At 42.7% G+C, this 72089-nt stretch overlaps 1 protein-coding gene across 2 annotated transcripts; it reads left to right on the top strand.

Moving 5' to 3' along the window:
- The first annotated feature begins 26339 nt into the window (after positions 1 to 26339).
- On the top strand, positions 26340 to 55612 carry PCSK1 (proprotein convertase subtilisin/kexin type 1). Of its 2 annotated transcripts, XM_087761370.1 has the most exons (14): positions 26340 to 26519; positions 28084 to 28188; positions 31634 to 31744; positions 33223 to 33369; positions 33823 to 33899; positions 35978 to 36066; positions 40083 to 40255; positions 42408 to 42620; positions 43807 to 43907; positions 44893 to 45126; positions 46632 to 46789; positions 48762 to 48895; positions 50715 to 50876; positions 52409 to 55612. In XM_087761370.1, the coding sequence occupies exons 1-14, from the start codon at positions 26340 to 26342 to the stop codon at positions 52769 to 52771; spliced, it is 2247 nt and encodes a 748-aa protein (XP_087617496.1). In that variant the 3' UTR covers positions 52772 to 55612. The 2 variants fall into 2 exon arrangements, with proteins under 2 accessions (XP_087617496.1, XP_087617497.1); XM_087761371.1 differs by lacking the exons at positions 26340 to 26519; positions 28084 to 28188 and adding an exon at positions 30100 to 30286.
- Positions 55613 to 72089: the final 16477 nt, after the last annotated feature.

Raw genomic sequence — 72089 nt, 5'->3', positions numbered from 1 at the left:
CAGGTTTCCAAAGCTCTGCAAGATCTGAAGCAAGAAAGTAAGATATAAAGTCAAGATACTGCTGTTTTATTCCCCAATTCATGCCAAAGGGGGAAAAAAAGGCGTTATAAATAGCTGCAGGCAGAGCAGAAGGCTGTTGTGCTCAACGCCAGTTTTATGATGCTGAGGTGAGGCTGGTATGAGTCACTCCTATAACTTACATGGGCATGACACAGACTTTTGACATTCAATATTTTCTTTTTCACTTACTAAAAGTTATAATTACCCCTTGAAAGCTTGGATCTGCTTTCTTTTCCTACCGTTTAGTCCCTTTATGTTTGGCACTTCACCATTTTTCCAACGCACGTACTCCATCTGGGCACTTTTCTGGCTCTTATTGCTCTGATAGCTGAGTGCTTGCAGGATTTATAGATTTTGTTCAGTCCATATCTTGTATTGTCCTTGGCAATTAGAGACCCAGGGAGTCAATGCACCAGGTCACAGTCACACAGACACTGTTCAAGCACAACCAGCAGCAGGATCAGAGGAGGTGTATATTGTATTTTGGCTGCAGGATCAAGTACCTGCTTAAGCTCAACTTCCTTTTTTAACCCAGACTGCTTGGAAAGAACCGTGATATTTAAGAGATCTCAGAAACAGGGTGGAGGAGAAAAGCTGGGCTTACTTTACCCATAAAGCGGACCCCATCCTGTCCCAATGGCTTGCTAACTTTTCTAAGCAGAGTGTTGTGTCTTAAAAATAGCACTGCCTAATTTTATTATAATGGCCAGTTCAAACAAACCGAAGCACAAGCAAGGAAAATATTTTTTGTTCTTCCTTTTTTTTTTTTAATACCTCATCCTTCTTTTTATGCAAACCCTTACAAAAAAGATACCTCCTAGGGTATTTTTGCTTTCTTTCTATGGATGTACATGTATACCTGTGCATGTATGCACACACACACACAAGCATATATATTTTTACAGTGGTACATAGCATCATCCCTTTCAGATATATAGTGGATAACATTTGGCAGACAAGTCTTGACAGTGTACAAAGACTGGTAGGATGTGTAGGGAGCCAAAACTTGGGCTCCTCTTCCAGCAAAGCCGTTGTGCCGCACAGAGGCAGAGGTGTCCTGGGGAGGAGGACAGGAGCAGGTGGGATGCAGAACCACAGCTGAATGCCCACTGGGGCTTTATCATCTCCCACCCAACGCAGGCACAGCCCAGGTCTTCCGACCTGCTGTGGACACCTGCACCAACGCACTCCCGGTGCTGTGAAGCGATGTCCTCCCCATGGGAAGCCCACGGCACCGCCTGCTCCCAGCTCCGCTGTGTCTGTAGGGCCCCGAGTGTCCTTGGGCTGCTACCACCAGCTGCACAGAAACAAGAGACAGTAAAATTGGGGTGACAAGTAACACAAAGGCACTGGGATCAAAAACCTCTGGACATGTAACCCGCTGGTTTCAGCAGAGCACTGTGCCACTGTATGAATTGGCCTGGGGAGGGTTTTACAGGCTTGAGACTGTGAGCTGGGTTCTCATGTCCTTTGAGGACCTTTACATCCCTATAAAAGATGCATTTCCCCCATTTTTAAGTGTATTTACTTTACCAGAGAGGTGTTTGTTTACTTAGTGTCAAAGAGATGTGGATTTGAGCTTTCTGAGCTCAGAATTACCTTCCTTTTTACCTGCTTTGGGGCAGAAGAGGGTCCTGGCCCAGGCAGAGCACCCAGCTGCTCCTTTCTTTCACAAGGAAATAGTAGAAAGAGGCAGCTGAAGAGGATAGCAGTTTTTTTACTGCACGTGGAAATACAGAATATTTCACTTTTACCTTGTCAACCTTGAAGACTAAGCTTTCCAACAAGAAAATATCACTGGTCATAAGGCAGCGCTTGATTACCGACACGTCCTGTGTAGGTAGCCCATGCCTGGACTGTATATTGCTTTAAAACCATTGCTTGCCTCTCATGTTTTAAATTATTTTAGGAAGGGACATTATCTCTGAGAGAATCACATCCTGTGCACCGACTGACGAAGCTTCGTTTCCTTCTGCTTGTGAGCCTGACTTCTCCCTGTCCAGCCATGGACTGGGAGGACAGACACAGATAGGAGAGCTATTCCTTTCCAGCTGCTGGGGTGGGCTGTCTTTGTCCCACACCATCATTCAGCAGCAGCAGGGGGTCTTTGAAGACCCCTGGGTTTTATTTTTCTGTGGGAGTGGGTGAGCAGGAACAATGGGGAGTGCTGTCAGGTTTGGCAAGAAGCTGGCGAGTGCTGCGCTGTGTGTTATAGCTGCTCTGCAAAGACACTGAGCACGCTGTACTGCATCAGCTGATGCTTTTGCAGCCCAGGCAAAGATGACATTAATAAATGATGAAGAAGAAGATTTCAGGTGTGTCCTGGTGGGCAGAATCTGCCAGATGGACAGCTTGAGGGATGGACTTTGGCAAATCAGTTCAATTTTCTCTGCCTCTGTATCCATGAATGATGGATAAAAAAATATAGGTTTTTTTTGTAAAATGCCTTGTAATACCCATTACTAGTAAAACCTATTACTATAAATGCTCTGTGAGAAGCATGGTGTATTGTTATCTGTGGTCCTTTTTTTACCTAGGACGTTCTCAATAATTTTGCATTCCAAATAATGCTGCCTATTTTAAAGGACATTTAAAAGCTTCTTTTTCTCACTTTCTATAAAATTGTCTTTTGAAAATGCTTCTTTCCTTATAACAGGGTATTAGAGTGCTGTGTGCATCAAGAATACTATTGACATATTCAGCAGGATATTTTTAGCATAGTGGAAAAAAATAAAATCTTGAGAAAGGTCAGTTCTTTCACTGTGCTAATTAAATTGCTGTGGAAGGAGATTATATCACGATGGTGACCAGCAAGTTCGCCAGAACATCACATGGCAGCCTGCAGCAGGTAGCCTTTGTGAGAGGGCTGGTGTGAGCCCAGCTGGCGGAGACGGACAAACACGCTGACGGCTCGCCCATGAGTCATTCAGTAGAAGATTTCTTTCTTTGATGTTTTCATTTCACAAAGCAGGGCAAGCAGACAGATCTCTTAAAAAGAGATCATTTTCATCCTCTTTTTATTACATTTCCTATTAACTAAGTGCAGCTTTGTATATGCACTCTGTAGTAGCAGAACGTGCCGATAAAGAGACGCGTGCACGGTGATGCCTGTTCATCACAGCCATCAGCGAGCCTGCGCTTACGGGCAGTGCTGCTAACACAGCTTTTGAAAAAAACTGAGGATGCTCTGAGTAAACGATGAGACAGTAATTTCCCCCTCTGGTGTGACGGTGTCACACAGCCTGCATGAGGTTCACAAGAGCTGACCGAATCCACGCGTGTTTTCATGCCACAGCTTTCTCAGGTTCACTCGGTGGTAGCACACCCACTCTTCAAGCTGCTCATGACTTAACTTGTTACCTTCCCTCTGGCCCCCATGTCTCTGCCTCCAGCACCTTATGTTTCCAGAACGGCTGGGAACAGGCTCCGGCTTGGGGTTTCCATCTTCCCTTATGCGGGGGCCCTGGCTGATGGCCAGCTGCTCCTCGGGAAGTGCCTGCAGCTGGAGAGCAAAGCAAGTGGCTCTGCAGCCACTGCCGATGAGGTTTGGTCACCCATGGTCTGACTGGGCCAAACCAATGGTCGTGCCAGGCTTTGCGTTCATCTCTGCAATCCTCTGCACTCCCATCACATGTACTATCTCTTTCCAAAACTGTCTGCAACTCTGTCCAGCCACCTTCCCACCCCTGCGCCCACCAGTGACTACTCCAACGCTCATCCTGTAGTCCTGCTGCGGCCGCCTGCACCAGCATGGCTCTCTTCATGGTTTCTGGCTGGGGAGTGAACAGAGATTCATTTTTCCAAACATGTTCACTGATCTCCTGCAGAGCCCTGTGGTAGTTTAGCAAAGACCGTTGTGGCTAAAGGCAATGTTGGTTGGTGACTAGTTAATGGCACAAGAGCTGTTCACCCAGCCAGCCAGGTGACGGTCACTTTCCAACAAGCGTGAACACGTCTTCAAGCTTCCATAAGCAGATGGCACAAGTTGCCTGGGATGTATCAGTTGAGTGCGGGGATCCATCCTCTAGGGTGGAACTGTCCCTGTCTTTCAAGACAGGGATTTTAATAAATATCTGCAGAAGGCATTTTAACTCTAAACAGAATTACTGCTTTAAATACAGCAGTTAAGAAAATGAAGGGGAGGGAGGGTAGCTCACATATAATGTTAAGTGTCGTATGCTTCACGAGAGTTCCTGGGATGGGTGTGATGAATCCAAAAGCAAATGGGTCTGTAGAAAAAGATCAACAGAGTCAAACACAGGTGCTACAGTCATGGACCCAGCAAAGGGGGGTTATGGCTGCAGATCCCAAAAGGATTAACTGGGACTTCATTTGGGAAGTTTAGATACAGGATTGTAAATTACTTATGAAATTCTTGAACACATTATATTTAAATTCAAATTAATTGCCCCAATCTGCTGTCAGTTTTCAGAGCTGCTGACAGTGCATCTTCACCCTCCTGGACACAGACATGAAGGAGGCTTCTGAAGGAAATGTCTATGGGTGAGCTTTCGCCCTGCAAACTGGGGAGCATCGCTCCCACTGTCACACTGGTGGCCTCTGTCCCCTCTACACATCCTCTTGCAGACTTTCTGGGTTGGACGTGCAGAATGATCGCAGCCCAGCATTTCTGAGAACATTTCACAGCAGCAATAATTACATGGTGAAATGCAAACTAACAAGCTGCATCTACTCAGTATTAAGGACTAATGATCTGAGCTTTAGTCTTTGCTTCCCTGCAGGGCAGCAAATTTCACCAAAATCATGCTTCAATAAATGCAAGAAGTGTGATACGCAGCCTATGCAGAGTGTATGTATAGAAATAAGGTTCTTATTCTTCTTGCCCATTATCTGAGACCGGACTGAATGCTCTGTAACTTCACTCGCCTGAGGCAAAACAAAGATGCAGACTTGCCATCACCTGTGATACAAACACCACTCTGCCCTCCCCAGGGGTGTTTATCCCCAGTTCTGTGCCGCCTTCACCAGCTCTTTCCCACCATCCTTCCTATGTTTTTCACATGGGTGCGACAATGGTTCCTGGACACACCACACAAAGGACTTGCAATCCAACTCTTTCCTTTTGAATCCTCTCCGTTGTGCCACTTTTTACAGCAAAGACATGGTGCCTCACACACCCTTGTTCCTGACCAGCTGTCTCTGCCTGGACCTTTCCTCTGAACAATAACACACTGGGATACCCTGTCTATTTGCTCTTTTGATCTCGTTGGCACCCATCCCCCATCTGCCTGCTGACGGTGGGCCCCTCTCAAGCTCCCTGGTGCCAGTCGGATGGGTGGCAGAAGGCAACAAGCTCAAATGACGGATGCAGGCAGGGACTTTGGCTGGCCAGTCTGCTTCAATCCTGCTTGGTTTATTTTCACATCCAGGTGTTGAGCCTTCTCCAAAGCTACACACAGGTGCAATAGTACAGAAGAGAAAATGCAGTTTATCAGAGTATATGGAACATCGGTTAGTATGAAAACAGAGCTGCTGTTTTCATACTACTCTCCTATGTCGCACCTCTAATAAACCCAACTCACCTATGTCACACCTCTGGTAGGCAATGTGTGTGTAGAGGCTGGTTCAGGCCATCATTACCATGAACCAGAGGGAAAAGAGATTCAGCCCCTTGTTCAGTTTGATTTCAGTTTAAAAAGACTACCCATTTCAAATCAAGCCTCAATCGCTGTTTGGGGTCATTTGTGTCGGACGCTTACCAGAGACGGCAAATCTGCAGGCGCTCCTGCAAGCCCGCGAGCTCATAAAACACTTCAAAGCAGAGTATGAGCTCTAACCGTAAATGCAACTGAATCTTTCAGGTAGGGTTACCCTGGCTATTTTTGGTGGAAGCTACTTTAAAACACTGCTCTTTCTTACCTTCCTTTCCTAGCCACTGCATGGAGTTTCTTATTTGCATGACCATGGACTTGAAGTGCACCAACGGGGTGTTTGTACAGGCATCCAACCAGCCTAACTTCCCTGTACCAGCTCTGTGGGAAATGGTACACAGTCAGACCTCCTTGACAGATCCAAGTTAATAATTTGGAGCCTGTTAGAGCAAAAACAAAGCGTGGGAGAAAGAAAAAAGTGGTATTTTTGAACATAGAGGGACCTGAGTTGCCTGAGTCGTACAGGCAGGATGCACCAGAGCTGCCTTGGACTCCAGATTTTGGAGTTCCATCGAGCATCTAAAGGAGAAGAGGATCCCTCCTCTCCTGGAGTGCAAACCCTCTTGTCAGGCTTGGTCCCCAGCTAGGATATCTGTATTCTGGAAATAGGCTGAAGGTTTCTTATTATGTCGTTTCTGTGGCTGTTTGTGTGAGTAAATCTTGTAGTCAGGCGATGCGTGAATAGTTTGACACATATAATTTACTCAATGTATTCAGATGCGGTGTCCTGAATACTAAGCACCATGCTCTCATCAATGAAAAGGGCTGATTTTAAATGTTGGGTTTTTTCTTTTTCTTGGCAGTTGGGGTTATATGTAAATCTTGCGCTTGCATGTATGTTTCAAATAAATTGCTGTTTTTTTGGGTTTTTTTTGTTTGTTGTTTTTTTTTTTTAAGAAATAATCTAGCCAGACTTGCAAAGAGACAACTGGCCTGGCGAGTCAGACTCCAAGGGGAAATATGGGAGGAAGAGAAAGGGCAGCTCTGGACTGAAATGGATGTGTAATCTCTTGGTTAAAGGCCTGAAGGAGTGTGGTCTGTCCCACCAGCCCTTGAAGCCAGAACATTCAAGATTTTTTTCAGCTCGTGGAAGACAGTGCCGAATCTCTATCACTCACATCCAATTGTATTAACCATTATCAGTGGCATTGCCATTAACAAAAGAGTGCCCAGGGCTCATTTCATTTGCACTGCTGTAAATCAGAAGCAAATCCACAGAATGAATGGAGAGTTAGAAAAGAATACAAGAACCAAGCCAACACACTTTTTATGAGAACCTTGATCTTTATGTTAGCTTACTCTCTCTCTGATTTCATTTGGGGATCATTCCCCTTGGATTTATACCGTGGCACTGTGTGCCCTTGGCTCAGCCCCCTCCAAGGATGCAGCCTGATGCCCCTGCTTGGGGAAGCCTCTTGCTATGGGTACCAGCAGCTCTGCTGGACGAAGCCCATGGGCAAACCCTTCGCCCCGCAGATGTCTGAGGCGTGATCTCCTGGCAACTTCGCAAAGGCTCTGCTCCCACGGCTGTGTCTGGCGACACTTCTCCTCCTCATCCCTGGGGCACAACTAGAAACATGTTTCCAAGCACGCTGAGAAATGGAGGGTGTTTAGTATGCAGAAAGCTTCCCTTCCTTCTTTTTTTCTCTTTTTTCTTTTTTTTCTTTCCTTTTTTTTTTTTTTTTTTTTTTGTAATTAGAGAGCCAGAGAGCACTGTAACACAGAGCAGCTATTATGCCACAGCCTGTGAGCTGTAGTGCTGGCAGGCGAGTGTCTGTGGGTTGCATCTTGGGTTTGCTGATAGGAGCCGTGCACAAAGAATATCTCCTGCCTTCATCAGACCCTCTGAACCAGCCCGCTGGCTCCGGTGGCAGGAACAAGGCTCAAGCCGTGATTGCAAGCCCCCAGCTCCTGCTGGGGAGCAAGGAGGATGAGAATCAAACCCTGAGGCTGATTTCTAATTGGGAAGACAATAAGACATTTGAAACAAGACAGCTGCAATTAGGATGAGAGGCACTACAGAGATCAAGAGAAATGCTTCTTCATAAGAACAAGCTGGTGCTTCTCTCAAGGGGAGCCTGCGGGGGAGGGGAAGGTAGCCTGCTTGAAATGGACTAGCTGTATCAATTAGATAGAAAACTCAATATACAGACAGAAATCTCCTCCTTTGAGGTTGCAACAGATTTTAACGGAACCAGGGCTCACTGAAAAAATGACTTAATATTATTAATCCGGCACCTTGCTTAACAATAAACAACCGTTATTTTTCTCTTACCTTCATGTTGGGAACATAATTTTTAACTACTTTTATAATTCTCAAAGATTCATGGAGGAGCATGGGGCCACTGTAACATTTGAGAAGGATGAGACAATATTTATGAATCCAGCAGTGGAAGTTAATGGTCTATCGGGCAGCTGCTCTCCCAGGCCAGCGGTCCCAACGGGTCTGCTCATGGGGCGATGGAGATGCTGACGGTGACCCCAGGTCATGCGGATGGTTGCCATCCCTGGCTTGCTTCCTTCACCCATGCTTTTCCTCTCAAAGGGTGGTCAACCAGCTTGGAAACGAAAAGGGCTCAGAGATACTGCTCACCCAGTGCTCGCACCTAGGAACGGGGGAGGAGGACAAGTGTTAACTATTTAGTCATGGCAGATGACAACCGAGATCAGGGCTATTACCAAAATTTCTCATAAATTACTTCCCCAAATCAGTAATAGAAGGTGTCCTCCACTAGCACAAAGCTCTTATGAGAAATCTCACTTCACCTTACTTATTTCTTTCAGTGGTAATTTTAGTCTTCCATATTTAACACAGTCTGCAGGTTGCTGATATCTATAATTTTCTGATGCCACTTCAGTTGTAACACAGCTTGGATGTGACCTGTTCATCCACAGGAAGCTGGAGATGAAATTTCAAGCATTTGAAGAATACTGCTTCAGCATATGCTGAATGCAGAGCAGCTGACATTTCCCTAAAAGTTACTTACAAGCAGCACTAATTATCTTATTTTTCTGAAATTTTATGAGTGGCGTCAATGCTTAAAAAAAATCAAGACAATCTGGAGAAGAAGGTTTTGCTGGAAATGTCGAGCAGAGCTCAGAGCTGTAGATGTTAAGGTCACAGGAAAAGGGAGCACAGAAGCCGAGCTCCTTCTGACAGCCTTCCTGGTGCAGCAATGCTGAGTATTGCAGAAAAGCAGAGGTTTCCATCTCTAAAAATAAATTCAAACAAGAGCATTGTGAGAGCATCTTAGTAGCACAGTGCAGCAGCAGCTATGGCACTTTCCTTGATCTCCCCAAAGCTCCAACTGGAAGGATTCAGGCCACTGCCTTTAGTATATTGTTTAAATTGAAACCTTCAAAACAAGCAGCCAACAAGTGTTTTGACATGAAAAACTTGCCTTCAGGGCTTCTGCTTTTTCACATGCAATATTTTTTCCTTCATTCCTACATGTGCTTTGTTCTCCAGTCCTTATTAATACAGCAGCGTCGGGTCCTCTCACAGACAAGGAGTCAGTGAGCAGTCTTGAGTCTCATCTATTTCACAAGCTCCTGAAAACCTGCCGGCACCCTTGCTGCTATGTGCCCAGGGGATGGGGAAGGGGGTTTCTGTCCTCTCCTTGGGGCGCAGACCCACTCACGTGGGCAGCACCTGGGGCCACACAAGAAAAAAATGGGCAAGATTGCTGTCGAAGTCACACAGGTATGAATTTTCCTGTTTTTAGATGACCACTTTGCTTTGTTTAAGAGACATACATATTTGGAGAGGTAAATCAAATCCAGTGTCACTTTTTCCCTGAAATGATACCGACATGATCATAGACAGAGATGGGATTTGACATATCTACATATCTCCTGCCCTCAATAAAGCTTAAAGAAGATTTGTAAGGAATCATAGAAATTAGGATGCAGATGTACTTAAATAATAATCAAAACTGGATTTATGTTGAGCAAATGAATCCCCATATTACACCCTGGTCACCAGCCAGGTAGTGTCTGTGGTTCCTGAGTACGGCTGTTCACTGCGGCACAGGGAAGAGGGTGTTCTAGTGACCTGGGCGATCGTGGTCATCTCAACCGCGAGCTGACTCAGATCTCTGACTTGCTCTCCCTTGGCAAGGAGCTGTAGCAGTAGGCTATATTAACAGCTGTAGAACATGTTATCATCCACCTCCTCTGCCACTTTGCATGCGTAAACAGCAGGGGGAACTTACAAATGCTCCTTGCCCATATAAATATAAAGCCTGGCATTCCCTTCAGACACAGTCTTACCAGGAGTTTATTCTAAGGCATTCAGCTTTGCCCTGAAGTGAGGCAGGAATGCATATTGCCCAGTGCCAGGAGAGATAAACTCCACCATGGAGCTCGGGCAGGCAGCTAGCTGAGCCACGATGCCTACCACCACGGCAGCAAAGTTTGCAAGGGCCCTGTCCATTATTCACCTCAGTCACACGTAAAGCTCAGGTGCAATGGTGTCAGTGCAATTTATGCTGAAGATGTGGTGTAATAAGAACAAGTTCAGGTTATATATAAGCTTTCTGTATATCAGAACAAATTCTGTGTCTGTCTGCAAATTAAACAATCTCTTAACACTTTCAGTAGGTACTAATGCTTTTTTTGCCCAAAGTGGAATTTATTGCTGCTGTTTTGTGGATGTATGTTCACTTTTGTTTGGTATCAGCAAAGTGCACTGTAGAGAACGCGATTTAAAAACTCTGAACAATGGTGATGATTGTTGTTTATTGGTAAATATCCACCTTCTCCTCCCTTTGGCAGGCAAAGATAACTTGCTCCAAGAAGAAAAATCAAGAACATTCTAAGAAAGCCATTTCAGTGCTTCAAAACTGACTACCAATGGCTATGAGGAATGAAAAGTACTCTGGATTTTTTGTTAACTCACTGTCTGGATAGAGCACTGGCCTGGCACTTGGGATGCCTAGATTTTCTCTGCCTCGCTGCATGGTTCCTGGTAAGTCACTGCGTCTCCCTGTTCCTCCAGTTTCCCTCTGCATAAAAATGAAATAACAATTCTGTTCCTCATTGTAAAGTGTGAGCTGATGAATCATGCTGTATTAGTGTTAGATCTGTTAACTTACCGTTCTCCCAAAGGAAATTATGTGAAAGCGTCAGAGTACATATTAAAAAAAAAAAATACTGGGATTTCTTCTCGTGATTTTTTTTGCTTCTGTAAAATCAGAATACGTGTCATTATTCTCTTCAGCTGAAACAGATCTATGATTTGTGGCTTTCTTTCCAAACTAAGAGACGAGAAACTGGTGTTAGAAATGGTGGTGGAACCTCACATCTGAATAGATGTGGGGCTTTTTGGTTTTTCTTTTAACTTGTGCACCAGTGTGAGACTTCTGCATGGCAGCTTTGTGTTTTACTGTGCTTAGCCCCCTTTCATTGTTTGCACAAGCCAAAAGGAGAGGTAGAAATGGAGACTGACAACCTCTCCCACCCTTGCCTTTCTGAAGACCATCACGTGCCCTGGATCTGCAGCAGATGAGGCACCGAGACAGACGGACACTGGCAGGGCACGGTACCAACCTCTGTGACCATGGTGTGGGCATGTGAGTGCCTTATAAGTGTGGCACAGATAAACCAGATCCTAAGCTGCCTGTCTGGAAACACTTATTACTCTGGGAACAGGATGGATTTTTGTTGAAGGAAGCAACCTGATAAAATACCAAGATACTGATTCAAAATCTCTTAAATTTCATCAGTAAAAGGGAAAGGGAAGGGAAGGGAAGGGAAGGGAAGGGAAGGGAAGGGAAGGGAAGGGAAGGGAAGGGAAGGCAAGGCAAGGCAAGGCAAGGCAAGGCAAGGCAAGGCAAGGCAAGGCAAGGCAAGGCAAGGCAAGGCAAGAGGAGAAGCAGTGCACAGACCAAGGAGCAGCAACACAAGTGCCCCAAAATCCAGAATGGGAACTGGATGTCAGGAGGGCAGCAAGCCTGCGGAATTGCAGCAGAGAGCATCTCCGACCTGCTAAAGCAGCAGCACAGAGAATCCCACAGAGCTCATTAGAAAACTATCAGGTGGCTGACACCCTGCTCGATTGCTTGAATGTCACTGACACTTCACCCTGCTGCTGGAGAAATCCAGAGCTGTTTCCTTCTTCCCCCCCGCCCCCCCCCCAATTTTTTAGCTCAGAGAAAGGTGCCAGCCCAGAAACCCCTGCTCACGGAAATGGTTTTAGAGCTGTCTTCTCTCTCTCATCTCCCTTTTGTTTTGAAGTTTTCTCCAAGAACTGTTTATTCCGAGAAGTGCAATAATAAAATGAATGACACGGTCATTTTGAATTCAGCAGCATCTTTTAACCACCCCCTCTTGTCTCTGAAGTCAGTTGGGTAGGTGATACATGCACTGCGATAGTGCAAACAAACATCTGCTTCAGTGGGTGTGCGCTTACTCACTCCAACATGCTCTTGAATCTAATTGGGAATTTCCAGGCATATATTGCTCACGCTCTTTCCAAAATAACTTTTATAAGTATAAAGTGTATGAATTAATCATCCTTTTAATCCAGCAAAAGCTGTGCTATATCTGCTCAATCACGAGATGTTTATTTCTGTCTTGGGTATTCAGGATGCAATATTTTTGTATTTTCTTTTTGTCACAAGTGCCAAGAGGAATTTCCAGCTTAAAGAAGTAAAGCAGTTGATTTTTGCACAAATTGGCAGTCAGTAGCGCAGAGAAGATTTAGCAGAATGGTTGTCCTAGGGAGAGGGTAGACCGGGGCTGTTTCTGTTTGGTTGGGTTAGTCCAGAGCTTCACACAGCATTGAAGGACACAAGTACAACAGCACAAGTGTCCTGCAGCTCAGAGTTTAGATGCACATGCCAGATAGTCAGGACCATTACTCCATCATGTCTCCTTCTTGGTGTGGCTGAAAGTGAGCAGTACGGCCATGCAGGCACCAGCCCAGGCGCTGGCATGTTCTTGACCGTTCTGGTCATGCTGTTGGCCATGCTAGGCCATGCATTTGGCCATGCTGGTATGAATTTTGGCAGGCCATTAAGACACGTCTACGGCACAGAGTGCAGTGCAGAGAGTTGTGGGTAAGGATGACTCAGGCAGGTGCATGTGGCACAGCCAGTGCCATTTGAGTGTCCCTGTCCATAGCCATAAGCAGTTGGTGCACACCTTCTCAGCAGGGTTTCTGAGCACTGGGTGAACGTGCCTGTTTGGTTCCTGTTCCCGAACTGTGCCCAGGCAGCAGCCAATTTGCCAGAGGGGAGTCAGCGATGCCATCCGACTAATGCACGAATGTCAAAGTACCTCCGAGCCCACCGTGGGAACCAGGAGTGTATATCTCAGCCCACTGACATGGACACAGGTTCACATGCACTGACTGCTCTGCCTGGGATGAGAAGGAAAAGGCACACAAAAAATATGCAATTCCAGAAGTGCAGTGGCTTGTAAGAAATACAGCTCTGCCACTAAAGGAGATGCCACTAAAGCTACTAGGGGTATTGGCAAATACACCTGGCGTGCATACTGAGCTGACCTTAACAGGGCATCTCTGCCAGACCCACCACAAGAAGAAAGGAAGAACCACCGACAAAGAGCCCCACTCCTCTGCATGACCCTTCCCAGGTGTGTGCCAGGCATTGTGAGCCCTCCCGGTCTCTTGCAGCTACGAGGCAGAAGGCTGATCATTCACTGAGTCCCTCCTACTAAACAAAATAAAATGATACACAAGTAAAAGGAGATTTTTTTTTTCTTTACATGGAGAGTAAGCTTTTAAGTGGTTTTTGCAACAGTGAATATAAGGAATTTTTTACAGTATAGCATTTCAGCAAAAGTTTCAGTTGCCATGATTTGACTGGAAGACCAAGCCATACAAATACTGGCAGATTAGTGGAAGGAATTCAGCCCATTTAACTCATTATTCAGAGGTGGTCATTTAACAGTAGAGGCTGTCTTAGCAGTTTCATCAAAATGGTACCTTTTAGTCAAATAGCAGAACGTTTAATGTGATATATTCTAGAAATATAGTGAAATACAAAATACTAGTCACCAAGTCATGTCAGATTTTTATGGAAGAAAATGGTTAGAAGAGAAGAGGTTATAAGAAAGTGAAATGTCTACAGCAATTCAAAGATGAGCTGGTATGGCTTGCCTTCTATATTGATTTTCCTTTCTGCTTAGCAACAGGATTTCATGCTGGTTATATAAAAATATAAAGAAACCTGCAAATATTCTCTTGCTGTTGCAAAAACACTCAACAAAATTATTTAGGATAACCTGTTCTAGAAATGTTGCTGGTATTAATCTTAGATGGATTTGTTATTAACTTGGAAGATTCAAACAATAAAATGAAACCCAAGTATCTGATCTGTGGGGAACTAACTGGAAGCACTTGCCTGTATCTGAAAAAAGCTTTGTCTTTAATTGATTAAATAAATCTTTATATGGAATCCTATTCAAACCTATCACAGACAACAGGAGACAGAAGACAAAGAAGATACAGAGATGGAAGGCAGCTTAGAAAAGCAGGCTGTCCATAATGGGATATTTCAGAGAAGAGGGTTTATTAAACATTACATAAAGCTTCAAGATAAAACAAGTATTTCTATTTATGTAGTTCCATGCAACTTCCCAGCAATGTTATGGTAGCATACCTTTTAGTCTATGTTATCCTGATAATAAATAATACCCAATCTGATGGCTGTCGCAGGACTTATGAAACATTTATTCAAGACGATTGGCCTGAAGTTTCATGGAATCACAGAATGGTTTGGGTTAGAATGGACCTTAAAGATCATCTGATTCCAACCCCGCTGCCATGGGCAGGGACACCTTCCACTAGACCAGGTTGCTCAAAGCTCCATCCAACCTGGCCTTCAACATTTCCAGGGATGGGGCATCCACAGCTTCTCTGGGCAACCTGTTCCAGTGCCTCACCACCCTCATAGTAAAGAATTTCTTCCTTATATCTAATCTAAATGTACCCTTTTTCAGTTTAAAGCCATCCTCCCTTGTCCTATCACTATGTGCCCTGGTGAAAAGTCCCTCTCTAGCTTTCTTGCAGGCCTCCTTCAGGTACTGGAAGGCTGCTATAAGGTCTCCCTGGAGCCTTCTCTTCAGGCTGAACAACCCCAGCTCTCAGCCTGTCCTCATAGGAGAGGTGCTACAGCCCTCTGGTCATCTTTGTGGCCTTCCTCTGGGCTCGCTCCAACAGGCCCATGTCCTTATGTTGGGGGCCCCAGAGCTGGACACAGTCCTCCAGCTGGGGTCTCACGATAGTGGAGTAGAGGGGGAGAATCACCTCCCTTGACCTGCTGGTCCCGCTTCTTTTGATGCAGCCCAGGATACAGTTGACTTTCTGGGCTGTGAGCGCACATTGCCAGGTCATGTTGAGCTTCTCATCAACCAACACCCCCAAGTCTTTCCCCTCAGAGCTGCTCTCAATCAATTCTCCGCCCAGCCTGTATTTGTGCTTGGGATTGCCCCAACCCATGTGCAGGACCTTGCACTTTGTTGAATTTCATGAGGTTTGCACAGGCCCACCTCTCCAGCCTGTCAAGCTCTCTCTGGATGGTAAAAAGTTTCAAATGCATTTGCTTTGATTTTGCTAACCTTTTATCTCTCCTTTCTAATGATACTCGATTGAGTGTATTCCCCAGAAAGCACATTTTTGCCTGTGGCTAGACACTACCATCCTGGAAGATGCTTAATGTTTTCAGCTGTCACTGGAATTAAGTTTAGCTTGTTGGGGGCTTAATTTGCTTTGCTTACACGATCAGCTCATTTGCCCCACATGGTTCTCTCTCCTGTCTCCCCCATCCTATGGCACCATGCTCTGCCTGAATTGTCTTTTATTAGAGGAGAGGCTGGAAGATTGCTCTTCCCTGGACCCAGCAGCGGTAGCTAGGGAAATCACAACATGCCTTTTGTATGCAGGAGCAAGAAATTTCTGTGATTGTTTGGCATGAGAAAGGTGATTTAGGGAAGATTGCTTTTAAGACATACACCCTTCTCCATCTTTTGTGGCTTCCCCCAAATACAGGATGAGAATAAATCATCCAGTGACATTTGAAGCTGGTATTTTTATAAATTACAAAGGAGACAGTTCTTCAGATAACTGCAGTCATCTTATGGCATTTAATATAAAAAAAAAGTCACAGAGCTGGGCTCAGGTTACATACTCAATTCAGTAATCCCAATGTGTATGCCTAGGGGTAGCTTTCCTGCCTGTTTAAAGAATGCAGCATGTCCCTTGGGCCCCACCAGCCCAGCTCATTGCTCCTTGGATGACTACTGGTTCTGCATTGCTTGCAGGGATCAGCTCTCTCATATGCCAGCATGCTGAGACAGTAAAGGTGGGGGAAGGAGTCTTGCATCTCTTCTTGGCTCCCCTGTCTTTAACTGCAAATGTTAAAAGTCCTAAATCTCAACATGTACAATACCTTTGTGGTCATTTATATATGTTAACGGCATATTGTAGTGGGCTGACCCTGGCCAGCAGTGAAACATCCACCTTTCACTTTGGTGAGCGAGCTTTTCACTCACTCCCCTTTCCTGGGGGATGGGGAGAAAAAAATCAAAGGAAGGCAAAAAGACTTGTGGGTTGGGATACGGGAGTTTAATAAGGAAAGCAAAAGCTGCACATGTAAGCAAAGCAAAATAAAGAATTCATTCACTACATCCCATCGGCAAGCAGATGTCCAACTGCTTCCTAGGAAGCAGAGCCTCAGCTCAGTTAATGGCTACTTGTGAAGGCAAATGCCATAATCACTAACGTCCCCCCTTCCTCTTCCTTTTCCTGAGCTTTTATTGCTGAGCATGACGTCGTATGGCATGGGATATCCCTTTAGTCAGTTGGAATATCTCCTTGTCCCCTCCCAATCTCCTTGTCCCCTGCCCAGCCTCCTTGCTTTGGGGCAAGGTGGAAGAGAGAGAGAAAGCCTCGACACCGTGTGAGCACTGATCAGCAATAGCCAAAACGCCGGTGTGTTACCAACACTTGTTTAGCCACAAACATGAAGCACAGAATCATACAGGCTGCTATGAGGAAAGCGACCTCCATCTCAGCCAGACCCAGTACTGTGACCAAAAAGAACTGTGGTGGGTTGACTTCAGTTGACTGCCAGACACCAACCCAGCTGCTCTCTCGCTCCCCTTCCTCAACGGGGTAGGGGAGAAATGAGATGAAAAAGTTTGTGGGTTGATATAAAGACAGGGATATCACTTACCGTTTACCATCACAGGCAAAATGGACATGACAGAGAAAATTAATTTAACATTGCCAACTAGAAATGGAGAATTGTTAGAAACAAAGATAAAAGCTAAAAACACCTCCCCCCTTCATCCTTGGCTCAAATTCACTCCTTCATTCCTCACTCCGCTATCTCCCCCCATCCAAGTGGTGCAGGGAGATGAGGAATGGGGGTTGTGGTCAGTTCATAACATGCCCTCTGACACTCCTTCCTCCTCACACTTTTCTCCTGCTCCAGTGTGGGTCCCCTCCCTGGGCTGCAGTTCTTCAGGATAAAGCTGTGCCAGCGTGGGTCCTCTCCACAGGCTACAGTTCCTGACTGAGAACCAGCTCCTGCATGGGTGCCTCTCCCCACACCAAAACATTCCCCATATCAAAATCAAAGTAACATCATCACAACCCCGACAAAGGTGAAGAATTTACACACACAAGAAAACTCCACCACCTGACTCCTCACAGCAACATTTCAACAACAAAAAATTCCCCACAATTATTCCACTCTCTGGTGATGTCCAGTCCAAGTTTTGTCCACTGCCTCTCCCAACTGCTCTCTTTATCTCAAATTCCTGATCAGACCCTTCTTCCTTCTAACTAGAGGGAAAGGGAGACCCAGGTGCCCCCAGGTGCCATCCTCTGGTTCTTCCTGCTGAGCAGGGTGAGGACATGAGGAAATGAGATGGTGAAGCCACCTCTAAGCTGGAAGGCCACAAACACAAACTGAGGGGGAAGACAGCTGCTCAGAAGGGCTCACTGCTTCTGTACTAATGGATGGTATGGATCCATCCACCTCCATGTCCAGTGCTTCTTTGTGACTACTGGGGCGATGACTGTAGTTGGGGGTTGGGTCTCTATTTCGTCCATGGCATCCTCAGAGGTGGTCTGGGTCCCTGCCTCAACCATGCTCCTCTGATGGTGCTGAATGGAAGCACGATAGGCACCGGCCAAGCCCCAGCAGAGTGGTAAGAGGTCTGGGTCTCCCTGAGGTCAGCAATGCAGGGCAGCTCAGCTGGTATGGCATGGGACATTCAGTCACAGGGTCTTGGGTTTAAGCCCATGCAGGGGGAAGGTTCTTATCTTCTCACCATCCTACTCTATTTTCAATCAGCAATAAATTATTGCCAATTAAATTGAATTAATTAAATTAAATTAAATTAAATTAATTGTCCCCAAGTCATATCTGTTTTGACCATGACAGTAATTGGTAAGTGATCTCCCTGTTCTTATCTTGACCCATGAACTATGGCAGCTTATTTCTTCCCCCCACCCTGTTGAGCAGGATGAGTGACAGAGCAGCTGGGTGGGTGTCTGGCAGCCAGCCAAGGTCAACCCACCATACATCTGAAGCTTTTTAATAACCTTGTACCCTTAATACTTAATACTCTTTTTATTTAGGGTGACATCTTCGTTTTGTTATTTTGGAATTATATTTCCTGAAGTGCAGAAGGTTTTTGAAAACCCCACTAAAAATCCTCTGGAGAAAGAATTAATGAGTACAACAGATGCAGAACCTAGCAGAGCAAGATCCAGGCATCTTTAGTGGGCTGAGGATGTATATGAGATAAAAGAAACATGTTACTCAGTGTTCCCTTCTGGGATCTGGAAAAGTCTCTCATGAGCACACAGTGCAGTCCCATGCAGCACAGAGGTAGGCAGACGGACCCGTTATTGGACAGTGTTAGACGGAGGGGGTGTACGCCTATGTGAATCTGCTGTGGAAATCCTCTGATTTTACTACTGCATCTTTAAAGCATTTTCTAAAATGCATGTGCTATCCCTAAAAATTGTGTTCGCTTTGGCTGCCACACTGCTTAGCACTGGTAAAAATGCTTCCAGTAACATGCATGACATGCACGCACAGAAGGGCTGGTTCTGTATTTAAACAGCAGCTTTGGTCAGGGGTGAGTGATTTCCTTTGAAATGCCATTGCTTTAGCATAGCTAAACCTTAGCTCAAAGAATATTTAAAAACTCTTTTCCAACTGTCAGTGGTGCTCCAGTAGCTCAAACACTTGCACCTTTCAAGCTGCATTTTCATCATTTGATATAAATCAGCACTTGAGTTATTAGGTGAAAGTACACAGGTAGCCCTCAAAAGCATCCAAAAGCACAACGTGTGGCTGAGTGTCACTCAGCCGTGCAGGATGCATAGCACAAACACCTGAAGTACTGCCCCGAGGAGGAACAAAACACAGGCAGAAGTCTTGCCTATCCACAGCCTGATGCTGCTTTGGATGTATTGGTCAAACCAACATGGGGACATTTTAATTTCAGTTTAAGAACAGTTAGACTTAAATTTATTCTTCATTGACCTAATGCAAGCCAAAGTTAAGTGTTTTAAGCTGAAACAAGGATGAGAGGAATTTTCCCCTGTTTGAACACATCAGCCTGATTTCAGGCAAATTTTACAGAGGGTAGGTGCATCTCCTGGCAAGGTGACCTCGGGCACTGACGTGGCCTCAGAAGGGCGGTTGGGTACCATCCCACCCGGTCAGGTGCAACACAAAGAAATGCACTGCGAAGATGGAGGCGAAAGCCACACACTTCCACTCACCCTGTGTTCACCTGCGCTGGGGGTAACCACCAAAAGGAACTTGGTACATGACAGGCACTGCTCTCCTCTCTGCAACAGGCTGACCACCTAATGCCAGCCATTACTTGCCACAGAAAGGGCAGTCAGGCACTGGCACAGGCTGCCCAGGGAAGTGGTTGAGTCCCCATCCCTGGAGGTGTTTAAAAGACGGGTAGACGTGGTGCTTAGGGACATTGTTTAGTGGTGGACTTGGTAGTGTTAGGTTAACGGTTGGACTCGATGATCTTAAAGGTCTTTTCCAACCTAAATGATCCTATGATTCTATTCTGTTCTATATTCTTTTCCTTTACATGTGTATGTTATGGGCCCAGCACTGACTTTGGTAGGAAGCACTTGTAATGTAGTTTCTCACAGTTTTCTTCAGTGACACTACCCTTTTTCCTTACACAAGAAAACTTTCCTGAAATTTTGACCTAAAATCATCATTTATTGCCACTTTTGTTACTTAAAGTTCCAAAAAATAAGAAAGAGAGAGGGAATAGACAATTTTTTTTATAGCTTTTCATATAGCTCTGAGTGGGGTTTAATCTGTTTACCCATGTATTTTTACTCTCCTCTCATGTATTCGTGCTCTCTGTTCTTTCCGGTCTTTTCTCTTTTTCGTCACACTTGAAATGGAACATGGAGAGGAAGAACACTGTATAAGAGCCATTTAAAAATAATTAATCAATGTACTTAGTCTTCTAAAAAGACTTCTACAGAACCTCCCCCTTTAAATTAAACATGTAACGAAAATAGTAATTTTGAATTCTCAGCAGTGTTTTCATCGATGTTATTTATGCTGTAATTAAAATATGTCAACAATTTATGAATGTATTGGTCCTCGCTTAGGGATTTATTGAAGAGCTCACAAGTGAGGACAATGAAGTCCTTTACCGTAAGTAAAATATTATTAAAAGTGTAACCCAAAGATGTAGAATTTAAAAATGTTGGGGTTTATATCTATGCAGCTGAAGTTGATAAAATGTTCCCCTAAAATATTTCCTTTCTTTGATCACCTCTGTTACCTGGATTACGAATAAACAGGATATGAACTGGCAACTGTGCCTCTTTCTATTGCCAGCAGTAAAATACTTTAGGGGGGACTTTGTCTCTTCCAAATGATGACATTATTGCTGTTTTTCTGGGGTTTTCTGCCTCTCCTACAGTCCTGCCTATGCATTTTCCAGGCTTTTTGCTTGAATTAGTTTGAGCTGCAGAGCAAACAGAATCAGCCCGGTTGCTACAAATGGACGGTTGTTCACCAACTGCTTCCTGCTCGCCTGAGAGCGCGCAGCGGGTAATGCGGGGTGTCATTAGGCCCCCGTTTAGCCGCACGTATGGCTGGGAGGGCATGTTTGTGTTTCATTTATACAGATATGATTAGCTGTTCTCAGTGTTCATCTGCCGTAAAACTGAAAATGTGTTATGCGCTATTACCCAAGCAAATGTAATGCCCCCAAAATAAACATGCCCCACTAGTTTGCAGGCAGTAATTGATGGAAAAACAGGTGTTTCCCATATTCTGTGTGATTGCCTACACATATGGCTTCTTTTATACTATCTTTCAATTACTTTGTAGTGTTGGCTCCTGCAGAAAAAGAAATAGTGTTACTGAAAAAGAGTGGGTTTCAAGAGTGTTCTTTGGTCCCCAGCCAAATTAAATATAAGCAGCACAGCCCTTTTTAGTATTTAAATAATTAAACTACAGCAGCTACCACATCCACTTTACCCATCAAACTGCGTTTCCAGCAACTCTCATTTTAAAATGCGGTGCTCCGACTTAGCAAATTAAAGCTACACACAACACAAATTCCTTTTCGAATGGTGTTAACATTCTCAAGTTGGACCTTTCAAATAGAATCAGTAAAATCATTTCAACACCTGTGTAACTGGTTGGTTTTATACTTTACAGCCTTAAGTTTTATCTTGCGAAAGCATTTATCTCCCAACAGCTGTGTAAGATCTACCGATCTTGCAGTGTTAGTAACAGGCAGATTTTATAATGAGATGCAGGCAGAAATATCAGCGGTCACTTTTTATAACAGGTTTTCTGCAACGCATTGTTTTTCTAGGTGAATGCACTTGGAGGAGAAATAAAAGAAGGAAGAAGGTGTTGTTCCTCACGGATGACAGCACAGAGCAGTTCCTCAGCAGTCAGGGTGAAAGTCTGAGGTATTCTGCAAAACTGGCAGCGAGCCTGGCCCGGGAGCTGCTCCGTGCACGCTCGGCCGGCAGAACAGCAAGAGAGCCACCTCAAATTGTGAACACTGGTGACAGGCAGTAGCCAAAACACTTAGACTAGGACTGGATTGATCTTCGATCCCCGTGCATTGATCTCTTCCCCCAAACAAGCATCTCTGTCTCTGCATCACTATTTTCTTCAGAGCAAGGCTTGCTGTGGTCGGGTCTCTGCTTTGGCTGCCTGTGGCGGTGGGAGATCCCTAGCACCGAGGCCTGGTCTCACTTTTCTCTGTCAATTCAGCAGCAGAGCGCAGGGACACAGTAACACGTTCAGGACGTGTTCCTCCTGCTTCGTAAACATGCCTCTTCTGGCTTCCCACAGTGATGGTTTATCGTTTACCCATGAAGGACGACCTATATTTTAACCTAATTAAGTTTATATGTTGAAAGAAAGCTCTGTGGGTAGACAAAAAATGCTTAGTTTCATTTTGCAAAATCAAATGCATCAACTTCATGAAGTTGCTCTCTGGCTTTTACCTTGTGACTGATGCAAAATGAAATGTCATTACATAATACCCTTCTTCATCAGGAATATTCTTTCAAAATAATAAGAAGATAAAATGACAGCAATTCCCTGAAACTTTTTTTTTTTCTGAAGATAAACTTAATTCTTTTACCTGCCTTTGGTTTTCCTTATGCTCTATTCCTGCTTATCTGTGCTCTTTCTTTATTTGCCTCAGTAAGAAAGACAATTGCTCCTCTTCTACAAGGTGCACAAAGATGAAGGAATGCGACTTTGTCTCTTTATAGCTTCCTGGGGTGCCTTCATTTCAGTGACAGCTTTCTCACTTCATGAGTTGCAGGGTTTCATGTCTGTGCTTTCTACCTTGTAATCAATATATTTCTCAGGATACTGGCTGCCATTCAGAGGCAGTGAAGCTTTTGAACTCCCCAGGCTTCCCCCGCATGGCAGATTTTGCCTGACGGCATGGTTCTGACTGACAGGATGGGTTTGTGGCCAGTGTGGACATGGTGAGGCCACATGGTACCAGCTGTGGAGAGCAATTCCCACGCCAGCCTCAGCCCCTGCTGCTCCTCCCGATGAGGTGTCCGGAGCGATGCCACAGCAATTAAACAGAGAGCTGGGCTCAAAAATATGGACTTGAGCCTTGAATAAGAATTGCTAGGTTTAAATGTGTTAGCCTTACTAATGAGCAAGGAAACAGGGTGTTGTGTGTAAGTGCTTGGCTTTTCAAAACCAGCCCATCTCCCTTTTTCATGGACATCTTTTTGCAGGATCAGAAATGCAGGTACAAAAACACAGCTATGGCCTGAAACCTTTACATGCTTTTTGACAACGGGGAAGAAAAAACTCCAAGGCATGAGAGAGTGGGAACATTGCCTTTGGCTATAATGGGGGTAAGTTTTCACATAGGGTGTGTAAGGACATTTCCAATATAATTTTCATCCAGATATCCCAGAGCAAGTTAGCGAACATTAACACAAAGTTCTTCAATGTACCCCTGTCAGCAAAGCGTGCAACAGGGGAGACATCCAGAACATAAACAGGTGAAGATAACGCATTTATACTTGCTGAAGCAATACAAGATTTGAGAAAAGACTCCTGCCCCATGGGTTCTGATTTTTAGTTCATTTACGCCACTGCAATGTACTTTTCTTAATAAAAAATATTTTAGAAATTACTGCTGATTTATATCTTTGTTAGGTCAAAAGCAGGACTGAGGGGTTTCATTCATGGCTCTCCTGCAACCAGTGGCTACAATCCTTTGAGGGTTAGAATTTCATACTCAGTATTACACACCGTATTGATGGACATCCTACCTATGTGCAAGGAAACATTTTGCACTTGGTCTACAAGAAGACACCTCAGCCTGGGAAATGTAATGATTCCCACTCAGCTACCACACGCTGAAAAAACCCCAAGAGCTGCTTTACTAACAATTCTCCATCAGATGCAAAGAGGTCCTTATCAGAACGTAGATCCCCTAGAAGCACATTTATCTTGAATACCATGTTAAACTGAAGCTATACACTAGAAATAATATTTTTACAATTGGTCTTGTGTTTGTTTCTGATTTTACACTCAGGCAGAATACCATTGTGCGCACTATGGGCTAAATAAATCTTTCACTGATAAACAACAAACCTAAATCGCTTATGGAGCATGAAACAATTATATTCGACTCCACCTGATGCTGCTGAGCAAGCTGTTCCTTTTTATTGTGCTATTTTTAGATGGGAATGTGGTCGGTTGGGCAGCATCCTTCATTAATGGATAGGATAACCAAGTTTGTGTAGCACATAGCTCATTCTCTAGCACAGCTCGGGACTCTGTACACAGCCCATCTAACTAAAGTCCTGCATAGAAGAATATCCCAATAAATAAACACATATGAATGAATTAATCATTTAGAAAAGAGTACTGAGATTTTCAAAACAGTCTCAGGGATATAGATGTTCTAACCGCTACTTAAGACTTGGGAATATAAATTGTCATTATACATACATATGGCTCTCATCTCATTTCTGTATGCAGATAATGTTTCTGCACGGTTGCTTAATACCAAATGTAAAATTCAAGCCAAGTTGCAGTTTCAGTGATGAGAAATGAGAGGTAAAAAGCCCTTTGTGTTTTGAGTAGAACAGTAGTGGTAAAACTGACACAGGAAAACCCCACGTGGACCCAGCAATTGCTTGGCGAGACAACTGCATTTAAAGAAAGCCTCAGAAACATTGCTAAAAATGGAACAGAGGGATCTTTAAGGCATCTGTCCAGGAAAGTGAAAAAAAGACATTTTTGGCAGTGAACACTGAGAAAATCATGCAGCGGATACAATAAATTAAAATTAACAGAAAACACATGTCCTAGTCACTAGCTTGACTTTGACAAACCCTACCCTGTCCTGTCCTTACACCATGGTGCAGAAAGTGAGTATGGGTGAACACCAGGATGGTGCTGTAGTGTCATTTTATTGGTATTCTATTCTACATTGATATTTATTGATATTCTATTGGCGTTTCTGGTATACTTATTACATACTCATCCTTTTTCCCCTCCCTTGATCCATTCAGATTCCTGTTATTTTGGGCTTCTGTACACGTCATGGCTGGTATTTCAATGGCAGTGGTTACAATTCCCTCATCCCTACAGGAACACACGGGTCTTTGGAAGGCTCTCAGAACCATACGCATCCTGGCACAATGATGTTCAGGGCTGAGATTTCAGACACTAAAACGCTGGCCTTTTACAATATTTTCCACTCCTCATTGTTTTGTATTTATGTTTTCTATTATCTTCCTATTTTAGAAGCCAGAGAAGAGTAGGGCAGGCGTATCTGTCACTCTGTAATAAACAGAAGAAGGAAAGCAGTATTAAATCACAGCTCTGATACCTAGAAGCCACTTATTAAAATCTTCAGTTTAAAAGTTGGAAGAATCAAGCAGTGAAATATAGTTAACTATAAAATGAAGCTGCTAAAAGGTTCAATTTCAGAGGCAGAAGCAAGAGCATTTAGGGAACATTAGGTAATTTTTAGAGGCGTTTTCTGACATGCAAGGAAAGACAATGAAATGGTAGTAGGAAAGCTAAATAAACAGAAGGCGCTGGGGAAATGCAGATGCAAAATGAAAATATGGAAACAAACGAGTACTTAACAAACTGCAGTATTTGCTGAGAAAGTGCAATGTGCAGACCACTGGATGTGATTAAAAAAAAAAAAAAAAAAAAGAGAGAATTTAAAATTATCTTAAAATGAGTAACTGCACTTCGGGATAAAGATATTTGTTATATAATCAGACCGGGTAGCAGTGCCAATTAATGCCGCATACCTATGGTGTGCCTGAAGTATCAGGGGATGATGTGCATTAATCAAGCTCAGTAGGTCCCGGGTTATTAGCTTAATTGAAAAAAAAATGTTTCATTCGCCCAGCTCTCCCCTAGCACCGCGGCCGAGAGGCGAGGGCTGCTCCTCCCGACGGGGCTGGGGGGAGAGACCCACCCGCGGAGGGGTCGGGCGGGAGGAGACGGCCAGCGCCGCGCTCCTGCCTCACCTTCGCCCCGGGGTGAATCGGCGATGATCCGCGATAACGGCGAGGATCGCCCAACAGCACAAAGCCACCGCAGCCCTGCGGGAGCCGCCCCCCCGCCACCTCCCCCCCGCCGGGACCGGACCCCCCCCCCCCGCGCCCCCTCCACCGCCACCCCCGTCCCGGGGGGACCAGGAGCCCGCCGAGCTGCCGCCGCGGGGAACGGCCGCCCCCGCCGCCCGGGGCCGGGCGGCTTCACCCCCGCCTCCCTCCCGCTGGCTGCCGCGCACGCCGCCCGCCCCCCCGGGGAATTACCCCCCCCCCGGCTCGGGGGCCAGGTACACTTGACGTCAGGATGGCTGTCGTCGTTTTGACGTGTAAACACTCATTTCCATTCCGGCTCCGGAGGGTCTGGGCGCCGCGCAGCCCCGGGCAGCCGCGCCGCGCCGGCAGGCAGGCAGGGACCCGCGCCGGGCCGCCGCCGCCCGCTCCGCCGCGCTCGCCTAGCAACGCGGCGCCCCGCCGCAGCCCGCCGCCCGCCCGCCCGCCTCCCCGCCGGCCGCCGCTCCCTCCGCCCCGCGGCCATGGACGGGCGCCGCTGGGCCGGCCGGTGCGCGGCCCTGGCGCTGCTGGCCGCCTGCTGCCTGGCCGGCGGCGGCAGCGCCGAGCGGCAGTTCCTCAACGAGTGGGCGGCGGAGATCCCGGCGGGCCTCGACGCCGCCAGAGCCATCGCGGAGGAGCTGGACTACGACCTCGTGGGGCAGGTACGGCCGGGCGGGGGAGCTGCCCCGCCGGGGCTCCTGTCCCTCCCGCCTTCCCTCCCTCCCTCCTTCCCTCCTCAGGGCTGTCCCGAAACTTGTGCCCGGCTGCCGCTCGCGGGGCTCCGGGGAGTTTGAAGCGCCTTCTCCTCCCGCCGCTCCCCCCGGCCCCGGCTCCGCACCTGGCGGGGAGCCCCGCTACCGCGGCGCCCGGCCGTGGACGGCTCTTCCCTGAGGGGACGGGGCAGGGTCGGGCAGGGCACCCCCGCCCTCCCTGAAGGGACCGGGCAGGGTCGGGCAGGACGGCTCGCCTCTCCCTGAGGGGACCGGGCAGGGTCGGGCAGGACGGCTCGCCTCTGCGTGATGCGACCGGGCAGGGTCGGGCAGGGCAACCCCACTCTCCCTGAGGGGACCGGGCAGGGTCGGGCAGGACGGCTCGCCTCTCCCTGAGGGGACCGGGCAGGCAGTCCCGCTGTCCCCGAGTGGACCAGGCAGTGTCGGGCAGGCACCCATGTGCTCCCTCCGGAGACCGGGCAGGGATGAGCAGGGCGCCCCGGCTCTCCCCGAGGGCTCCGGGCAGGAGGCGGGCGCGGGCAGCGCTGGCTTCGGCCCCGCGCCGCCCCCGACCTGGCCCCCCCGCCATCCCGCTCCCCCCCTCGGAGGCTCCATCGCCATCGCGGGGCTCCTCTCCAGCCGTCCCTCCTGGCGCTTTTTTGGGATGCCGTGACGTCAGCGTTGTCAGGGATGAGTAACCGCCTTTAGGTAACAGCCTCGTCCCACCTCCAGGCGAGGGTCCTGTGCCAGGCAGCGCCTCTGGCAGCGCTGGGGACCCCGCAGAGCCGCTTCCCACCCGCGCCGTGGCGTGCAGACCCCCGCCGGGAGCTGGCCGGCAGCGGGAGGGAGGTTCCCTCTCCTCAGCCCCTTCCCGGCCTCCTGCCCGGGCGTTCTTCGGACTCTGAAACCTCGGTGTGAGCCCACCTCTGTGGGCTTGGTCTTTCTGCCCTTGGAGTCAGTGGATTTGCCCCCCACTGATTTCAAACAGCCCCTCCGTAGGGACAAGGGATGTTCAAAGCCGGCAGGGTGCACCCAGCTCCCCGGGTGAGCAGCTACTGCACAAGTGAGAACACCCGTTCAGTAGGTGCCTGTACAAACAAACCCCACAGGGAGGTTTCTGAGGCCACACGAAGCTTTTTACACCTGTTCAGCTGAACCCCAGGAAGAGCAGGTAAAACTGGCGTGTGACTGTACGTAAAACCTGTCCTTCGAAATGGGACTGTGAGTATACTGGTCACTACTACAGGTACTACATTACTGAGTACTGTAGTAGTAATGACGGCTACTTCACTAACTTAAATGGAATTATTCCCCCAATTTCTTCTAGCAGCACACAGGCTGTGATAAGCAGCTCTTCCTTGAAGAGTATTTTTTAGTTTAATATCTCTAAAGGCTAGTTTCTTGCTCTTTTCTTTCCTCTTTTAAGCAGAATGAATTCGGTCAGGTTGTGACTGTTGATATTCGTTTCCAGTGAGAAAATATCTCTCGATAGTTAAAGTATGCCTCTGTCTTATAGATTGGATCACTCAAAAATCACTACCTATTCAGACGTAAAAGCCATCCAAGGCGGTCTCGAAGAAGTGCCATTCATATCACTAAAAGACTTTCTGATGATGAGCGGGTGAGTGTTACATTTATTCCTTTTCATGCCCCCTGTTTATTCTGTCTCCTTATTGCTAGCTTTGTAATGAGGTCACAGGCAGGCTTTCCTCGTTTTGCAAGTCTAATATATGCAGCCATCCGTACTCGTGCTGAATAATACTTTATTATTCTGTCATTAACAGGCAGAATCTGACCCTCTCTTACCATATTTTTTGCAAGTGCTTTCCAAATTAAGATTTAAGATATGCAGCATTGCAGAGGCTTGGAATTTCAGATGATGTGTTGCTGATAAAAATATGGATGAGGAACCACAGGGCTCGAGTCAAAGTAAAAATCCATAGATGCAGTAAGTTTAATCAGGCCATGTCTGTGCAATTACCATGGGAATTAGGGTTGATTTAAAGTGACTGAATATTAAAAAAAAAAAAAATAGAGGAAAAGGGCTGAGGTTTTGCTGGATTCGCTTTTTCTATGACAAGCTAAAACCCCTTCTCAAAGGATCCATCACACATTCTAGACTTGCAGTCTTGTTGGTACACTGGGGTCTGACTGCAATCCAAGAACAGCCACACTGGAGAGCCAGGGCTGTAAGGTATGATCCACTGGTGAGGCAGACTCCCCATTTATTTGACTTTAAGAGAGAAGCGTGTCTGTAAACATACTGAGAAAATGAGGTGGGTGGCAAATTTAAGGAACAGACCAGAATGCTCTCAGCCCCTCTTAAAAACGATTTCTGGCAAGTTTCAGAACAATGAAATTTGAATTTCAAATCAGCATTATTGCAGCAATCATTGTAAAAATATGAGCAGTGCAAAACATGAAGTAACTCAGTTGTGAAAACCAGCAATTTATCATATAAGGACAAATCACTTGAGAACAAATAATTGGTTATCTGGGGGTTTTAGATGTGAATGTCATCTAGGACGAAATATTCTATCCGTAGCTAGAAGAATTAAAGGAGGGAGTGAGACAGGGTGTTTGTTTTGCCTGTTCTGTTTCAAAAGTGTACACTCCCGTCTTATCTCCTTGCAAACATTGATTTAACAGTTAAAGTCTTCTAGCTGAAATAATTCTAAACTGGGGATGTTCAAACCCACAGCTTTAGTGTAAATTAGTGTTTTAATTTATACCCATAGCAATGATCAAATGTTCAATGCCGCCATAGTACAATGTTCAGGAACAGAGTTTTGATTGCAGTTCCTCCCTTTTTTGGACTTAGTACATTCAATGCATCTCTTACACAGGGCAGCATGACTGTGTTTAATATACTAAATTCTAATGTTGTAAGCAGAATGGAAGCAATTGTGTTACACACATTACTGCCAAACATTATTGCAGACTTACATACTTAGATCCAAAAACAGAGCTTGAAAGAGCTGCAGGTGATTTGCTAAATTTACTCTAATTTCCCTTTTATTTACCATCTAGTATGCAAATTAACTATGTGAATGAATGAGATGTAATTATGTCATTATGTAAGTATATAAACACAAAGCAATCATGTAATGCTGTGTAGTTATACACGGACCTTTGCTCCAACGAGCTACTCTTGTTCAGCAACAGCCTATTTAAAAAGATTTAAATTCAATCTTTAAAAAGGGGGAGAGAAGGGAATCCTGCTTTTGTTTGTATAGTGCCTTCATGAATTTTATGGTACGTTAAGTGTGAAAGCTGGGGTAAAACTTGGCTCTAATCTGAGTATTGATCTGCTTCCTATAGATGTCCCAGCGTTTGTTGGAAAACAGATAAAGGCTGTGAATATATTGAAAGGATATAATTATCTGGTTCCCTAACTTCTTCCAGTATTTGCACCAGTTTCCAAATCTACTTTCTTGCAAGAGACCTGAATCAAGATTATTTTCACTGCTTTATATGTCAGCGACTGGAGATTTGGCACAGGGCCTTCAGCTTTTGCTGTAGATGGATGGTTGGAACCTCACCCAGCTGCTGAGTGACAAACATTTGGCTTGTTTGTCTGACTTCTGTGCTTGGTAGTTTCAGCTCATTTCCCTCAGTGCAGTTGTCCACATCAAACAAGCATGGAAGTTGTCAGTTGTTAATTACTGTTGGGTGATGAAGAGGCCAAGCTTTGCTGTGGGCAGGGAAGAGAAATAAAGGTAATTGCTCTAACCTGTGCGGAAGTGTGTATGGCCCTGGATATCAATAGGGCAGTTTAAAATACTTATGCTTGCATGGGTATATTCATCTTCTGTGACTAACTACTGTTTTTAGGGGATTTAGCACTAAATATATAGCAAAGGGAATAGTATTAGAGAACTTTCAGTAAACATGTGTGATGTAGCTACCGTTTTTGAGGGTTTATGTTTTTGTAGTGAACTTCCATTAGGCTGTCACGAGAAAATCGTATTTTAATCAAATCAGGACTTTTTTATCATTATAATGTCTGAGTCACTCTTATTATTGTTTCATACATGGGGATAGATTTAAGGACTATAAAACCATTGGATCACAGTAGACAAAAATAATGAAATCTATTCAGATGTTTAAAGCAAAAGGTTAGATCCAAGGCGTCCTCCACTTGAGGCTTATAGCAGCATCTTGGCAATCTGCTGAACTTGAATTTGCTTTGCTCGTATGGAAATTGGGATGAAAAGCACCAACTTGATCTGTGTCAGAGTGACCGTCCATGTACTAGCAATGAATAACATTTTATTCCCATTTCCAAAAGGAGCACACAGCACAAAGAAAGGTATCGGAGTCAGGATTTGATTTGAACTGGGTTTAGTAATGCATTCAAGGAAACGAAGTGGGATACACTTTTAAAATGCACCCTAGTGACTTGGAGACCTCTCTGTCTGTGCACAAATGCTATGCAACTCATTCTATCGATGCTTTAGCAAAACACATTGAAGCATTTTGGCTTTCAGTTGCCTTAAGTGGAATTATGGCGATGATGAGGTTAGTCCAATGTTCATAGCTTACTAATGGATCACACCTCAAAACACCACTGGGAAGGAGACTTGAAGGTCCAGCTGGGCTATGAGTAACAGCATCATTATTATTGCTAGACTAAAGCCAGAGATAATCTTTCTCGTTTTCTTTTAACTCCCAATAGAAATAGATAGGTATTAAAATGTAGGTAGGAGGAAGAAGCAGGTTGTAGTTTTGCTTGTTTCGGTAACCACCACTGCTTAGATAACCTTCTAACCATACTACGCGTTTGATATAGAAGCCTGCATTGTGTGGCACTCACAGGAATTCTGCTGTTAACTTGGGCTTAATGATTTTTTATGAATTGCTTCTATAGTATCGTGATTTCACCAAATCCTCTTCCCCAAAGTACACTGTACTACAATATAAATAATCCTCCTCTCTGCATCAAACATTGCTCATTTTGCTTTAGACATCAAAATTTTGCTGTGTGAGAAAACCCCTTACCCTCTAGGTTAAGAAAGTTCTAACCTATAGAGGCTTACTTGTCATATTTATACAAATAATTGTAGGTGTCATGGGCAGAGCAACAATATGAAAAAAAGCGAACTAAGCGTGCCACTGTGAGAGACTCAGCAGAAAATCTTTTCAATGATCCTATGTGGAATCAGCAGTGGTATCTGGTAAGAATTTGTTTCATTCTAGAACTGGGGATGGTGAATTTCAGTTGTACTATCAGCTGTATTATTTCACTCGTATCAGAGCGCTTGCACTGAAGGGAGTAAATGAAGAGTCAAATGGTTATCTTTAAGAATTTAACTTATCTTTGAAGCTGAATATCTGTTTGCTTCTCTGCCTGTTTCCAATAGGAAGCAGGAAATTTCTGAGATATCTGTATTGGACAAATACACACACACAGAGTTCAAAAAAAGCAGTTTTGTGGAAAAAGCAATGTCATGCTCTCCAGGAGACACAGTTCCTTTTTGCACCTTTCTGTGGTTTTCACTTCTTTTCCCTCTAGCTTTCCCACATGAGAAACAGAAACATGATGCTTACCCTTGTTTGCAGTGCACATTGAATTTTTTCTGATTAAATGCATAAATGTGTTAAATATTTTCTTCCAAAATATATTCCTTGCCTTGTAGTAAATAACTCATTATGACCTTATTATTATGATTTGATGGCAACAGTTTTTAGCTCTATTCAGTGTACCTTTACACATCACCATAAAAAATTATTTGATTATTTGATGGATTCTAGAGAACAAAACTTGAAACCTGAAATAATTCCCTGAACAGCAGCACTCAGAAAGGAAAGCATAAAATGAAAGAAAGGTCATTCCCATAACAAATTTCTTTTTCTAAGCCTCATATTGTATGCAACATTCCTTTGGAAACAAAGAGAAATGAAAAACCTGCGATCAACTGATGTAATTATCCACAGAGAAACAGAAGGAAAATGCTTTTTTTACATCTGTGTTTTTATGGGGGTTGTAAGCAAGTTTTCCAAATTAGATGTATGTACTGCACATTTAATATTAGGGACAAAAAATGACCCATTTAGGAGCTACTCTTGAAAGAGCTTGCTGTGGAAGAGAAGGCTACAGATGATTCATGCTTCCAGTTGATTTACCACAGGAACAGTAATGAGGGTAGTAAACAGAAAGTTGTGATTCAGCACAGTTGTTCCTAACCAAAAGACTACCTTAATTGTTTTATCCATTAATTATTTTGCTCTGGCTAACTTGAATGTCAAAGGAGAAAATACGTTTGGAGAAAACGCAGCTCACTGTACCGTGGGGTACTGTCTTGGCTTCTCATCAAGTGAAAAGAACAAACATTAGCAGGTCTGATTATTAACTCAAAGTTCCAAGGTTCATTGGTACATCCCTACCATTCCCATGTTTCTGCTGCCTGCCTCCAATAAATACAAGATGCTCTTTGTTCAGAGGTGGTCTTCAGGGATCTTCACGTAATGGGGTAAATCTTTCACTGCTACAGGTATTTGAAGAAAATAATTTTTGTGTTATCTTTGCAAAATTTGAGCAAAATACACAAGTTCAGGCTGGGATGGTTTAGAGCACTGTTAAAATACGACTTTGGACCTGTGTAGTATAAATTGATAAAAACGTTGACATATTTTAATCCTTTCTGTCCCGCAGCAAGATACAAGAATAACTCCATCCCTGCCCAAACTGGATCTCCATGTTATTCCTGTATGGCAAAAAGGGATTACAGGCAAGGGTGTTGTCATCACAGTACTAGATGATGGCTTGGAGTGGAATCACACTGACATCTATGCTAACTATGTAAGTTTGGACATTAGAATGCTATGGAATAAATTAATCAGTTGTAAATTTGATATACAGACACTCTAGCTTGCTGTCTGTTCTGTAAGTCAGCTCCTACAGTACAGACTGAAATATTTGCTTTAGGCATAATTTGGAACCTGGTCTGTGTCACAGAAAGCTGAATGTTACTTAGCAATGATAGCGGGGGGTTTTTGTTGTTTTGTTTTTTTTTTTCACCTCAGTGTATTTAGTTCCCAGGCATGTTTGTATACAGTGATTTAATGCTGAATTATTAGAGCTCCGTGAAAAGTTTACGGAATTGTTAATGCCCATCAAATTCTACCAACTCAATTGCTGTCAACATCAGCCACACCAAAGAAATAAATACAGTCAAGAACCCATTTTGTTACACGTTTTAAAATGCATTTTCTAGTGGTCTGAATTAATTCTGTGTTTTTTTTTTAAATGTAGGATCCTCAGGCAAGTTATGATTTCAATGACAACGATCACGATCCCTTTCCTAGATATGACCCAACAAATGAAAACAAGTAGGTAGCCTCCCAGTTGTGTGAAGAGAACAAAACAGTACGTTATTAATTTATGTATTAGACCATACAAATGCAGAAATATCTATGTATGTTCCCTGTGACAATTATATAATAAAAGGAAGAATTTGTATAACAGAATCACAGGATGGCTGAGGTTGGAAGGGACCCCTGAAGGTCGTGTGGTCTGAGCCCCTGCTCAAGCAGGGAGACCTAGAGCCGGTTGCCCAGGACCACATCCAGATGGCTTTTGAATATTTCCAAGGAGGGAAACTGCACAACCTCCCTGGGCAGCCTTTGCCAGTGCTTGGTCACCCTCACAGTGAAAAAGTGTTTCCTGATGTTCAGAAGGAACCCCCTGTGTTTCAGTTTGCACAAAGATTTGCACGCACCATTGGCACAAACACTGGAAACTAAGGAAATTAAATTCCCAGATGAAGAGCATTGTAACTCTAATCTCCCTAAAATGTCCTGAGTTTCTTCATATCTGTGTATATGTAAGGTACTGATATGTTTCTGTAAGCTAAAGGGAACAATCTGTTCATGTCACCACATGTGTTTCTAGAATGATACCTCCCTAGGCAGATTTTTACTTAGTTCTCTGCTTTGCACTGGGAATTTTAAAAGAATATGTCTCCTATGAAGGGCTCTGGAGGAGACTGTGTCTTAGAGGAATCTACCAAGAAACCCATCCCTTCAGATCAGCTTTTGTAGCTAAGGATGCTGTTTTCCAGTTTTGGCAGTATCTTTTGGGCCAATAGAATAGCTTCTAGCTCAGTGCAGGCAATCACAGGTGAAGTCATGCTTCTGACCTCCTCTCATATGGGTATGACACACAGTCAGACACTGGAGGTTACATTCACTCCTGGGACAATCTGTCTCTTCTGAGGCATATGAAAGCTTTATTTAGACCAGATTTGGCCTAAATGTCCTCAAGGTAGTAACCTAGGAAGTTTTGAAAGGCTTGAATACAAGACAACCAGCCAGTTCACTTACTGGACTTGTGGAATTTTGTCTGATGCCCTCTGTAGAGCTACCTCTTTGATACTCTGTGGAACATCTTGATGGGTCTGTCACACGGAAGCGTATCCATGGTAGTTCAAGGAGCGATTTTGTCCATCAGAAAGAGAAGAGAATGGACCTCTTTAAAAGCTGGTACACAGAAGAAGTCAATTTCTTAAACCAATTAGGATGCCGGTACTCAATAAAGATACAGTAAGAAACTGATGGACTGGTTCCCTATTGTCTATCAGACAATACAACACCATCCACAACATAAATCAGTGTATTGGGAAAAAAACCAATCAATCAAAGGATAAATGTCCCATGAATAAGACATTTGACAAATGACATTTCTGCTTTGTTACAGCATTATTTAAGAGCAAGAAGCCATTATCCTCTTGTTCCGATGACATGATCTCTTAAATCTACCTGTATTACCTCTAATCTTTATTAATAAGTAAATGGAATTCAGCCCAGAGGCATTCAAACACTTCATTGAATAACAATCTGTAGTATTAAATAATACAACTCTTTTACGATTACAGTTATATGAAGGTCTTCTGTATTGTGGAATAAGAATCACGTATGGCAAAAAATAATTGCATAGAAAATAGTTAGTTACAAGGAAAATTTAGCAATGGTGAGGATACTTTAAAGGCTAACTTTCTGAAATCCTTAATAAATGAGTATCTAAATGTGTGATTAAAAAAGACTTGTATCATATTTTTGTCTGAAGAAGTTTAGCAGCTTCTTAGCCTCATAATTGGACGCTACTTTCACACTCATCTCAAATACCTGTATCTAATAGGTCTACGGACTTCAGTGTGACTTAAATTAGGTACTTATCATCTCATCACAATGATCCTTTGATTATTAAGTAGGTAAAATTATGTTGAATGAAGCCTAAGAGAAACAAGTGTTTTTGTATCACGTAGACACAGTTCAAAAGCTATTCAATAGCTGCATTGCATTCATTTAAAGGAAGACTTCTACCAAATCAGGAAGGTCACTGATGAGTCTTTATGTACGTCACACAAAAATGTTATGAGATGTTGTTTATTCTTACTGTATTTATTCAGGCATGGGACACGGTGTGCAGGAGAAATTGCCATGCAAGCCAACAACAGAAAATGTGGAGTTGGAGTAGCTTACAATTCCAAAGTTGGAGGTAAGAAAATGAAAATAATTAGATGTCTAATACAAATGGAAACCAGACAGATTCTGTGAAGTGCTGAGTGTTTTCAGCTACCATTAATCTGAGATAGGAATGATTAGTCCTTCTCAGAAAACACCAGTCTTGCAGTGTTAGGCTACAAAATCCTGTCTGGCCATAGTGCAGTGTTGCATCTATATGACAGCATTTCTTGAATGTCAGCATACTCTCTGGAATTTGGTTATCAGTTGAATATATGTAGAAATTGTATAACAACAGCAACAACAATATAGGTGGTGAGGATGATGAGAATTATAATAATAATGATAATAGTAATAATAATAATAATAGCAACAACCTCTGTTGTACCCAGAGGTAAGACTGCATCCTTTAAGGAATGATGGACTGACTTAAAATTGGTTATCCTGGAAGGAGGTGGCATGGGGGAAAAGAGGGATTGAATAAAGTGAAAGTAATAATATACAGATTTATACCCACCCTTGCTTGGAGCATATTGTTTCCATCTACACAATTACATTCAAAAGGTCATGTCAGTCAAGATATTCAAACTGCTGTGGTTTTTGTTTCAACAGCTTACTTCTCTACTATCATTATAAGTTAATTTTGAAAATAAGTAGTCTTGCTTGCCTGTCAATCGATATTGCCTTTTTTTTTTGAAGGGGTGACTAAAAGTTTAATCCATTAGAGGCTTATGAAATAGTCATGATCAAAGTATCAGTTGCAAATGGTTATTTAGCTCAGAGGAAGATACTCGTTCAGTCCTAGTTTTTCCATTACTCCCTTTTTTCCTTTTAAACAAAAGGACGATGAGTGGCAATTGACACCCATAACTGCCATTCCCACCATTTCAGTCTTATGTTTGTAGGTTCCCATTTACTCTACTGAGCTGTCATAGATCTCAGCTTTGCAGTCTGCCTTTGCTGTAATGCATTATGCTGTCATGCTCTGTTTAAATAAAATATCTCACTCATAAGATGAAGACGCCAAATTTTCAAAGCAGGGCAAAATGGATGAAGCTGCAAAGATGTCTGAACTCCCGCTGTGCCCATATTTTAAGGCACTTGCATCTACAGAGAAGATTCTTCCACAGTTATTTGCATATGCTCTGTGTTCATTTGCAAATGCAAACTACAGATCTGTGCAGAGTGATTTGTCTAGGAAAGGAAAATAACAGGAGGAAAAGCAGTCCAGCAATCCAAATTACCCAGGAAGCTGCTTATACCTGAGTGGGGGGAGGAGAAAGAATAGAAAAGTTGAAAGAAATTGTAAACTGTTATGTATGACCAGCCTGATTAAGATAGGGTCGTAACAAAAATATGTTCAAAGAGCAATGGAAGATAGGAGAAGTCTTCAAAAGATTCAGATAAATTTGGAGCGGCTAAACATTGGAAGGCTTTTTTGATGTTCCAAGCTATACAGGATTCATTTCTTCACAGGCTTTTTTTTTCCCCCTTTTTTTTTTAAATCCATGAAATGATGCATTACACACTTCTATTTGACATTAGTTCAGGTTGACTTCTTTAAGTGGCTGTTTGCTTGTACCATTTGCCATACTGGATAAATCCAGTGGTCCACAGCTGATGCCTTCTCTCTGGTAGTCAGCAATAGGTGCTTTAGGGAAAGAAACCCTGACATTTGGAATACCTTATTCTCTAACCTTCAGCGTCAGAAGTTGGTTTAACTTTGCCTTCAGGGGTAAAACAAAACATTCCATTCAAAATTTTTTGTTTTCCATGAAAATACTGACTTTAATAACCCTGAGTGTTCTCAGTAGTCACATCAATGCCTGGCCCTATTCTGAAACCTTCATTAGTCTTTTCAGTACTTTGTGGCTGTGAATCCCATAGGCTTTTCTGTGCACTGTGTGAAAAAATTACTTCTTAATGCCAGTTTTCAAAGTGACACCTTTCAGTGTCCTTTAACAGTCACCTCTTGTTCTGCATAGAACTAAGAAGTATGTATGTATCGATCACCTTTGGAGTAAAGTAGGGTGAATATGTATTCATGCATACCTAACCGTAGCACTGTGCTATGATATTTCTCTGGTGCTGCCATGGAAATCAAATGATTAAGAAGCTCCATTTTACAAAGGACTGAACTGAGAGTTCCCGCACAGCGATGTGTTGCTAAAAATAGCCTTCTGCCAGGCAGATACATGTATGTGTCTGAAATTACTTTGGGCTTTGCCCTTTGGTTTTGTGGGATGGATGATGGGAGCAAGCATGTGCAAGAATAGGAAAGAGTTTATGCAAGAGGACATAACTGGAGTGTGCTTAGGGAAATACCACTGCAGTCATCAGATCCCTGAGCTGACTTACACAAGCAGGATTTTTGGACATCACAAAGACAAGACAGCGTTTTTCTTTTTTTCGTGAACTGTTTTCATCAGCGTGTTGTCAGTGTTCTTGTTTTCTTCTTTATTACATTGTTTATCTGCAGAGTTGGCTTTGTCTTCTTCTGTGGAAAATATCTGTACACTATTCTCTGCATTCCCAGTATCTCATTATGTGTTGCAAGCTAGCACCCGGAGCTTGCAGTCATTTCCACACAGGCAGATATTTGCTCACAGTGCTCTGGTATGAGAGAATCCCACAATTCTGAGCCAACTGAAAAATGAGTATTCAAAATGTTAGGAGTGTAAGCCTATCTGGGGTAAGTGCTGATTTTAGTACCTGAGGCACAGGATATACCTTGATTCTTTTCCCAGCTTTGTGAGTGATAGTGGAGTAGCAGTGGTTAAGCGGATTAACTCCTTTGTCTGTTTTTGCCACTAATTAATATAAAATAATAAAGCCCAGCTTTATCTCAGAGGTATTATGAGTCTTAGAGGCCAGCCGTTTGGGAAAAGAGTTATGCTTACAGTCTGGTTTTTTCCTGCTTGATAGTATAAAAAAAGAACAAGACACTGATCTGCAAGGGCAAGGTTGGTTTTTTGCTTTTTTTTTTAATACAACCACCACATTTTGCCTGCTGTGCTTTGGAAAAATCCCCACTTTGTGGAAAATACTAGAAAATGAGTACTCATAATTCACCAACTGCCAGTAATGGTGCAGCTGCTGTAGTACTAACTTGCCAAGTTCAAGACAACCCAGACATTTTTATTGCTTGAAAACACAGGCTGAATCCTGACTGCTGTGGCTCTTATATTGCTGCTGTTGCTGGGAGAGCCATGCTATAGTGGGAATTTTGCCAGACTTCTGCTATTTCTATCCTCCTCCAGCACTGGACAGTGGTAGCAATCCTACCGCAGAGGTAGGGATTTGCAGAGCAAGAGATCCAGTGCAGATGAACTGCTGTCTGCCACTGAATTTTAAGTACCACTGAGATCAGGATTGCTCTGAGGAAGATTAGATCATGCAGTTCCTAATAAAATGTTAATGGCTAGATATCTCTAGCATCTCTGGATTGCTCACAATAGAAAAAACGTGGTAGTAAGACAACAGTGAGATTTTTTTGTGGTGAAGATTGAAAAGCTAGTGAAGTAGCAGTGTCACAACCTTAATGACTGTGAGGACAAAGTGTTTTAGTCAGAACATTCAGAACTACATCTTTGAGCTAAAACTCTTAGAACTCTTAAAGATAAAAGTAATGTTGATAAAACCTATTTAATTTTAGTGACCTGCTAGCAGTTTGAGAACTCTTTGTTACAGATTTAACAGAAAGGAAGAGTCAAGCAAGAGCTCAATGCAATAAGAAAAAGCAGGAACAGTAAGCAAAACATCATCTTCTTGGCTCTCTGTAGAAAGAGAGAAAGAAGTAAATAAGAGGCAACCAAGATTTTAAGACGGGTTTTTTTAATGTTTGTAGAGAGCACTGAGCTCTGCAAGCAAAGGGTAAGTGTACTGTTTCACACTGACATGAACTGTCCTGAGTATTACTTACATGAACAGCAGTAGGCTATGGTTGCAATAGTTATGGATTGATTTTGTTGGAAACTTTACAAGCAGTTGACAAAGACAAAGAAGAGAGAACAGAAAGTAAATCCAGTCTGCTTGTTTTTTTCTGTTAAGGTATACGTATGCTGGATGGAATAGTCACCGATGCTATTGAAGCCAGCTCAATTGGTTTCAATCCAGAACATGTGGATATTTACAGTGCAAGCTGGGGCCCTAATGATGATGGTAAAACTGTGGAGGGACCCGGGAGACTGGCACAGAAGGCTTTTGAGTATGGGATTAAACAGGTATGATACTTAAGAGACAGTTACAATAAAATGTGGCAGAGAACAGAATTTTAAAATGGTTGGTATCAGGGAAGAAATCAAAATGGTTTGTGCTGTCTTTGCTCAAACATATTTGAAAAGGAGGAGATAGATTTTAATAGTACAGGTCAGAGAAATTACCAGCCAGAATAGGACTTTTAAAAAAGCACCATTAGAGCTTTCTGAGCTGGTTTTAAACTACCATTCTCTGCAGATAAGCTTTCTTTTTCCATCCTTACTTTTGCTGCCTTTGTCTTGCCCTACCCCCACCTTCTCTGCTGCTTGTTTTGCACTGAACAGTAATTGGATTTCTGCACTGAAAGCCTATAAAATTTAATATGGAATTTCTGCTTTGTGAATATTTTGCTGTGTGAAATAGTGATGCATTTTAGCACCCTGTGGATGGGCTTGTATTATGTGAATTGCATTAGTTTATAAATTGGTGCGTATCATGATCCAATTAAAATGAAGATAGTAAAAATGCATGATGAAGAGTATTGGAAACAATGTAGTATAGTGAGGAAGACTGAATCAGAGACAGGAGAGGAGAGAAATGGAGGAAAGCTTGAAGGACAGAAGCAAAGAGAAAGAGGACTTTGGAAAAAGGGCAGTTAACATTGGCAGACAGAAGGAGAGAAGAAGAAAGAAGAGTCTGACAGCTGACAAACATTCCCTGAGGGAAGAATGGAGACTAAGAGGAGTGGGCTGGTGATAACCAGAGATCTAAGTCCATAGGTAGGTAGCAAGAGAAGAGGGAGAATTAAAGACAATAATTAGGGTACCAATGTTCAGTGGTCTTACTCTGAAAAAAGCAGGTTATTTGGTGAAGAATGTATCTTTTTTTTACAACTTGTTTTATTTCTTAAGGGGAGCAAATTTACCCATTAATTTGTCAGGCTTCCTTTTGCAAGGATCTGGATGGTCTCCATTCTGCTTAAAGTTAGCCAGAGTTGGGGTTGCCAGTGACTTTCATCCCTGATGCCTTCATTGCTGCCCTGGTAAAGCACTTAAATATATGCTTAGCCTTAAGCATCTGAGAGGCATTAGTAGCAATCTAAGTGAAATCAAAGCAGGTGTTTACAAATACCAGTGCTTTTCTGGACTGCAGCCTTTATTCTCAAAGGAAGAAACTATATCATTTTCTGTAATTGACATGGCTTGTCCTTCCCATTTTAGCAGTTGTATCACAAAGAGTACAGCTTACTTTACTTTACTTTTAATGTTTTAAGTTCTGCAAATGTCTTAGCACTTGCATGAACAACTTCAGATCTCATCTGAATAGGATGATAAAAATCTGTATTTCAACTGCTGTTTCCAGTGAATGTACATATATTAATAATGAACAACATATGAACTTTTGCTCTTCACATGAAACAGATCTTTTTGCTCTGAAGCACTAGTACAGCTTAAGACTGGGTAGGGTGATACGTGCTTCCTCTATGACAGCTGTGATGGTTTACGTGCTGTCTGCTGTCAGCGTCAGTTGTTAGCTGCTGCTCCCTCATGACGTGCTGGAGACCAGAGCAGGGAATGAATGTGGTTATGTCTGGAGACTGGTGGTGCTGGCCCACAGATTTGTAAGAGAAGAGAGGGTTGTCAGTCAGATGTGCTTGCTGGTTCACTGTGTTTAAGCAAGTGAATGCTAACCGTGAAAGGCTTCCTTACAAAAAATAAATTGGAAAAGTCATACCATGTACATCATTCATACTGCTTACCCGTACCTCTGTGATTACAGGAAAAGCAAGTGAAATAAACCCTGATAAACTTGCCGTTTCTTAAAAAAAAATAGGCATTTTTCCTAGAAATGTTCAGGACCAAAACCTCAGCATGTGGGAAAACTTACCTGTTGAGCACAGACTCTGTTTTTAACTTAAAAACCTGTTCTGAGGAAAGTTGCTGTACCTGGAACACTAAACCTAGACCAGTCAAACTGAGATGTTACTGTAGGGTGTGAAGTAGGATACCTCAAGTAGCTGGTTTCTTCTGTCTCTGTCTCCTCCAGTGCTTGTGGAAAATTGTCCTTTTCTACCTGAAAATGTTTGATATATTAGGCTTTGGCAGGGGGAGGAGTTGTTAAGAATACATTACAGAGACTGAAATATCTTTGATAACCACCCATTTCCATTTTCTCTAGGGCCGAAATGGGAAAGGCTCCATTTTCGTATGGGCTTCTGGGAACGGAGGCCGTCAGGGTGACAACTGTGACTGTGATGGTTACACTGATAGTATCTACACTATCTCCATTAGCAGTGCTTCTCAGCAAGGCCTTTCTCCCTGGTATGCAGAGAAGTGCTCTTCAACTCTGGCCACAGCATACAGCAGTGGGGATTATACTGACCAAAGAATTGTAGGTTGTTTTTACCAGATTCAGAACAAACATAGAAATGTATTATATGTGCAAATAACAAGTGAGAGCTCTTAAATGCTTGGTTTCAAGTGCCTGCTTTATGTTACATGTTACATGCTTGGTGCTTTTGCCTTGAAAAACTGAGGGATTTGTAATCCAAAAAGTGATTGTGTTCCTGGAACATCTTCTGTTGTAAAGCAATGGCTAAACAAAATCATTGTGTCAATACAGTTAAATGAGCATTCTGAATTTGTTTGCTGTTTGTGTATGATAGAGGTCTCTGCATGAAGTTTGATGTGGTCCTGTTCTTCAGAAAGGGCAGATGAAGAGAGATTCAGAGTAAAAGAAAAAAGAACACGTGAAGTTAGTGTACCATATGAGTCAGTACCTCTGATAACCTTGCCATTAGCTTTTGTAAGATTGTCAGCCCCCAAGTTCTCACTTACGACAGCAACAATAGTGCTTCCAAACCTGTAAAAGGTACTCAGCAAGCAGGCAGAGCAATCTGTGTGCCTTCATTAACTGTGCAAGAAATAACTTTCGCTGAAGAAAATTGCTGTGATAAAATAACGCTGAAGTACCTATAATTTCTGTTCAGCCCTGGTGGATGCTAATTTTACAATAAACTACATTGATGGGGATTAAAACAATGTCATTCCAAGTTAGCCAGGAGATCAGTCCTTCCTAAGTGGCTTCTCTTCATAGCTGAGGTGTAGATACATGGGCAGATGAGTTTGGTATTTAAGTTCCGAATAAAGCACGTGTTTCATTGCAAATTATAGTTCTTCTGCTGAAGAGAGAGCAGAACACCAATACTAATCCTATGAGTAATTTTCTAGCAAGCAGTAATTTTAAATGTTCTAGGCCCAACACAATGATCTGTTTTTATGATTCACCAGTAAGCCTGAAACACTTATTGTGAAACCTTAGAATAAAATAAGATATTCAGTGTGGGAGTATTTTGTTCCAACACAAAGCGTTTTGATACAAAAATTATAGTTGAAGTAAAAAGAGTGGATTGAAATACGAACGGATTTAAACATCCATCACTTTTTCTGCTTGTGAGGAATGTATTAATATACACCAAGTAAAGGATACATGGTTATGTTTGTGAGTGTGGATATGACTGTATTTACAACTGTTTATTCATGCAATCTGGTGGGTTTTTTTTTGTTTTTTCTGTCAGACAAGTGCTGATCTTCACAATGAATGTACAGAGACTCACACTGGCACCTCTGCATCTGCACCTCTGGCAGCAGGAATTTTTGCTCTAGCGCTGGAAGCAAAGTAAGATGTCACACAATTATCTTTGAAACTCCTCTGTCTCAGCCACCCTGCCATCTTCCCTGAAATGTTGTCTGTTTGACAGTGGCACCATCTCGTGCTGCAGCTCCACTTTTTGTCAGTCAGACTTGCTCAGCCTGATGACAAAAATAAGCAGCTACTTGCCTGAACACCTTCCTGGCAAAGCAGAACCAATGTAAGTAAAACATGACGACTGAGGAATTTTAGTCCATTTCGTGCATTGACAACAATTGTTTACTGAGTTCTGGTCAATTGCACTTAAAAGCAGTGAGGCTGCACATGTATCAGGAGAACATAATTTGAAGATAATAGGTTGCAGGAGTTTAAATTAAGTCTTCGGTCAATTTACAGAACCTTTTCTGCCAATGATGAGATATAAAATGGAAGGTACCCAAGCTTGACTGTCAGAGCAGGCAGGGAGCAGGCAGGTTCAGGTCCTGTAGGGCTGGTAGTCAGAATGTATGACTTAGAGAGGGTAAAAAAGAACAGGACAGGACAGGACAATGGCTTTTTCACAGAAAACACTTCAGGCATTAGGGCGTAGGCTTAGTACTTGAATGGTGTAGGTTCATGTTCTATTGCACACTTCATTGATGATGTAAGCCAAGATACTTAAGGCCATATTTTAAAGGGTAGAGTTAATCACAGATAGAATCAAATACCCAATGAATTTTCAAAGTCCAGGTCCCATAAAGACTGGTGGGCAATACTAGTTTTGCTAGTTAACTTTACATGTCTGAATAATTTTGAAGAATTGGACTCTCATCTTGCTAGATACGCATTCTTCATTTACACAGAAGTCTTGTCTACCTGGAGAAGTATTGTGAGGATAAGCATGTGACATGCTCTCTATTTTAAAATAATGAGGTGCCGTATACATTCAAAGCATGTTCTGTTGCAGACTAATAATTGAGAAAAAAATTATAGATAGCCCTGAAACAAGTAACCAGGAGCATTTTCTCAACAGCCCAAATCTAACATGGAGGGATATGCAGCACTTGGTAGTGTGGACGTCAGAATATGATCCACTGGCTGGAAATCCAGGATGGAAAAAGAATGGAGCGGGACTGATGGTCAACAGCCGATTTGGGTTTGGACTACTCAATGCCAATGCGTTGGTAGATTTAGCTGATCCCAAAAGATGGAAAGGTGTACCAGAAAAGAGAGAATGTATCGTTAAAGACAAAAGCTTTGAACCAAGGTAAGAATTTGCATTAGCGGTAGCTAAGCTTATGTCTATATTAGTAAAGCCTGAAGGATAGTATTCTGCACAGATTGCTCTGAACCAGACTCAGAGATTTCGTCTGATTCATTTGGTTTCGCCTTACTGTATTCCTCAGGGGCAGGCAAGCAGCGTTGGTTTGCTTGCCTTTTTTTAGTGTAAGACTGATGGAAATTACTAGCATGAAGCCTTAACAAAAAATAAGATGATTATGTCTGCTTGTGCAACCAGCGTATGGACGGATGATAGTGTGAGACTAAACCCTATCAGATAAGATATGAGTGTTTAGACTGCTATCAGAAGATGAATAAAAAGATACCAAAGTCTCCCAGGGATTTTTTTAAAAAAGCATCTGTAATCAGTCTTAGCAATTTTTCTCCTGTGATAGGCATAGTATATGTTGAAATCAAGGTGATATATTGAGCTTTAGTCACCTCCATAGCATGTCTTTTATGAAACAGAAGTGTCTCAAAGGCTCACTGAAAAGGCTTAGCAGCCACATTCACAAGTGCTCCCAGCATAGTGAGCCTAAACTGAGCTCAACATACAGGTAAGTTACAATTAGTCACTAAGCTGGTTAATCAATAAAGATATCTAGACCGTTTTTGCTTCTACTTGTTCACTTATGGATTTATTTAGAAAAATTACAGCTATTTCAAAGATCGAAATTGTACTGTGTGAGTGCACCAAATATCTGTCTGTAGAAACATATTACTGTGTTTTGGAGTGTCACTGCGTGGTAACCTTATTATTTACGCTATTTCACTATCAATTTGCTTTTATGAGCGCTCTCCTTTCCACAGAGTGCTGATCCAGTACTGATGTATGTAATACTTGCAGTTTATGTATTTTATTGCAGCCCTTTATGTTACATTATAAAACCAAAGATGCCAAGATTTTGAGTTTAGAATTATTTATGTGGCAATTTAGATACCCCTTTCTCATTAGAATTAATGGAAATTGTGCAGAGAAAACTAGGCACAGTAGCTCTCTGTAGAGAGAATGTACAGAAGATGTAAGCTTTTTTTTCTTGAGATGGCATTGACTACAAAGGGTTAAAATGGCTGTGCTGCTGCAGTATTTTAACTCCATAACAGCTCTTCTGGATATTTGAATGAGAGAACTAAGTATAAGTCTGATAGACTCCTGTGATGTAGCTGACAGCAAAGACTGTTTTTTTATAGTCTCGGTGTTGACAGAAACCTTTGATTATCAAACTTGCTTGCTTGCTTGCTTCCAGGGTGTGTTGCACAAGTCTGTCTTATGCAGTGCCTATCATTTGGTCCACTTCAGTATTATCTGTGCTTCCAGAACTTCCCATGGTTTTTACTGGAGCATTCAAAAAAAAAAAAAGAATGTAGAATTTGTCTTCTTTCTTTCTCGTCATTCTGAAACGGGTATTAAATGCGTCATTTGCACTTCACATAATGATCCAGAATCAAAAGTTTCTGTGAGTAATCAAAGAACTCCTGTAATTTTGCCAGATTATTAAGAGCAAATGAGGAAGTCATCATTGAAATTCCCACAAAAGCCTGCGAGGGCCAAGAAAACTCCATTGCATCTCTCGAGCATGTGCAGCTTGAGGCAACAATTGAGTATTCCCGTAGAGGTGATCTTCACGTCACTCTGGTATCTCCATCAGGTACAGGAGGCAAAGACACACTTTGTTTGTGTTGCTGTAGTGTGTAACATTTATTTCATTAAAAACCACCTCTGAGTTCTTCAGTGGTTTAAAAAGAGCTAAATATATTGTAGGACAAATCTAGTCACCTCCAACAGGTGAGTGTGAGGACAAAGCATCTTGGGGACTAGAGAACTGGTTCTCTGAAACCTCTTTCCAGTCTTCATGTGTTCTGGGTTATTTTTGTGAGAAGAGGTTTGAAAATCATACTTCAGAAAACGAAGGCACTGTTCCTAATATGTTTTCATTCCAGCAACAGGACCTATAAAAACTGAGAGTTCCTGGCAGACAACAAATTATAGTTCAATAGTGCTTATCAGCCTTACTGTGATTTAAGAAGCTAATGCAAAACAGGGTATCTGACTCCATAGATTTCATGTAACTGTGTCTCCCCATTGGTGTATTTAAAAACACAGTGTCTTGTTAGGCATCTTAATACAACTACACTAAATGTGCTAGAATATGGCAAGCTGTCTTGACAATGCCCTGAAATAACACCATAAGGAGAAAAAAAAAAAAAAGAAAGAATGAGTATAAACAACTTCGTAGAGAGTGAGATCTTTTAGATCAACTGATATTATTAGAAAAAACAGACAAGCTTTCAGGTATGAATTTAAACATCAGGCTCATCTAATTTACTGATGTTAAAGGCTAATCTAGTAATTCACAGAGCCTTGTTGATGTCATTATTGCAGGACCTCACTAGACAGCAGGGTTAAAATACTGTACATACAGTGTATTTCCAAACCTACCTTGTCTGGGATTCCTTTTAAGCCTAACCTTAATTCTTCATTTTCTGAGTTTACCTTTTGTCTTATGGGAGCAATGTTGCTCTGAGGTGTTTTAGCCTTGACTCTTGATGGTATTTTTAAATTTAATTCTGTCTTAGATAAGTTTTGGTTTGGGAGTAAATATATGGGCAGTCTCTAGGTGCATCACGGAAATGACAGCAACAGTATCTCTCTTTCTACTTTTATAGAGGTATTACCCTCCCAAGACACTGTTCTGTTGCTATTATGTAGGAAGCATGGCTTCATCTTAGAAAAACACCCCTTTTTGAAAGACTGATGACAGTAATATGTTCTTCATCTTTTTATGTGTTTCTCTGGGTTTAGTTGAGGTAGCAGTAGCCAAGGTCTGCTGCCTCCACTATTGCGTCATGTTATCATGGTTAAACAGTTCTTTCCCTTAGTTCTTGCTGTTTTTCCACCTTCCTGCAAAACAGGACTACCAAATGTATGTCATTCCTTTTCTATATTTATGGTGTTACCTTTAAATATATTTATAGCTTGTGATCAGGCTCCCTGGGGCTTCTCTGCTCCTTATTATGTAAATATAGCTCCCTTACTCTCTCCTTATAGGCAAATAAGCACAACAAATTTCATACTGTGCAGTAGAATCTGTTTTGCTGTAGAAATACTTTGTGAACTGCAGCATTTTTGTAATAATAATAACAATGCAAATGCTTTTCACCCTGTTGGAGTTCCAGGCTGTAACAATTTACATCCACTCACCAAAAAAAAAAAAAAACCACAGTGATGAATTGAGGATAAGGCTTTGGTTGCACAGTACTGTGTGAGCTGGTTTGCCTTCAAAACTTCTATCTCAGAAGTTTCTTGAACTGTTCATCAGTAGAAGATACTGTTTGTGTCTGACCTCTGTTTCTTATGCTGCTTCATGTGCATCCACTACTTTTTTCTGTTAGAGATTGAACACGAAGCAAGATGTACCTTTTTAGCATGACCTAATGTGATAGTTTTTATGCTCTTAAATACTGCTGTGAAAACAATTATGTTTCCCATTCCAGAAGCCACTGTTAAATAGTGCATTTTCCAGGTTACCTATGCAGTAGATAGTGTGCAAGCTGAGCAATATGAAAAGTAAAAGTGGACATGTGTGAACAGTCACTATTGTTGACCTTGCACTAACACAGGGACCACCACTGTCTTACTGGCTGAGAGAGAGAGAGATAAATCTCCCAATGGCTTTAAGAACTGGGACTTCATGTCTGTTCACACATGGGGAGAGAATCCAACAGGCACCTGGGTTTTAAGAATAACTGATGTGGTAAGTATGTCTGTATGTTAACTAGCTATGTTTGGAAGCTAACACAGATAAAATGATCTCTAACCACTACCAAGCATGTTGAATAGTGAGTTGTCTGGTTAAATATGCTACAACAAGAGTTTATTTACACTAAATATCCATCTGGATTAAAGATTAAAGAAAAAAAGATAGGGTCAGATTTTCTTGTTCTTTACATAAATGCGAAGGACCATCCTCATTTCACTGACATGTACTTGTCAAAAAAATTTCATGCCTATGTTTTTCACCCATTATATGTCACTGAAAGAAATCACTTAATATAATTTTCTGTGATTCATGGAGTGAAATATGTAACCCAATTAACAGATGATTAACTGCAAATTAGTTTTTTCTGCAGAAAAGAACACAGGATAGATCTAGTCTTCTCTTAGTGCATGTGCATAATTTTCATTAATTCAAAACCTTTCGAATTAATGAATTTTGGTGACCTCAGAGAGCTATTCTGATGTATACCTTTCCCTAACTTCGTTCTTAGAGTAATTACTGCTGAACAACGTCTAAGGATTAAAGCCAAGAAATCTACAGATATGAAATAAGTTTACTAAAACCACCGGGGGATATGGATTATAACAGCGAGACACCAGAATAAAGCTGCTTGATAGGCAACTGAAAAATCATTCTCTTCAAAGAGAGAGTGAGCAAGCGCACTCATCTCTGGAGAATTTCATTGAAGTTGTCTGTTAATAAGCTTGTCATTAGGGGTCAGATCCTGCCAGAAACTGAGTGCTTCCTATCAGATGCTGAGCCTCCAACCCCTATTGGCCTCAAATTGTAAACAGGAGGATAATGCCAAGTACTAAGCAGATGGCCACGGCAGTAGAAGTAAATGTTATTATCAACAGTGTAGTGTTAATACTGCAGGCTTATAGATAACCCCATGGTTACAGATATCCTGCTCTTTGTAATTAATATAATGCATTTTTTGGAACAAAGTTAAGACGAGCATTTTTTTTGTAATTATCTCTCATTTTCCATTTTCAAATGAAACTTAAAATAAACTAAGCTTTTAGTCCTCAAGAGGTAATGCGCTCTTTCCTGTGTTTGTAGGGTTTTGTGATTCCTGAAATAAGTTTTCACATTAATGACCGTAACTGGAATCACAGATTCCCATGCAGGGTTACTCATAATTTAGTTGTCATGTAAGTTGTGTATGTAAACTTTGGTATAGACTTCTGTTAGAAAAGAAGAGCTTCAGCAGCTATCTTCAGTCACTAAATGACTGAGCAAAAATTCTGAAAGAAGCTTTGGTAAAATAAAGTTTCAGTGTTCGCTGTACTTGTCTCTTCCACTTTCTACTATTTAAATACTGCTGCCAAAACTAATGGACAAAGTGGTTGTTACTCACTTCCACAAGCTGTGCTTCAGATTGCTATTGTACACCACTACAGAATATTATTCCAAATTATTATTCCGATGTCAACTTTTCCAAGGAAATTGCGAAGGAATGGTTTAGTGAACAAATACTAATATCACAAACTACTACTTCAGTAATTTTTAGCGTTCTGTGCTATGACAAAATTCCATTGATGCTTACGTGATTAATTAATATGTTGCATCAAAATGTGAATATTTGGAGTAGTTAAGCCATTGTATTAAATCCTTCTTTCTGATATATCCTGTTTCTAATATATCAGTCTTCTGGTGCTTATAAATCATTGTCTAAATTTAGTTGTTGAAAGCCTAATTTCTTCTAGTCACTTCTGTTTACTTTACGATCAAGTGTCCTGTTTCCTCTTCTTATGTCCTGAGAACCTACGCTAATGCTATGCTTGTCCTTTAGTCCAGAAGAATACAAAATGAAGGAAGGATTGTAAATTGGAAATTGATTTTGCATGGCACTGCTACCCAGCCTGAACATATGAAGCAGCCACGTGTATACACATCCTACAATGCTGTGCAAAATGACAGAAGAGGAGTGGAGAAGATGACGGACTTTGTAGAGGTAGTGTTACATTCATTTTTTTCCTTAGTATTTTTCAATTTATTAGAAAATGGTATTTTTTCCTAGTAAGAAGACACATGTTCATTCTGTATTCATTTCATCTAGCCTCTGACCACATCTGAGTTGTATACTGTAATTTTCTCCATGTCAACAACTGGTATTTTTATTAGTTTCTGTTTTCATATGCCAATATCTAAGTTTTTATGATGCTAAGAGGATATTGCTACTAAAGCAGTGAACTAGACAGCTAATGCAGTTGAGTGGTATAAGGAGGGAGGAATACACTTCTGACAGACACACTAAATTTATGTAATTCTAGTGAGAACAAGTGTTGCATCCAAAAGGAGCTTTGCCTGCTGGAGTGCTTCCAGGGAGCTTAGAAGGAAGTTAGTAACAGAAGACATGACAAAAGTCAGGGACTTGCTGATCAGAGGGTTCGGTTAAGTGGATCTGTTGCTGCTAGGTCCTTTGTCACCCCTTCTTTACTTTTCAGGTAGAGTGCTCTAAAGATAACCCAGGCTTCTGAGAGTGACAGTGGGTTTCTGGATGCATGGGATGGTAGTATTGTACATTTTCACAATACTTGATTATGTCAATACCCTTGGAACACTTTATTAATCACATCACATCAATTTGTCTCCTCATTAAGTAATTAGAATGTCCATAAAGTATAGAGAGATTAACCTTCCTCAGGCAGGTTATGAAGGAGAAGATTGAGGGAAACGTGATTACAGTCTTTAAATACATCAAATAAGTGTCTGCAGGTGTGGCAGCCATGTGCAAGAAAATAAATTGGAAGAAAATAAAAGTGAATTCAGGAGGTACTGTAGGAGAAGACTGGCGGACATAGTAAAAACCAGATGAAGGCAAAATGAGTATTCAGTCAGAAAGACAATCCTAGTGTAAATGAGGAAGCTATGCAGCCACCTAGTGCTGTGCCAGTATGGGAGGCGTAGTAGACACTGTTGACACAAAATCATGCCTATCATTGACTTGTCTGTACATCTGTATCCGGCATTAGCCTTCCAAGGTTTCCAGGATATATGTCATGGCCACCCATTAGCCATACTTCACTGTCTTTTCTCAGGTGAGATCATCTACAGAGAAGGTTAAATGGAAGCACTGGTTTAGTCCTTTTCACAAGGGTATGTGGCACAATTGGACCTGTCGTCACCACGGCGTATAATTCCTTCAGTTAGACTGCTGAGGAGCTGTCTTCCATAGTACAACCAAAAATATCTCTTAAGACTGGGGCAAATCCTACTATAAAATGTCATGTTGTATCCTGCCAGTGTGGAATCTGAATTTATAACTTCCTACGTCGTGGGGGGATTTGATATTTTATACAATACCGTCCTTTTGATAGTCTGTTTTGGTATAATGGTCTAGTTCTTTTCTAGATACTAAGTGGCTCCTGAATGAAAAAAATAGCATCTACCCACACATAGATGGAAATCACTAATCAGAGCAAATCTTAATCCAGTCAGTTTTTCATTGACACGTAACCTTTTTTATGCTAATCTCTATTCTAGGACCATACCACACAGGAGAACCTGAGTGAAAAACCCAAAGTCACAGAAGATACCAGTAGTAGCAGTGACAAAGCAGAAGATAAAATCCCATCAGAGGCTATGCTACATTTACTGCAAAGTGCTTTTAGCAGACAGATGTCTCAGAAGCGATTGCCAAAGAAGACTGCAAGTGAGAAGTTAAATATTCCATATGAACACTTCTATCAAGCCCTCGAAAAATTAAACAAGCACTCCCAGTTGAGAGACTCAGAAGAAAGTCTCTACAGTGACTACGTTGATCTTTTTTACAATGCCAAACCATACAAGCATAGAGATGATAGACTGCTGCAAGCCTTGGTTGATATTATAAATGAAGGAAACTAAACTATAGATTATGGCACTGAGTTGGAAATATTCATTCTCCCCACCCCACCTGTAGTTTTTTTTCTGAAGTCTGTTGTACGCTCTAGTTGTGTGATTGCTGCTTTGATTGCTTCATATTTAATACAAATATCAAGGAAGGGAAAAAACGGGTGTGGGAGGATAAGGCAGTAAACTGATGCTTTTTAGTAATAGCTTTTTTTCAAAGCCTTTCCTCATTACCATCAGAGTATATTTGCCCCCTCAGGCATGAAATGCAATAGTATTCCCCTGAAAACCCTAATGCTCTATTTTAAATAATTTTCCTGTTACTTATTCTTCCACCCTATTCACTTAGCATGCAGTAGGATTCAAAAGCTGAACTACCAAGCAGTTTTGAACCGAACTGCCAAAGCTGTGGGGAGATACTCTCATCCCTGGTTTTGTAATGAATATTGCAGTCTTTCTTATATTTGGCATTTATTCCAGATTTAATACTTGCAGCCAGTGCTGCTTCCATCATAGGTTTTTTATTCCTTCTCCAAACAGCAATGTTCCCTTACCCTTCTGTTCTCCCATAAAGGAGCAGCTGGGCAGCTGGAGTTGGATCGGAGCATCAGTAAAGACTGATGAAGTTATTCACGATTTAGACTACAGACAGACATACACTAACATAAAAGAGCCCCAAATGAGGCATCCCAGGCCATGGGATGGCGTTCTCACCACCTAACTTTTGCTACCTAAGTGAAGTGCCTGAATTATGAGCCTGGTCTTTCTAGGCTGTATGTAGTTAATGAAGACAGAGGCTGCTATAGATAGCACTTCAGAGCACTTGGCTAGTCTTCACACTAGTTCTGAGTTACCTGATGGAGTACTGATCTATTTGTATTGACTATATGAGCTTTAGGGGATCAACTTCCTACCTATGGAACCTCAGTTACATTTCTCAAGTTAAATAATATAAATGCCTTCTGAGATGCCTGTCTGCAGTGGTCAGGACAACAAAGCTGAGATCACTTTGCCCTTTCCTTGAACTGTGACCAAAGTGGAATAGAAAGGATAACTGTACCAGCAAAGTCCACTTAAAGACTGGATCTTGGAGTATCTGTGGTAGATTGTAACATTTCCCAAATATCTAGGGAATTAAGGCAAAATGGATGGGGAGAGGGATGAGATTAAAAAAAATACCCTGAGAAGGGACTCAGAAATGGAGGGAAAGAGTGCATGGGATGTGGAGGAGGGACAGGAATAGAAGGAAGGAGAATGTGGGAAAGGAGGAAACGGAGGTGGCTGTCAGAAAGCCATAAGGGCGGGCAGCTCCCGAACATTAGCAATATACTAGACAGTTTTCCACACATACCTCTTTAAAGTCAGAGTCAAGTTTGACATATTATTTTGCTTTTCATAATATAAAAAAAAAAAAAAAATGCAGTGTTGGATGCTCAGAAATTGGAGGGGATCTAGAACAAGGAAATGAAGATTCCCTGGGGATAGCATTCTCATTGCAGTGCTGAAGATAATCCAAACAAGTGCTGACTGGTTTTTACTTCTCTTTCATCTACTATAGAAATGTGTTTTCCAGACATTCTAGAAATATTTGATTCTCCTTCACTGTCTATTCTTTAAAATGATGCAAATGTCTCTAAGAAAGGAATTCAGCATTTTGCTCATAATTCATCAGTTTGGACAGAGATTTTTCAAACTTCACACTGAATTCTGTAATTTAAAGGTAAATCTATTTACTGTAACAGTACTTAAGTCTTCTTTGATGGAAAAAGGGACTGCTTAAAGACAACTTTGAAAATTGTCTTACCAAACTTAAGATTTAAAAATCTCTGCTTATTCATTCTTTGTGATGGTTTCATGCCTGTCTTGGGCTTAGTCTGCTCTTTTGCCAGCTTTAAATAGATTGAGCTTAGTTGATTTGAAGAATTCTTCCGTATTTCTAGTTCATACTTCAAAGATAACAGCTCCACCATTGGATGTCTCTTTTACATTGAATCACTCCCTCTCTACTAAGAAATTTGCTTAGAATGAGAAGTGATTAAAAAAATCCCTGCACGTGGTCCAAATCAGAAAGCTTTCATGTGCTGTCCCTTCAACACACAAGCTTTCTGGCACTATGTAACTACTGAACAAGCAAAACATAAAAATTCCTGATTGTTGCTATTGCAGAGTGAGAGCACTAACTTATTTCCACTAATGTTTAATTTTCAGAACTAGGAGTTAATCTCCAAAGTAAATATTCCCATCTGGTGAGGTAGGACCACTTTTAGTCCCATGCAATGAAGGTCAGAGGCTGGTTCCCTCAGATAACAGCAATTTTACCCACTCCTCATTCAGGTATGTTACAGCAAGGAAAATACTAGCAACACTCAGTCAGCCCTTGAAAGATGTTTTCAGATTAAACGAGTGGAAAACATAGGACCCTCCTTTGTTTTAAGATCAGTTCCCATGTTGTAGCCAAAGTTTCGTTAGAGGACAAGTTTAAAATCTCTCTTGTGAATGTTTCCAACCCAGAGTAGATTGTACAGGAGTAAATTATTTTTATTGTTAGTCTTTCCTTGGTGCCTGTGTGGGTTTTGTGAAAAATGTAAAAGGAAAAAACAATGTTTTCTCTCAGAATTTTAAATTATATTTTCATTACAGGTATTTATAATATAGCAAAGATTTTATTGAACAGACAGAATTTTAAAAGGCATAATAAATTATATTAAAGAACCAGATTTTTCTTGGGAAAGAGACAATTTCATCCAATAAAGGTATTTTTTAAAAGGCATGTTCCAACAGCAACTGCAACATGTATGTGATGTGATGTTAAAATTTGTCTACTAGTAGCATAATACAGTGTGTTAGCAGAGCTCAGAGTGTGTGGTCTTAACATTTGTAAAGAAAACAGAAAGATAAAGTGAATGACTTCATTGACTTAAAGGGACCGGGAAATATAGTTTAGAATTAAAAATAATGGCTTGAGGAAGTAACAGGGGGTTGGGTGGAGAAAATGTGTAATTTATTGAAAATGAAGACTTGCAGAGGATTTCTTCACCAGGAACGCTGGAGTGCTTACTTTTCACAACTGCAGCCGAAGTTAAGATTTGCTGCGGACATCAGTGACGGCAGCACTGTCTGTAATTCAGACCCGGTGGCTCTGAATTACAAAATTCTGCCTATTTCACATACAGATGTGTGTGTTAGAAGTGGTATAATGAAATAATACAGCAGAATGAGACAGGGAGTCAAATGAAATATACAGGTCTTCACTTCCTTGCATCAAAACAGCAGCAGTTAAAATATTTGTCATTTTTTTCCACCCCACTACTCACGTTTCAAGCCAGTATAGAAACAAGTCCTTATATACCCTTCTATACTGGAAATATTTGTGGAGAACTGCTTTCTAGGGGTAGCCGTTTGCTGGTCCGTACTGAGGAGTGGGCTCTGTGGGCCATGTAGCCATGCACCCAATTTGGGGTGGTCCCTGGCCTGCTCTAACCTATGCTGAAGCCCAAACGTGACCAGAAAGATGCAGCCATCTCCCTGAAACCACCATCTCCCACTGTTAGGCTGAAGGACATCATGTTTGAGCAAACACTGTGGAGACGAATGAGTCTGCTTTCCAAAGCTTTAACTTCTTGAGGATCATACTTATACTCAGATTTAGTTTGCTTCTCAAGTCTCAACTAACTGCTGCTCAGTTAACAAAACCTGCTTTGTCAAATTCTGTAAGGATAATTAAAACTTTTTTTTGTGCTTTCCATCAGCTACATTTCCATAGCAGAAATACCTTTAGTAAATGTGCATAGAAAACAGATTTCTGAAGTAGCATAAAAAAAGAAATCTAAGTCTACATCTAAGACTTCAAGCAATGTTAACTAGCTTCCACACCAAACAATGGATTTTCTCTCAAGTTGGCTTGCTTTTTAGATGTCAGGCTGCATTTGAACTTTCTAGCTTTAGCTGTTTTGAGTTATCCAAGCAGAGTTTCTGATCAGTCATATCCTGTAGCTCCAAACTTGGAAATTTAGTTTTCAAAAGAAGTGTCCTCTTTCTTACTTCTCCCAAAATCATTTCAGTCTGAAAACAATCATAAGCATTTTCAGTAAAAAGAAAATTATTTTAAGAGAGAAAAGAGGACTTTACAAATACAATACTAGAATGAACTTAGTATCAGAAATTAGGAGCGGAGGTAGTCTGTTCATGAAAACAGCACATTCACAGGAAGCGCAAACATCTGAAGGTTACAAGCTTTTACCTATCTTACCTGCAGATCACACCGTGGAGGTGACAGCCACGCTTAACTCCATGTGCATCAGAGCAACAGGAGGAGCAGCGCTGTCCCTCCTTCTGCAACAGTAACTCAAGCTCTACCACTGCAATTTTCCAAACATTACAAACCAAAGGAAAGCTAGCTCCCAAAATAGTTCAGCTCTGACAATATAGTTAAAAATTACAGGAAAAAAAATGGTCCTTATTATGCAACACCACTTTTGTGTTTATGCAGATACAAAATATCTGCGCAGCCTAAAACCTTTCTGTTTGATCAAATCCTTCCTTTCAGAAGTCCATTTCCAGAGCTCCTAGGAACCATGCCATTCACAGCAACATTTTAGGAAGGGACAACTCTAGAAATGTGTATTTTGCTCTGAATCAATTACTCAGCTAGCTAATATTTCTGGCTGCAGACTGGAAAGGCTCAAACTCTAACCCTACCGCACACTAGTAGAGATTATTTCAGTAAACATTTTTCTGTTTAATGACACAAATGCTCATTAAAAATATTGCTTCTCTTACTGCAATTTATGAGGATAATGTAACCAGAAAGAATGAGAAGTTTTGTTTCCAGCAACACAGTAAATGCCCAGTGGAAAAAAATAGGTCAGATATGTTCCAAGTTCCACTAAGATACAAGAGAAAAATAAATAGATAATATGTGAATATGGGTAGTTATCAGGAAAACATATCTTAATGGTTATATAATTTCAGCTATTTGACTACCTCCAATCAAATGTAGATGAGCATATCTCTTTCTTTCTGTGTCATATTCTTTCCCTAAAACAAATGAATTGGTTGCTGTTACATGTACCATTTTGTTTGACTATGCCCATGTTATCAGTCAGTGTTTCAAATCATAAACATGCAGCATAATGCAGTGCCATATATTCTGATAAGGAAATGCACTTAGAACTAAGGACGTGCAGCTTTGCATACACTGACCCACAAAGTGCTCATGTGAAACAGACCTGTAAAGGTTAGACAAAGAGGAGAGCCATATGCCAGCTCCATTAGACCTAGCCAATTAGTCCTGCACTTCAGAATAGCAATGGTGTGATGCAGAGCATTGCAAACCTCCAGGAAGTCAAGGTAATGTTCTGTACCACAGTTCAATAGGGAAGTCAGTTACCTTTGTGCTAATTCACAGTTTGTGAGGGACATATTAAAAACTGAGGATGTAGAAAAAACTTGTAGCTATTAGTTTCTCCTCTTTTACACTGTATTTCAGTTACCCTGCTTTAGAGTGGTGCACCATACTTGAATGAAACTTTTCATAGAATCATAGAATGAACCACAGAATCATAGAACGGCTTGGGCTGGAATGGACCTTCAAGAGCATCTGACTCCAGCCCCCCTGCCATGGGCGGGGATGCCACCCCCCAGACCAGGCTGCTCAGGGCCCCGTCCAACCTGGCCTTGAACACTGCCAAGGACGGGGCGCCCACAACCTCTCTGGGCAACCTGTGCCAGTGTCTCACCACCCTCTGAGTAAAGGATTTTTTCCTAACATCTAATCTAAATCTCCCCCCTTTCAGTTTGAAACCGTTCCCCCTTGTCCTATCCCTATCTGTCCTTACAAAGAGTCTCTCCCCCTCTTTTATATAAGCCCCCTTTAAGTATTGGAAGGCCACTATAAGGTCTCCCCGGAGCCCTCTCTTCTCCAGGCTGAACAACCCCAGCTCCTTCAGCCTGTCTTCATAGCAGAGGTGCTCCAGCCCTCTGATCATCTTTGTGGCCTCCTCTGGACCCGTTCCAAAAGGCCCACCTCTTTCTTGTGCTGAGGGCTCCAGAGCTGGATGCAGTACTCAAATTTTCTGAAAATACTCATTTTCTGAAAATACCTGTAGATATTAAAAACACTGCTTAACCAGTGACTTACATCAGGCTGCCTGAAGCCAATGCAATTCATTGCCTATACCTTTACATGAAAAAAATGTACATACATGTTTACATGACTCCATGTAAGCTCTCTTTAATGGCAGAACACAGCAACTCTTAGCAGAAACAACAAGAAGGAAGAAAATGCAGCACTAATTTGCTATAAATGAGTTTAAAGTTAAATTTCAGCTCAGATTTTGTGTCAAAGTAGTATTGATAATGGAGGTTGTTTTGGAGGGCAGCAGAGCAGGAAGGGAGATTTGTTCATTTGATAATCCTTTTAACAGCTGAGGTGCATTTTGCCAAAGAATTCTGTATTTCTGCAGTTGCACTAATGCAAAAATAACCCTACTCTTATGATGTAAAAAATAGCCATAACTCTGGAGGGAGCTTTGAACAGTTTAGACAGCTAAGTAATGCTGGCTTTGTAAGGCAACAGGGAAGTATTGTATCACGCACTGTAAATGCTGGATCTTGTGTCTCTTGTGAAAACACTGCAGTCAAAATTCCTTCATGGCTTTGAGCATCGAATTTGAAATTCTTTAGGGAAGGGTATTCATAGTAGTCTGAATATTTCTTTAGATTTCCTTTAAAGTTAATAGAAATGGTCCTCTTTAGAGCATCTATAGGATTCAGAGGTTGTTCTGAATCACAGTATAGACGAGACTGTCTCACAGGGTACATAGCAGCTCACTTCTGAATCACACACCTAATTCAGGTGCAGAATTTACATGTCTAAAGTTAGGCAGTGTGAATGCTGTCCTCATCTCTTTCCCCCTCTTGCTCCTGGTCTGGTGCTGAGCTGTGCTGAGCACACATGGGCGCAGCTGCTCAGTGCTTTTGAAGAGCTAGGCTGAAGCTGTTCAGCATCCGTTCAGGCCATGGGACTCTCCAGGCCAGTGGTTGCTACAGAACATTTACAAGGATCTCCCATTTCAGTCCAAGATTGCTCTCTATAAAGACCATGTGTGACCCCCAGGCTTGAAGAAAACCAACTCAGAAAGTAATGGGCATTCTTCAGTTTAGCAAGTCATTTAAGCACATGCTGCAGGTGATGTAAAACTATTAAACATGTGCTTAATATTCTCTGCCTGCTTAAACCACTCTCCTGTCCTGTTTAAGCGTGTGTATGGGATCAAGTACCGGACTGAGCACTGGGCTGAATCCGAAAGGATTGCTCCTCCAGGGTACCCCTGCACAGAGTAAGGGGATGTGATGTTAAAGTTCTGCTTAGTTATTGCAAATGTCTGCTTGCAATTCTATATTAAATGTCGTGAGTCATGCCTGGATTTCCATGCAGTGTACAACTGAGTTTTCATGAGTTGCTTACATCGCAGTGTACTGGGTCTCAACCTAGTGAATCACTTTCCCTCGGGGAAGTGCATATTCTTCATCAGGGAAAAAACACTTACAGAGCCCCAGGCAAGCCCTGAATGTTTGGAGACCTGACTTCCATACAGGTTAACTTCACGTTATTACTAAACATTTCAGATGTTTGGGCATTTCGAACCTGTGTGACCTTAGTCTTCTTATGAAGTTCTGAGAATGCTATCCATTTAATAAGAAGCCAGACCATAGTGTATTATAATAATTTAGTTTCATATTACAGTGCTGTACAAATGCATTGGGATTGAAGAACAGTCTGAAGACAGATGTGCTGTTACTTACTTTGACATAAATTTTGACTAACTCTGCTGTCCTTATAGGCTCACTTCAAATGTTCTCATGTACCTGAGAAATGAAACTAGCTGAAAATAACTTGAGTGGTGTGTTATTCCATAGCAGTGGAAAGGAAGAGAAAAGAAAGAGATGACAGGTTGGAAAGAGACCCAGACAAGAAAGAGTGAATTTTGTGCTTTTCCATTCTCTTTATTCAAGCAGTTTTCAGTTGCATTACCCTGGCTTCAAAGGACAAATTTTAAAGATCTTTCTGCTGCTCATGCTGATGAGTCAGATATGGTTTGTTTTGTAACAAAATTCATTGCTTTCTTGATCTCTCATGTCTCCATTTCCTACCAGAATTCTAATTATAAAATCCAAAGCCCAGCATTTCCAGATATTCAAGGTTCACCAGCTCTGCAGTTTGTGTTAATCAGCTCAGTTCCTTGACTTCACCCCTGTAATTTTATTCCAACTGAGAGCCTAAGCCATTATCCATTTTTAGGAACATTCATCAACATGTGCTTACCTTTGGGGAAGCTCAGTGTTTACTTTTCTCAGCAAAGCTAATGGCAGTTGTGTCAGCTCAGCTTGTTGCACTATTCAAAAACCCCACACGCACCTATCTGAAGCGTGACCACCACACGTCATTCTTGCAAAGGTGCGTTGATGGAGGACTGTGTCATTGCTGAAACTTTAAAAGGAAACAGAAGGAAGTAGGAGCCTGACTTCCTTCACCTTTCAGTGGCATCTGAGGACCTAAATCCCTTTGGATTTTTTTAAACCCCAGCCCATATTGCCTCTCTCTGGAACAAAATATCCCTGCATGCATTGCAAAGTGTGGCTGGGGGATTACGCACTAAACTGAGTGTAATCATGTGTTAGCACAAAGCCGAGGCTCAGCCTGCAAATGTCTTGTATTTGCCTGCATCTGCAGTGTGCAGAGTCACACAATTAGGTTCTTTGTGTGGGTGAAAGTTGCAGTGGAAAAGAAAGAGATTTAATTTACTGCATTGCACCTTGCATACAAGAAGGCTGATGCCTAGCTCACCCTGTCTCCTTACAGGGCCCGATCAGCTCGTCCTTTCCTGACTCACAAATGGAGCTGATCTGCTCATGCTCTTGGTTTTCATCAGGCAGTGCTGCTGTCACTCAGGCAGTGCTGCTGTCACTCAGTCTGTTCAAAGAACCGAATCACAAAAAAGAGTTAACAACCTCATAGGCTTTACACATTTGAAAAAGAATGATCTTCTTGCTGCAGGGAGGCATTCTCCTTGCCCTCAACCCTCGGGGAATGGCTGCAGGTGATTTTCCATTAGAGGCTACCTGCATGGAAGTGATCACATGATGTACAAGAACTCAGCAAAAATGCATCTTTTTCCCTAACCTGGGAAAGCTTGAATAACCTGTGAAACCCAGAGTAATTCTTGCAGTGTTGAAGAATCAGGCTGGTATTTCACCTAGGTCCAGCCCAGCCCTGCCCAGCCTAAAGTCTCCTGCCAAAATGCCCAAATAAAAAGTCATTTCTCTCTGCTGATCTCCACCCTACTGATGATCACAAAACAGCTGCGATTTCATCTGTGCTGGGCAGTGTTTTCTGGTATGGCTTGTCCAGGTGCACTTACTATCAATGAAACAGTGATGCTGCCAGTGGAGTTTATATTGAGCCTCCAAACAGAACAGATTATACCAGAAAAGCACTTGTTTTACTGATATATGTTTTCACCAAGACATTCTAGCAGTCCAAATGTTTCTCCTCTCTTTTACATTTAAATAGAAACATTGTGTTTTGGATTCCAGTGCACTTTTGGTGCAGTGAAATTAATGACAAAACACAGTGTCTCATTCATTTAGTTCTCATTACCATCAATAGGCTTGCATTGTGTGCAAGCTTTGCAGGTCCCGTAACATGTGGGAAATTATTGGTTCCCTCATAGGTACCAAAGCAGACTCCAGATTGTAACCAACCTGAAATAAGGGCATTCTCAGGACTAGAAAGCTGTAAATTAGCCAAAAGCTGTGAGATGTGAAACAGAACTACCCAGCCTGAAGATAATGGCCATTCTCCTCTAGACCTATTGATAGCATACGCATACAAGCATGCATGCATCTCTATATAAAACAATATAAACCTTATAAAGATAAGCTAACTCCTCTCTTGGGTAGCGTTAGTTTTCCTTCAGTGACGATGTTTCATGCTCGTTCGTAGACAACAACTGGAGAGCAGAGTGTCACAGCTCCCTTGTTCCACCAGCTGTCCTAGGTTTTAATTTTTTCCAGCGCGCAGATGGCCAGGAGAAAGATGAGCACTAGCACTTCAGCTAACCGGAAAAGTAACACAGGAAAGGCAAGATCACCTTTTGTTTACCCTGAAAGAGAGGAAGGCTGAGTCATCTTCAGAGACACCGCATGTTTAGTAGCTTGCTGTGCCATCTGTGTGACTGCTGTTCAAAAACCTTCCGATTTGGGGTTATTCTTGGCATGTCCTAACTACTACCACTGACAAATAGGTTGCTTGGAAGCGCTTCAGCCAGATTAAAATGTTATTTTTGATATTTTTAGGTTTAGGTAATATGTGAATCCACAGCAGTGCTTTTCTATGCTTAATAATACTCTCGCTGCATCAAGATAAACACACCCTGACCAAGATGAAGCTGTGCTGCATGAGACAGCTAGCAGATAGACTGTGTGGGACGGTCCCTACTCCAAGCAGATTGGAGTCGGAGAAGAATGCCGCAAGGTGAAGGGTGAAGGCAGGATATGGATGTCAGACAACTGTGGGATGCTTTGGCAGAGACTTCTCTGTGCATATAGATCCATCCAGTCTGGCAGTAATCGCAATAATCACAAGTCCTTGTCTCTGTCCAGTTACCCAACAGCTGTTCTTTACAATTAGGAGTGGCAAAGACCATGCCTGTGATTATGGCATTCACATTTGGTGCTCTTGTCATGATCCTTCACGTGCAAAGAAAACGTATTTGTTTTCTGAAGAATCACAATCAACCTCGGGAATTTTCTGGGCAAGAATGGCTTGCTTTCTTCTGCTGTGAACAGAAAGACTGCAAGCTTTGCAGGGAGCTGCCAGCTTCCAGAGCTCCTGCTCCCTGGATGCTGCTCAGCACCTTCCTCAGCACAGCTCTGCTTTCTGCTCAGGGAAGCCAGAGAAACCTATATCCCACCAATGCCCAGACACAGAAAGATCCTCACTGCCTTTGCTGCTCCTCCTCTGCTAGGGCAGGGTCTGCCTTTCAGGGTCAGCAGTTTGGAACGGGCAGCTCCCTCCACCGGCATGTCTGCCTGAGTCCATTCTTGCCATCCAGAGATCATCTGAAAAAGGACTCATGGGAACAGCTAAAGGTTTCTGATGACCTGTAGGAGGCACTTCTTGCCAACACTGTGCAGCACCTACTGTGGACAAAGGGATTCCAGCATGTCCCGCAGAGAGAGTAAGCTGGGGAAGAAGAAGTTGGTAGTGTGGTGTTCCCTTTCCCAGAGCCCACCTGAGAAGTGGGCCTGTGGCTGGGTGACCATGAGGACCTGGCTTGCATAGACTCCTAGACCTCGCAGCAAAGCTGGAGAAGACCCAGAAGCATCCCTATGACTGCCACTAGTTGGGCAGCAGGTCACCTCCTCCAGTGCCTGCAGGGCCGACGTGAATTGTCCCAGGCAGCAAGCCTCCCGCTCACTTCTAGAAAGCAAGGTGGGGAGTTTGGGCCAAGGAGCAGAGGGATGGGTGAGCAGCCACGGGGTCTGCTGAGCTTCATGGGCTTCTGCCACGGCAGCTCTGCCTGCTGATGGGGCTCAGCCCGATCCAGCCTGGGAGAGGGCTGGGCTCCACTCTGGTGTCACTCCCGAGGTTCCTAGTTGGTCCCGGTGGGAGCTGAGCCTCAGGACAGGTGACTGCTAGACATGTATTTCTGACATTACAAATAACCAACAGCACCAGAGGGTTCCTCCTTGCCCATATTGTGTGGAGGAATGAACTCTTTGCAGTACCTAATTTTTCCTGTGAACTTGAATGGATTACTGCTTATGGGCTTCAATTTCTATTCTGTGTGGCTCTGTGGAGATAAAAAATATCCTGTGGGCTTTCTGCCTTCTCTTCTGACTTTTTAAAAATTTTAAAAGTCTCATTGGAGCTGCGTGGACACAGGGGGCACCTGGAGAGACACTCCCTTCATGCTGCTGTACTGCTACGGCCCTGCTGAAATTCAGAGCAGGGTAAGTAGAGGTGGGTGTACTGAAAATTAATTTGTGATATGCCTGAGTTATCTTGGCAGTGCTGTCAGGAAGAAGTTACTGAATTTGTCCAGGAATTTTTAAAAAGTTTTTAACAAGGGGATAGCACTAATAAAATGGGAAAACAACACCTAATTCCTGCTGCAGCTCAAACCGTGAGCCAGCAAATTGCCCATGATGTTTTGGATCCCAAATGCCCTTCCTTTTACTGCTTGTTAAAGGCCTGCTGCTGTCTGTGCTAGCCATGTCCCTGTAAAAACATGTGCAATGCACCAGACTGTGTTGAGGGATGCCATGATCTGCAAATAAGTAAGGTCTGACCCTGCAAAAGATTGTGACAGACAAGCTGAAGAACGGCATCCATGTTACAGGGGGCTGCTCCCTTTGTAGGTTTTCTAGAGGATTCAGGTTTTCCAGGGGATTCAGCAAGTGTTGGCTATTGCAAAGCTGCTCCTCTGGTGTGGCAGGGGGTGCAGTCTGCCTCCAGGTCATCTGAAGGCATTCACTATGCCTTTTGCATGACTTGAGCTGTATGATCTGTCCGTAACCACCTATAACTGCTTAGAAATATTCTTTCCATGCTGTCGCTCTGCCTTTCTGAGCTCAGATAAATCAGAAGCCTTATTTGTGTAAGGGCTGATTTTTTTCAAGCAGGTATTAATGTTGCATCATTGCCGTCTTGCTAACTATATAAGATTTTATAGGTTTTTGCCTTCATTAGAGTTTACTCAGATTGCTCTTATATTCTCAAATGCGGGAATTTCCATATTCGCTATGGCCCAAATACATTGGAAAGAGTCGCATCTTCCTTGCTTGACAGGTGAAGCTGTGGTTTCAGTGCTCTGAGCTGTATTTTGCCTTCCTACACCTCCTCAGATGTAGGTGACGGCCGTGCCCCCCTGTCCTTTCCAAGCCATGGCTTTGCTAAGCTGTGCTACAGCAGCGAAGCTGCAGCACTTCCAGGCTTTTTCCGGAGATCAAGCCACCCAGGTCCTTTGCCACCACTTTTATTGCTCTTTTCTGAAGTCTGGCAGCAGCAGAGATGCGCAGGACGGAGCAGCTGAGCACAATGGTGCTCTCCAAAATGGTGCCAAGACGTGGAGGTGGCTGAGCTCCCCGCCGGGCGACGCAGCCTTACGCGTCCCTGGCTTTTGCTGCAGCACATTCGCAGCACAGCCTGGTGCGTGGTTAACTCATCTGCTCTCCTGCTGAAATTGTTTCCCATGTTACTGCTTCCTAGGTTTCCTCTTACTGAAGTGATGTTTCTTCTGGCTGCAATTTCCTTAGGTTTCTCTTTTATTAAATTTGTTTTCCACCTGCATGCTTTGTGCCTTTTGTTGTTCTCTGCCCATGATTCTGGTGTCTGTTGCTTTGCATTAATTTGCAGTTCTCACCAGTGCTAACTAATCCTCCCAAGTATCAAATCTCATTACACGCTGCTTGTTTCTTCTTCTGGATCATTAATGAGGATGTTAAATAGAACAAGCCCTGACACCTATCCCTTTGCCATCATATTAAACAAACCCTCCCCAGTTTGCTATATTGTCACTTATCTTTTCGTTTACGGTCTTTCAGCCAACTTTAAAATGAGAGCGTTCCTTCCAAGCCCGATTTACATTAATTTATCAGAAGGAAATTTCATTAGTGTGTCAAGTGTTTCACTGCAGTCCAAATCTGGTTGTTTTTTGCTCTCCTTCAACCTTGCCCTCTAGTGCTTATTTGGTGATTCTTTCAAAACAAGAAAATCAATAATATTGTCAGGCAACACTTGTTTCTTACTGCTCAGGGGTTTTTGGCCACCTAAATTACTGGTGGTACAAATCGCCATGTGTAATCTGCATTTCACTTCTGTGCTAAGATTCATCTAGTCTTTCCAGTGACAAAGATCATCTAGTACGATTGTCTAGTACAGTGTATTGTTTCTTAAGCACAGCCTACGGCAGATGTAATATTTTCACAGAAGCACAGGAGTAGAGGACAACATGGTTTTTGGATGGCTGTTCATTTTTCAGCATGTTCAGCTGCAAACCCTTATACGTGTTCCTTGCCATTCCAGGTAGCAGTGCAAGAAAAACTGGGGTGGGAATGGAGAAAGAGTAGAAATGTGACTGTGGATGAGAAGATAAATGCAGGAAAGTTTTGTCCATGCACGTGGACATCCCAGTGCTCACAGCTCAGGTTTTCTGAAGCGTTTGCTGGTGCTACTGGTGTTGTGTGTTGCCTTGCACATCACAGCTTGCTGTAACCAGTCCCTTCCCTTCTCCTCCTTTTGCTGCTGTACACACCGGCAGCAAATCTGATGGGAGTGACCATGCTGTAAGCAAGGTACCAGTCTTCTTCCACCTGCCCCAGCCTTCCCAGGGGTAGGTATCTCCATCAGCAGAGCACATATTTGTGGATACACGTGTATACAGTATATCAGTGGTACCACACACCCAGTTTTAACATTGCACCCAGAACCATCGTATTTTTAGTGGTAGCTGTCCCCACTGAACTACACAGAGCTGTTTTCACTGGGCTTCATTTTGTGCTCTGGTAGGCACTAATAAATAACATGTTTTTTTGAGTGGAAAGTGAATTGAGTAATGTTTGCTTTGTGTTCTAGTGTGTGAAAATGTGATGTCTTTTTTACACTCAGCAAGAAAAAAAAACGTGCCCAGGTCTTATTTTCTTAGTTAGCAAGAAGACCGTGTATAATTAAAACGCTGCCAGGTGCCCTCCTATTTAGCATGCTTACAAACCATGCAGAGTGTTCAGGCTGCCTTGAAACTCACCGAGCTTGTTAAAACATAAAAATTGTACAAAATAATTGGACAATTACCAGTATTGAGAACATCCTTCATTTTACCACCGGAAAATTACACCCTTTACTGAGAAGGTAATTTTGATAAAATCAACACTTCGGGATAAGAATTTATTAAGCAAATAAAGGTTGATTACCACTACTTGATAAAAGCTTGAAATAGTCAATGATAAAGTACTAATAGCATGAAAACCTCTTGCTCTTTTTATTTACCGAATCATCTTATCTATTGATGTAGTAATTACAGCATACAAGTTCAATAGTAGTCTCGATTTTGCTGTCAGTTAAATGGAAGAAAAAACAATATTACTGTGAAGAATTGCAAAATTAGTTTTTAATTTCCATATCGCCTTATGACCTTTGGAAAGAATTGCTCTGTAGCATTGCACTTTTTCCTTTGGCTCTTTGAGACTGAACGTTTTGTTTCTAATTAAAGCGTGACCTTGCAATCAGGATGACTGCTGCCTTGTCATTAGCTGCATGAAGTGTTCCTCCTGACTTTCATAGGTGCAGAAATATCATGATTTATTCAGTCCTTCCATATTTCTCTATAGCCAACAAGTCTCCCACCATCTGAAGCATTTTTCCCTTTACCTTGGGCTGTGGTGCCCCATTCCTAAGAACAAGCTGTGTAAATCTCCCTTGTGTCATAATAGTAAAATTGATATAAAACTCGCAGGATAGGGACTTTTTTTTTCTTACCATTAGTGTGAAAGAAAGTGTGAAAGTATTTGAATCATACCATAAGTCCATATTTATTCGCAATTATTTGGCTGTGTTTGTGCTAAACTTCGAAATGCTTTAACTGATCAGACCGCAGTTAAAATAAAACCCTATTTGCATGAGAGAGGAAAATTTTTGTTGGATAATGGGGTATGAAGGAACTACTGTGTGTATGTTACATACAAAGTGTGCTCATCCTTTGAGCAGGATTTTCTGAGTGTAAAAAATTTTGTCCCTGCGGGTATTAACATACATTTATTGGATCAAAACTTCTGTTTTACTGACTAATATGACAGTAGTAATGAAGACAGTACTAATAACTTTTTGTCTCTGCCCTGTAACCTGTTCTTCGTAAACAGGTGATCTCTTCAATTATAATTAGATTATCTTCTCAAAACTTCATCTTGGTATATAAGAAATGGGCTCATAAGTAAGGAGAATTAGAAGGTTATGGAAGTTTTCTATACAGGGAGTTAGGTAAAAAATGCTGCTATTAAGCACAACTGCAAACAACCAGGAAATTGATAGCCACTGTTGCATACAAAATGCATGAGATTTTGCTTCCATAGCAAGACCCAGTTATTGAGAATGTGAAGGTTAATAGTTCTGTTTGTGGTGGCTCACCTTTACACTGGAGCTCAGCAATGACATGCTCTGACTATCACACTGAATACATCCTTCAAAAATCCATGCCAGAAAAAAACTTCCAGAGGGCTGTGCTGCTCTGAATTATGTAGGAAAAATAACAATTTGTTTTGTTCTTATTTAGTTAGCTGGTAAGAGGAGAACTCCTCATGAAAACAAGGTAGGTAGTTAGTTATCAGCTGGGCAAATCAGAGCTGGATCCTAGGAATTTGCACATTGAAATGCTTAGCAGCTTACTCTTCATCAGCCGGCTCCCAAGGCAAAAACCACAGTGTCAAATTAGAGATGGGAGAAGAATCAGGGCAGAGAGGTTGGACGTCTCGGGTTGTTACACTGAGCAGAAAATCGTGGATAGGGTTTAGCCTTAAATCCTGCTTCTGGGGAGCAAAGCCACTTAATTCTGGTCTAGAGGGAAGTGCCCGATGCTGGTCAGAAACTCTGGCATGTGGCACTGAGAAGTTCCTGAACCAGAGCACAAATCCTCCTTGCAAAACCCAAGTTAACTCGAAGCAATAAGCAAATACTCCCTGAAGATCTGATAACTCCCTGCTCTGTATTTATGCACAAAGCCAGGAACTGCTGCTGTTCCTGCCATGCTTTTAATGTCACCTAAGCAAAAGTTTGGGAGTGGGAAGAGCCGCACCAGTGATGGCTCACATGCACAGACTGACGCTGTTGCGTGTGGTAAATGGGATGAGCCCAGCCCAAAAGAGCAGCTCAGTTGAGCTGCTGGTGAGAGCCACAGCGAGGGGCACAGGTTAGTCCTTTGGAGACAGAGCAGGCTGTCCGTCTCTTTGCAGACAGACAGGGAGACAGAGCAAGATGCTGTGGTGCTGCCTTTCCCCAGGATGAGGCCTCTTGCAGGGGGGACAAGGTCCTTCGCCCAGCCCCATCAAGTGCCAATGGGGGCTCAGCTGCTCCCTCTGGCTTGAAAACAGGGACCCTGACCTGCACAGAAAATACAGTTTGTAGAACTGTTTGTATTAGAACACACAGAAATAAATAAATGCATTTAAAGCACATGCTTCTTGCGTAAAAGACATAAATAGCCTTTGGGGCAGCTCAGCTCTCCAGCAGTGAGGGGTCGAGTCAGCACTGCCCTCCTCCCTCAATCCTGGGGCTGAGGCACTGAAACTTGAAGTAAAAGACAACGGAAACAACAAAAGCGACTCCTCTGACAAGGCATGTCTTCAGCTATTAGAAAGGAAGATGCTGCCATTCAACCTGCCGACCTCTTGTCCCTGCCTCCCCTCTGAGAGCCTTGCCTGGGGAGAGGGCAGCCCCAAATATTGTTGTTTTGCATGTGAATTGGCTCATGGAGGGATCTGCTCAGTCCAGCCTGAGGTACAAAGCAGAGGTGTGTGCCTGGGATGGGGAAAAAACCCTTATTCTGTCCTGCCCTGCTTAGGAACCGTGTCCCCCCAGCTTGTCCAGCACACATCAATTGTGCTCACAGAGATTAAACCACTGTTGTGGCTGTGGTTAGGGGCATTTAACCCCAACTTCCATATCCCTGGTGCACGTGGGGAAAGGAGCTGTTCTGCTTGCTAAAACGTGCCCTGCTGCTAGCCTGCCCTCATCAGCGTCACGGGTACGGGTATGGGTACAGGAGGGAAGATGCCATAGATTTGGTCATGGCAGTCAGGGGCAGCTTTTCAGTACCATTGCTTAAACGTCACTGACCAATACTGAAATTCAAGGAATATTTTTTCAGGTGTAAGCACATAGTGTAACTCCTTATTTAGAAAATATTTAATCTGTCTCAATCTCGAGATATGTATCTTGTAAGATGTAGGATACAAGTACGGGTGTGAGAGACATGAGTATCTCTTATGCCCATGCTTTTAATTTTTTGCCTTCCTTCTCCAATGTCCCATCTAGCTGATGTTATTTTGGGTTCTGGTGGAGGCTTTTTCAGCCCTTTGCTTAGTTTTGTAGTCATGCTCTGAGCAGCTCTGGGAGGTCAGAGGCACAAGTCGCCGGTGCTTCGCTTCCCAAAATGCTCCACCTCATCCCACACCTGTATGAGTGAGCTTGCACTGCAGAGATGCCAGGGTCCAGCAGGACCTTGGTGCATCAAAACCTAGGCTCCAGCAGTGAGTGAACTGGGTCCCTGAGGACCAGCTCAGCCGGAGGGATTCAGCAGGAGCTGTCAAGGTGTGAGTTATCATCCCCTTGCCAGAAGCCAACCTTGAGATCAAAGCACCTGGGATTGGGCACAAGAGATGCCAAAGGTCCACCAAGAGTGATGACAGGTGTCAGGGTGAAATAGTGTCCAGTGAGGCGGTCTGGACCACGTATGAGGACTTGGTGAGAGCTGAAACACCAGCTGAGGAGCAGAGGTCATAGGTAGGATGAGGGCATGAGAGGCAGCAGGTCTTGTCCAAAGGGCAAAACTGCCCTCCTGCACAGGCTGAAATAAATTGCAGCGTTTTCCTGCAGTTGAAAATGGAAGCAAATTAGCACTGTAGTTGATGAGCCCTGATGGGGATGTTACCCTGCCAGTAATGATGCAGCCTCATATGTTGCCACATTGCTTTCCTTCGGTGAGTCACTGCTCCCATAACAGGAGGTCAAAGCCAGGTGACAGATACACAGTGGCTGTTCCAGCTGAAGGAGTTGCTTCTCAAAAACTGATAGGAAAATCACTGTCTCTGTCCGAACAGCAGCAGAGGAACTTAGGCATGTCTGGTGGGACGTACACCAGAGCGTGGGGCCGTTGCAAGAAGCAGGGGTTTTGCTTCTGCCATGTCCCTGACGTGAGCAGGTCCCTGCCAGTGCCCCAGGGTGCTGGGCTGGCACTGAGCATCCCTGCATCCGTAGCCCAGCAACCTGGCAGGGCCTTCCTTCAAATTGCCTGTTTTTAGTGTGGGTGTGTGAGGGGTGATGGAGCTGAGCAGGATTATGTTTACCCACCATATTTCAAATGACCTCTAATCAAATTGGCTCCTATTTGTTTGATATTAGTTATAGTTGCTGGGAAAAGCAACGTGCTAAGAGTTGAGGATCTTGGCTCAGTGGTGTTTGACTGAGCAATATAATGTTATCAAAATGCTGACATTTTCCACACAGCTCACCAGGATTTGTGCCTTCTGGCCCAAAACCCACCAGTGTCCAGGCTCAGCG

Source organism: Nipponia nippon, unplaced genomic scaffold (genome assembly GCF_047370975.1).
Source record: "Nipponia nippon isolate SJK-2023a ecotype South Korea unplaced genomic scaffold, ASM4737097v1 scaffold_24, whole genome shotgun sequence".
Lineage (NCBI taxonomy): Eukaryota > Metazoa > Chordata > Aves > Pelecaniformes > Threskiornithidae > Nipponia > Nipponia nippon.
Note: the sequence above shows the minus strand (reverse complement) of the source record. Positions and strands in the feature narration are given on the sequence as shown.

Coding starts and splice junctions, on each gene's coding strand:
- PCSK1 (XM_087761370.1), top strand. CDS start 26,340: ATGGACGGGCGCCGCTGGGCCGGCCGGTGCGCGGCCCTGGCGCTGCTG. Junction 28,189..31,633: donor GACTTTCTGATGATGAGCGG/GTGAGTGTTACA, acceptor AAATAATTGTAG/GTGTCATGGGCAGAGCAACA. Junction 46,790..48,761: donor CACTCTGGTATCTCCATCAG/GTACAGGAGGCA, acceptor GCACTAACACAG/GGACCACCACTGTCTTACTG.